At 42.6% G+C, this 72089-nt stretch overlaps 2 protein-coding genes across 2 annotated transcripts; one reads left to right on the top strand and one right to left on the bottom strand.

The window, feature by feature from the left end:
* Positions 1–23136: 23136 nt before the first annotated feature.
* On the bottom strand, positions 23137–25918 carry LOC135698632 (uncharacterized). Its single transcript, XM_065218690.1, has 4 exons — positions 24989–25918; positions 24046–24945; positions 23748–23935; positions 23137–23248 (listed from the first exon to the last, which is right to left on the bottom strand). Exons 1-4 carry the CDS (start codon positions 25916–25918, stop codon positions 23137–23139), a joined length of 2130 nt encoding a protein of 709 aa, XP_065074762.1.
* A 5987-nt stretch (positions 25919–31905) lies between these two features.
* On the top strand, positions 31906–47333 carry LOC135698642 (transient receptor potential cation channel protein painless-like). Its single transcript, XM_065218700.1, has 4 exons — positions 31906–32015; positions 32086–32177; positions 43721–44383; positions 44445–47333. Exons 1-4 carry the CDS (start codon positions 31988–31990, stop codon positions 47094–47096), a joined length of 3435 nt encoding a protein of 1144 aa, XP_065074772.1. The 5' UTR covers positions 31906–31987; the 3' UTR covers positions 47097–47333.
* The last annotated feature ends 24756 nt before the right edge of the window (positions 47334–72089 follow it).

Consider the following 72089-nt stretch of genomic DNA (forward strand, 5'->3'; position numbering starts at 1 on the left):
CCAATTGAGAAATACTGGGCTATTGTCAAGCGGAACCTAAAGAAGACCAAAAAAACTGCTAAGGGCGAGCAGCAGTTCAAGGCAAACTGGCTTTCTGCGGCGAAGAAGGTGGACAAGGTGGCTGTACAAAATCTGATGGCAGGGGTCAAGCGTAAGGCCCGGCAATTCGGATTTGGAAAAGCGGAAGCCTAACTGAATATTTTTCCTGAATTTTATACTAATTGAACTTGAAAAAGAAATTTAATTTGATTTTTTAAATAAACGATTTACACGCGTTTTCCCTTGACCAAATTTGGACCGTATCACCCTTTACTGCAACAAGATTGGACACCGATCTACAAGCGATTGGTCAACGTCAAGCTAAGCAGTAGTGCCATCAAATGCAATTTCCCATCGTTAGTGCCTGTGCGTTGACGATTTTTTTTTTCCCTTTGGTTTGTTTTTTTTCCGTCGATCTTGTTTTCCGTGCTGAGCACCAATGCTACCGACGTGCCAGGAAGGCAGCTCCCACACCTGGACCCTACCTATCGACCCATCAACTCATGAGCCGGGGACCAACGGCTTTACTTCCCATCCGAAGGAAGGCGTGATCAGAGATGTTATGCCTCAGAACATCCCGGCGGCGCCGACTGGGATTGAACCCAGGCCTGCTGGGGTGAGAGCTAATCACGCTTATCACTACACCACCGGAGCCGTTGCGTTGACGATTCACAAGTCGCAAGGAGCTACTTTCGCGGAAATTGTTATCGATTATGACAAGAGCCAGGAGCAGCAGTTGGTATACGGCACCATGTCACGTGTGAGCTCAGTGCAGGGCTCTACCTGACAAACTCCACCAATTCATCCGGGTTTCATCAGGATAAGGGCAGCAACATCCCCAAGATGAAGGAACTCCGTGATGAGATGCAACGGCTGGAAAACCACAAATTGGCGACGCTCAATGACGAGTTAATCGCATTCCTCGATAACGCTGATCACTCTGTTATAATGATGACTCTGCACATCCAGAGCCTGAATGCGCATTCCGAGGACATGTCGACTGACCATGTCATGACCAGAGCCAACTTCTTGGCGCTGAGTGAGACATGGATGGATGGAAATGAGGCTTCGGAAATATCAGGTAAATGAATTCTTTCAATTGTTGAACTTGGTTGGTAGCCTATTTTTCGAGAGCTAGAAAATCATGCCCACTTATGTTGGGTATTTCATCTGCTGTGCCTTTCTACACTAAATTATACGTTTTATAGAAACAGCCGGAAAAAATCGGTGCGCTGCTAAATAGTGCAATTTCATGTTTTTTGGTGGTCCTTCGAAAATGTCGAACAGCAGAATTGCAACCAGCAAGTGTATCCCAAGAATCAAAATCGGTGCGCTGCTAGTTTTCATTGCTATGACGACGACTGAATTAAGAGGCTTAGAAGTAGAGGGGTGAAAGTAGATTCTCTTCATCGATTTCCTCTTTTGATGACCATGGCTTCACTAACATAGTTCGCACTTTTTTGCTATGCTCTTCTATCATTTAGAACAACAAACGTATCAATGAATGTGTTTGCCGTCAAGTTATTAACGAAACAGAAAGTCGATGAAGAGAATCGATCAAAATAACTTGCACCCCTGCTTCCAAGTCTGGTTACAAGATTAAAATTCTGGAGAGCATTTTGTGTGAGTGATGAGTGTGCAAAATGTTACGCAATGGCATCCTCCCTATTTGCACACACCCGAAGATCGGAAACGAATGCCAGTTCGGCTTGTTTCGTCTACTAACGATTCTCTGATGTGTTGGGGAAGCAGCATATGCATGTACGTAATTGGTGGATTTGTTAGTTTTTTCGACGCCCTTGGACAATGCCTGACATTTACAACTTTTTCAATAGTTTCCTGTTAAAAGTCGGGAGCATTGCGTAGAAATATTTCTGATCGATTGGTGATAAAATTATTGAAATTAGTCCAGGGGCAGCTGAGTTATTAACGATCAAAATCTTTCATAATTTCATTACATGTTCCATTTTCGGTTTTCACAAAGTGTAGCCCCTTATAGAAATCACCGACGTAGTCCTACGTCAAACATCTGAGATTTAGTTCTGAACCATAAGAATGCTTGATTCGAAGTTTCCGTCAGTTTTTTTTTCTAAACTCGGTAAATTTCAATAAATTTCAACAAAAACATTAAATAATCTCTTATTTCTGATTAATTGCTAGCTAAATTCCTTTAAATAAAATGCTCTTAAGACAACATGGAAACACGGGAACAAACCGATTCCATTTTCATGAATAAAAAATCATCAAATGAAAAAACTTGCCATCCCATGAAATCATAACAATGATCCATTATTTCGTGATGGAAATTCATGGTTTCATAATGTAGCGAAATCATGACACGCACTACAGAGGTATCTCTTATAGGCCTTTTGCCTTTCATCTTATACAATTTCTGATAGTCTAGTGGTCAAAGTATGGGTTTAATGATTGTAAGGCTCTTGGTTCGAATCCAGTCTGATGCTTTTTTTTTTACATGTAAAATGTTAAATTCATGAATATCATGATTTCATGATTTCAACTCGGATGATTCATGATTTCACAAAAATAGCTCATGATATCCTGAATATTATTCATGGTGTATTTTCATAACATGAAAATACGCTATGTTCATGAAATCATGAGCCATTTTCCTCATTTCGGAGATTTCCCCTTGAATGTCCTGTTCGAAGAGAACATGAACTTAACACGATCTACGTTTAGCAATGTCCCCGGAATCGGAGAAAACACATAATTTCGGATCACCCTACTAACCACACGAAAAGATGCAGTGCCAGTAACTCCTAAAATCACAAACTCCCTTTCCCGTATCAGTAGGAAACCCCTCAACCCACAAAATACACACACACACTCACGGGCCATCATTAATCAAGTTCAACCCGAAAAACTATTATTCTTCCTCCTCCCACTAAAACCGGGTGTTTAGCGCAGACAAATGCTTACGACTTACGAATCCAGAAGACTGGTGCACGCCTCCATCGCCTGAAACCAGAAGAACACATCGTAAAGGTACGAACATAGTTGAAAATAATCCATTATCACTCATTAGGCTAAAAGCAGCATCACCAAGGACGACGACAAGAACGTTGACTGTGCCGAAAAGTGGTAGAGGGATAAACTTCGCAGATGAGCAATCGCTAGAGTTATTAATTTTTCACTTGGAGGAAAACAAATGCTCCGGCTGTCTTGAGTGTCTCCTTCAGATTTGATTGCATATAGTTTGTGTGGGGGAGGCAAATCTTCCATGAAAGGTTTAGTGCTTAATTAATTGTGATTTGAGAAGCAGTTGATAGTTGTTTCAGTGTCGGATGATCATAAATCATGAAAGATTGAGCGGAGAATATTGCGTTGTTTATTAAATTGAGCTGCTCCAACGAGATTCCGATTACAAAATTTCCAAAATTCACAATCAATTGCACACCTACGGGCCGGAGCTAGCCACTGCATTCAACCTTCATCGCATAGCAATTAGCTTTCACGCTTCAGCCATAATCCGAAAAATCCCTCAAGTGCAGAAAGTAATTATCTGAATCCCTGTGCGCTGTAAATGAAGCCCCACGTATGGATTTTGAATTGAACTAATTTAAATTGCAGATCCCCTCCCCCAAAATCCCTCTCTCATAAATCCACCTCTGCTCTGTGAATGGCCCCACTACATCAATGCACCTTCATCCTTCATCCTGCGAGAACCGAAACTGAATTTTCCTAACAACAACAACATTTTATGACCAGCTTCCTTCCCACCCACTCCAAGGCTTGGGAGAAAAACGTGGCAAAACGATGATTTAAATGTAAAATAATTTAAATTTATTTTAGCAGCTGCATCAGCAAGCGGACCATCGCGGGCCGACGATGACAGCAGGAAGGGTCGTAAATTTCAACCTGATCGAATAGGCAGTATCCAATTTCAACGGTGACGGTGACAGCTGGGGACATTTACGCCCACCCTCCCACTGATCGGCGTCATCATTGTGGGCAGTGATTTCGGCTGGGATACAATGTAGTGCAAAGTCAGGGCTGACATTTTGCTATTTCGCCGGTGCCTTGAAGTCAGTTCAAATCTGCCCTTGTCAAATTTAACATTTTTTTCATATGAACTGAATGCGAATCAATTTGACGTTCTTTTGAGAAATCCTGCCAAGGTCCACAGAAAAGTACTTTCGGAAAATTCTTCCAACTTATCTTATTTTTTTTCTATGTTCCACAGTGTGGGACTAAATCAAAAAAATTGGGACATGGCCATTTGTGACGAAACTATTGAGTGTAGCATTTTGATGTCTTCTATAATGTTACTTCAATTGTTAAGGACTTTATTTGAGTGGTGAAAAATGTTGCTTAAAGATAAAAAAAAAACTTTTTTATGTCTTGTTAAAATTGATGAACATCTGTGGAAACATTGTAGATGAAGTCATTTTAAGAAACTTTGTCTAAGACATAAATTTTCTATCTACTGGACTAAGTTATAGGGTTTTTATTTTGAATTAATAAATTTTTTCAATGTTCTACAAAGTTGTAAGTGCTCTAAAAATGCACAGTTTAAATAAAAAAAAACAAATCGTTATCTCTTGAAAAAATTGGAAAATTTAAACCAAAAAGTGATGGTAAAAACTGTTTTTAAGGGGGTACTACCAAAGATGAATACTAAGATGAAACTGTCGGAAGAAAAACTTTCTATTTTAGTGTCCTCTTTCACGGTCCCTTTCATCCAATGAATACCCCCCGTATTCAAGGTAATTTTGTGGTTTTGCTGCCCCCTCAGTAGAGATGAAATTTTGCGCTCATTTTTATCAAAACAATCACACCAAAATCAGAGATGTCCCATTTTTTAATTACTCGATTAACAACTAATCGATTTTTTTTTGTTCGCTGTGCTGCCATTTTTCCACCAATGAGAGTGCAGCACATGTATGAAACGATCGGTGATGACCCTCTGGAGATGTTAATGCTTATATCGGCATGATATAACCGATTACAAATATTTTACTTTTCGGTTCGTTAATCGATTAATCGATTATTCGAATGAAAGTCGGCCATCCCTAGATGAATGTGAAACGTCATTTCAAATATAAGGACCGTACATAAATAATGATACAATTTGAAAGGGACCGGGGCTAATCACAAATTACGTCCCACGGTAACTGAAACAAACACGAGTGTTCACCGGTTGGTACTACCGTTTGTTCTCCATTTTTACCCTATTACTTCAGCCACTTGAGAGATAGAAAATTGTCGTCATGGACAAAGTTTCTTAAAATGACTTCATCTACAATGTTTTCATACATGTTCATCAATTTTAACAAGACATGAAAAAGTTTTTTTTTTCATCTGAGTGTATACCCCTCTTAATCAAATAAAGTACTCAAAAAATAAAGAAACATTCTACAAGACATCAAAATGCTACACTCAATAGTTTCGTTGCAAATGGCCATGTCCCCCTTTCTTTGATTTCGTCCCACAGTGGTTCCTCTGAAAGTGCCTTAAGGGTAATCCGGAATTTTGTTCTGACTTTTTCAGGAATTCCGAGGAAGCATTTTCCAGACTTATTTGGTTGGTGTTTACGACTTCTTCTAGAATATTCTTTTGACTTTCACCGGAAGATTCCTGAAACTTTTCCTGAAAGTTTAGTCTAGTTTTCCCCATAATGCTCCTGGCTTTCTCCTGTAGTTTCTATGGCCAGTTTTTTCCGGACTTGTTTTGAAGGTGTCCTTTTACGATACTGAATACTGACTTACCTGTGAAGTGTACGCCGACTACCTATGGAAGAACTTTCTTTTTCGACTTTTTCCGATTGAATCAGTAAGCTTCCATGCAATTTGAATTCATGATGTTTGAATCTGCACCATTGGACAACGATCATGGTTGGATTTGGTGTGTTTGTTCTTAACGTTCTTATACATTTGTTATCATTGTTCTTGATTTCTTGAGGTTGTGAGTATTTGAGATCGGTCTTTGGCTGATCGGAGTATGTGCTTGTGATTGGTGATTTAAGTTCTGGCCAGGAGATAGTGAAAATTATACACTGAAAATAAAATTTCGTTTATACAACGAAATCGCTCGTTTGTTCTACGAATTTATTCGTTGTTTTCTGCAACGAATTGGATTTGTACATTGTATGAAGCTAGTTTCGTTAGAACTGCCGCACTCGCTATCGCTACACCCAACCAGCGGGCCACAAGTGTTGGTTGTAGAAACCGAAAATTGTGGAGTGTGTTAGTGAGGATGGGTAAAAATAACTTTATCATTGGAAGGAATAAATATGACAAAAAAATAAAAATAAGCTTTAGACCGGACACGACTCATGAGCCTTGAGATCGTCAAATCTGTGCTATATCCATCGCTTTTTCTGTGCCATGAGAAATGGTAAAGCTAAAGGCAAATAAGAAGCACTCATGGAACGGTAATTCGATTTCGCTTGCTTTTTCTGCTGCTTGCATGTATTTTTTTCTCTAACATAAAACCACCGCGACAAATAATTTGATTTATTGTTGTAGCTTGCATGTATTGGTCAAACCGACAATATTTCTAAAAAAATGTCCCATCTCCAACACACACTTTAGGAGACAATAGAGATTTTCACGTCCGATTGTATTGGTGCGATATGTGAGAGCGTTTTAGTGAAAATCCGAGGAAAATACATAACAAATCGCTGTCAAACTCATTTTGGCAGATCTAATTTCATACATTTTTTAAGTTAGCCAGAGGAAAATAATAAACAACTTTACACGGCGGTGCACCCGCTAGTGTGCATGCGTTAAACGTCACTAATCTCTATAAGCGCAGTTGTTGGTTTGATTGTACGCAGATGTATTTGTATATTATACGAATAAGGCGTAATATTGACATTGTGCCAGATGACAGAAAAAACGAATGTTTTGTACCATTTATGAAAGATGTGTTGTATGAACGATATTCATTTTTACGAAACGGTTTTCAGAGAAATGACGAAAATACATTTTCAGTGTATGGAAGCCTCGTTATTCATAATAGATTATCGTGCAGCTTTAGAACTGACAGCAGCACATTTGTGACACAGATGTTACGGATCTTCCATTGGATCTATTGATTTAAATTATTTAAGTTTATCAGAAGCTTCCTTCTTAAGATTCACTTTTTTCAGTCTTTGTTCAGGCTGGGTTTTATTGATTTATTGTTGAATTGGATTTTTTTACCTTTACTGGTTTTCCGTACTGAGCACCAATGCTACCGACGCCAGGGAGGCTGCTGCAAACTCATAGACCGGGGACCAACGGTGGAAGGCGTGATCAGAGATGTTATGCCTCAGAACATCCCGGCTGTGCCGACTGGGATTATACCCAGGCCTTTTGAGGTGAGAGGCAATCACGCATACCACTACACCACCGGCGCCACTCTGAATTGGATTGTTTAGGTTTCGCTTGTTTTCGGTTCTTCGATTATGGAACATCTTTATATTTTTTTTTCAGGCTTCATTCAAGTTGAGTTTATTGATTAAAATATATTTTCAGCCTTCGATGATGGAAAATATTTAAATTTATGTTACACAGCCATATTCTAGTTTTAGTTCGAGCTGTGTTTTCCATACAAAAAAAAAAAGTTTATTCGCGTTAATCTCCTTAATTGAGGCCTAAATCACGATTTGAGGGGTGTTGGTGGTTTTAAATCTTTAATCACGTTTATCTCCCTAATTAATGTCTATATTATTGTGATTTTTCATCGTAACAATGGAGGATGAAACCTGGTAAATGTGGGCATACAAAATGGAGGGTGACAGTTTTAGGGCGTAAATTTTGGAAATCGTGATAACTCTGGAAGAGCGATCGATTTTTAGCTTATAAAGCATTAGCAGGCTGGCTAATTACAGATCATTCGGATGAGATCCTTTCCAGTGCTGTGTTTGAAATTAATTCCTTCTTCTTCTTCTTATTCGCATTTCAAGCTTATTGCTTAGCGCATAATAATTATTGCGTGCTCTCAACTTAGTGTTCTAAATGCTCTTCCACAGTTATTAATTGAGAGCTTTCGATACCAATACCAATGCATGAATTTGTATATTGTGTGGCAAGCACAATGATACTCTATGCCCAGGGAAGTCGAGAAAATTTCCAACCCGAAAGATTTCCTCGACCGGACCGGGAATCGAACCCGCCGCCTCCGGCTTGGTAATACCGTGCCTTTATTGACTAGGCTATGAGGTCCCTAATTAAAAAAAAATAATTCCATCTTTGCCAAATAAAGACTAAAACATGATAATTGATGGCTGCCAATTTTGCTTACTGAATAGAAGACCATCTGTTTAAGACGTGTTTATCGGAATCCATATCAAATCCTTCTCAAGAGTAGTTTTTGTCGTCGCCTGCGAGGACGCCGCCGGTAACAGCCAGTTGAACGAGAACTTAATCGTTTTTTTTTTTGTAAAAATAAGGAGCTCGGTGGCCTAGTGGCGACTGATTTCGCTTATTGAGCATAAAATTATGGGTTCAATCTCAGACTACTTCACATTATAGAGTTTAAGTGTGAATCAGAACATGTATGCATTATTGATTTATATATTTACTTATTAATTTATATAGGGGAATTTACGTATTCTCGGCAACCTAAGCAGCGACCTTCTTTCTATAGCCTTTTTCTCTATAGAACGCACACATATGCAGTATTGGTTTGTTTACAATCTTTTGCTGCCAGCTGCTCTAACAATTTCAGTCAAAAGAATTGTCAAAAACCGTTTTGAAACGCTTTTACAAAGCTCCAATCTTCTCTAGTGAGAGTGAGTATTGTCGGCAACCAGTTTTTCTTCGGCAACCGTTCCATTTGAACTGCATGTAAATCTGCTGTTCTATTATCGGCAACTCGAAATCAGCTACAGTTTGTAGTGCGTGTGTTTCATTTCAAGAAAACCCTGCTAAATTGCTTTTTCTCAGTGGTAAAAATATAGTCAAATTGAAGCTGAAAGCATAAATAATCATTTGCATGCATTCAGCGAAGTGTTTTCGTAAGAAAATCCAGTGAAAATAGTGTTTCAATTTGGGTTGTCGAAAATAGTCTGTCATACCGAAGCCGTCATTTCCCCTATATTTTGGAAAAAATTAGAATTTTTTTGTTTATTGATTTATTTATGTATTTATTTATTTGTTTGTTTATTTATTAATTTATTTATTTATTTGTTTATTTTTTTATTTATATTATTAATTAATTAGTTAATTAATTAATTAATTTATTTAGTAACTTATTTATTTATTAATTTTAATATTTATTTATTTATTCATTTATTTTTCTTTTATTACACTTCTTCTGGTGTTAACTTTTGTCTCCTTTGTTAAGAGTTTCAAAAGCCAACCTTGCAACAGGGTTTTAACGGTCTCCATTACGGTCCAAGTCCATACTGCCCCGAAGTAATGGCGGCAATTCGACGGCGAAGAAAATTTTTACGATCTCTGCTACAAGGAACTCTGCTCGGACCACTATCCGGTGGTGGCCGAAGTTATTTCTCCGGTGAACCGATTCGAAGCTTTACGCGGCGCAACTACCATCGTGTCAACTGAGAGCAATAGCAAAACTGCGTCGACACAACCATTGCCTACGATGTCCAACCGCAGACGGCCAGGGAACAACACGTTGTAACAAGTACGCTTTTACATTTATTTATTTAGTTGCACAGAATTCTTAAGTATACAATTTTCCACATATAAATAATTTGCATGAACTTTCGTTTTTAAAATTAAATTCATAAATGCAATCACCGCCAAGGAACGTACGTCCACTTATGTATAGTTACACTTGTCATACAAAAACCAACAAGTACCCAATACGTTCAGCTAATTCACTCGAATACGCTACCTGTTCGTTAAAGTCCGTCCATTCTCTCGTATAAAAGAGTAACCCAAAAATAGATTTGAGAAAGATAGTAGATTGAAATTGCATGATAAGGAAAGAGATGTAGGTTACAGGAATGGTTACAGAGAAAGATGATGAAAATTGTCGTTTGAAAGGTCGTTGAATTACTTCGGTAATTTGATGTACTTCCGGCCACGATGACCGTTGAATTCACACCTATCTGAGGGTTCTGGAACTTCTACTCGTTCACTTTGACTTGAACCGTGGAAAAGGCGGGAGTGCGAGTCATATGTACTTAAGTGTACTTAGTGTCTTAGGTGTGTTTTTCGTGGTATGTGTAGTTAAAAATGTGAGGAGTCTAAAAGACCGAATTTAATGTTACATTTCTCGTTCCTTTCCGTTAGCCTGTAGAGTTCAAACTTTAGGTTAAAAGTAACGTGCGGTCAACTTATTGTGTGTGCAAATTTCGTAGAAAGGTAAGGTGAATAGTGTCTTTTGTGTGGAGATGTAACTGAAATGTGTCGAACAGCCGTTCGACGGCTTTTTGTGTAGGATCGTTTTGTGCAGATTGGAGTTTGCACCACATCGCTTCTAGCGATGGATGGCTTTGCTCGGCACACCGCAATCGAGGAATTAAATCGCGCTCTCTAGACCGCACGCTTCAAATTCAAGGATCCCGGTACGGGGGAGGATTCGGAAGGGAGACACCGTTTAACTGTTCTCCGGCAGAGCGTTGGCCAAATACGGCAATGTCAACCACGTGAACCCGTGAATTTGCGCCACCGGGGCGCTAGTTTCAGTACCAATTCGAGGGTTCGATTGGGAATTTCCGCACCATATCAGTCCGGGGTGCAATGTGCAACACCACCACCGTTTGAATAGGCTGTTACTTTGCCGACCTCACTCCGACAAAGGGATGCTTCTGTGTCGACACGGATGAAGCAGCGACGACAATGATTACCGTGAGTAAATGCAACGCATGCGAATCTCCACACACACAAACACATGAGCTCGAAGAAAATTAACTAGCTAGGCTAGCAATCGCTAGAACCAGATCAGGAAACCGCACACACGATTAGGGAGAGCTAGCAAACAAATGAACAAATGGGAAAGGAACAAGTGCCATGAATAACCCTAGGTGAGGAACACGAATAAATCATAAATGATTTCCGTTATTTAGGCATGAAATAAATGTTGTTTTCGTAAAGTAAAAGCTTTTCCTGTAATGTTAATTTTTGTTGGTTAGATTCTTCACGTTTTGGTACCATGAAATCAGCTGAAATGTTCAGTAAATCATTGTGTGCATTTGTGCATATTTACTGAACATTTCAGCTGATTTCATGGTACATACTTATTAACCTTTCTACAGCAGCTTTTCCGATGATATATGGTACAATTACACTTCAAAATGGTGCAAAGCGGTGCATACTAAGGAGCATTTTCAAATGCTTAATGTACAGTTTTCTCCATTTTAGGGAGAGTACTTTAAATATTTACTGAGAATTTTAAGATTTTTAACGTATTTTGATCAATCATTTAAGGAGCAACCCGATCTATTTAAGGAGATTTTTTTTTACTTATTAAGGATAATTTCATCTGTTTTATTGAGCAAAAGTAGGGCTGCCATACTCTGAGCCTTGACAGATCTACCAAAGACCTTATAAGACTTCGTAACACCATCCGAAGGCAGTACCAACGCTCTGGTTTGCATGTCCATAAGACCATTTGCAATCGCCTTACCAAAATTATCCTAGCCAGGATGGTGGATCTCAGAAATAACGACTTTGCATGTAAGATCCGCCCTGTCCCAGATTGTGCTAGGCCGTTCTGGAAACCAAAATGCTTGAAAACAAGCCTAGGCTCATTCCACCACTGATACCGCTGAATCGTTCCGATGATTCATTGGTTCATCTGATAACACCTGTAGAGAAAGCCGCAGGGATAGGTCAACACTTCGTCAGCCCCCACAATCTCAGAAAGAACAGCATAAGTCCACACGAGCCTGCGGTTGCTCAAAACGCAGCCAACCTCCATCAGATTCCCAACATCTTTCTTAAGGAATCCAAGACCACAGCTGACGAACTGTTGGCCTATATCAAATCATCCAAAAATATTAAGGCCCCAAGTTCCGACAACATCTCCAATCTGACAACATCGAACTGATTTTCAATCAGTGCCTCCGACTTGGCTACGTCCCCTCGTGCTGGAAGTTAGCTAAAGTTATACCCATCCGGAAACCTGCGAAGGATCCTTCCTCTCCTTCAAGTTACCGACCCATCAGCCTTCTCTCAGTGTTATCCAAGCTGTTCGAAGGGCTGTTTACAGCCGGCTTCTAACATCTGCTAAAGAAAACAACATCTTACTCGAAGAGCAGTTTGGTTTTCGAAAGGTCGATTGACCGTCCACCAACTGACCCGAGTAACAAACATTCTTAGACGGATCAAGGCTGTTTCTAAAACATATGCTATGGCATTGTTAGACGTTGAAAAAGCGTTTGATAATGTCTGGTATGATGGCCTGGTGTACAAGTTGCATCGATACGGTCTTCCGATCTTCCTCGTGAAGGTCATGAAAATTATCTATCTGACATTGGAGGCGAACCAGCCCAAGGCTGAAAGCCTCCCTAATAAAGATAAATTAATTAATCTATCTGACAGGACGTTCCAGGTCTCTCTGAATGGCATTAATGGTCCAAAGAGGTAGTCTACGTCGTACTGACTCTTGACGGCTGTAAGCTGCCCTTTCGAAAAGCTTGGATAACCCTGAGAGAAGGCTGATGGGTCGGTAACTTGAAGGAGAGGACGGATCCTTCCCAGGTTTCCGAATGAGGATGACTTTAGCTAACTTCCAGCACGAGGGGAAGTAGCCAAGTCGGAGGCACAGATTGAAAATCAATGCCAGATGGTTGTAGAATCTGGAACTCAAGTGCTTGAGCTCCAGATTCAGGATGTTGTCGAAACCTGGGGCCTTGATGTTTTTGGAAGTTTTGATATAAGCCAACAGTTCGTCAGCCGTGATCTCAGGTTCCTCGGGAAAGATGTTAGGAACCTGTTGGAGATTGGTTGCATTTTCAGCAACCTCAGCTTCGTGAGGGCTGGTGATGTTTTGTCCGAGATTTTGGGAGCTGACGAAATGTTGACCTATCGCGGCAGCCTTCTCTTCAGGTGTTATCAGGTGAACCAACGGTGGAATAGGCCTCGGTTTAGTTTTGAGGACTTTTGTTAGTTTCCAAAAGGGTTTTGGACAATCTGGGAGGGAACGGATGTTATTGGCAAAATTCTCATTTATGAGTTCCACCATTTTGGCTTTTGATAAGTTTGGTTAGACCTTGGGTCTTCAAGGTAGGCAGTCTAGTTCTTTGGTACTGCCTACACATAGCGTTACGAAATCTGATTAGGCTTTTAGTATTCTGATCAAGGTTCAGAGAATTACTCACCCGTCTGGAACTATCGATGTCATCAGTCGTCTCCAGGAGGGCGCCGAAATCGATGGCTTCGTCGACGACTTATTGGAACCGATCCCAGCTTTTTTTTTCGTTGGGGGGAGTTGAACCACTGCGTCCATTATTTGAACTTTTGTGGTACCCCTGTTTACTGTTCGTATCATTCAAGCTGACCACCATTTAATGAGTGGACAGCTAATTGCCTGGACACGTCTTTTCCCAGTCAGGTATGATATGGCTTATGAAACCAACTACCTTTCCAGGATTTAAATCTACGCCTGTGTAATGCACCGCAACTGCAGAGCAGATGTTCCGAGGTTTCACGTTCTATGCTACAGAAGATCCCAGCTTACCCGATGGTAATTCCGATTAACGGAGGAGCCCACCTCGGCCGCCACCGGAAAGTGGTCCGAGCTTAACTCTTGGTGGGCTACCGGTTGGGAGATGTTCTCCATGTTGCTGACGAAGATGTCGGTGATGGAGTGCACGCCGAACCAGTTCTACCGGGTGGGATCGTCCGGTGCCAGGATGGTGTACTGGGCCTCTTGCAGGTTGTCGATTTGGATGGTACCGTTCTGATTCCGCCTTTGGTTGCCCCAAGCTTGATGCTTGGCGTTCGAGTCTCCAGCGATGATGAACTCTCCACGGTATCGTGTTATCTTGATAATATTCCTCCGTAGGTCTGCCGCGGATCCATGCATGGTGTTGGCTTGTTTCGGGCAATAGACCGCAATGATGGTGACGGGGCCGACGGGTGTGGGAACTTCCACTCTCAATGCTTCAATCATTTTCAGCTGAAAACTGGGTAGCAGCCGGCAGCAGATGTTGTTCCTGGTAGCGATGGCCACTCCACCACCTCCAGAGCTTGTCCGATCCAGCCTTACGAGCAGGAATCCAGTAAGAAAAACGTTCATCTCCGGTTTCAGGTGAGTTTCGGTGATGATGTGATGATGGCGATGTCAAATCGATAATTTTGCTCTTGAGCGAGCAAGCGTTCCAGTTTGCGATTTTGATGAGCTTACGGTTCATAACTGAGCATGAAATTAGCCACAGCTTGGAGCTGGTCGAATTTGTTCTTGATGGTGTTGACAATGTCGTGTATCTTGAGGAAGATGATCATTAGTTCCGCTGCGGTGAACCACGAATAATCGTTGATTTCGTGCTGCGGTCCATCCTGACGCCAGTTTAGCCTAGGGGCTGTGGGGAGCAGCACGCCAATCGTTGATTGAGTGGCAGCGGTGGCAGCACTGTAATCGGTCGTCGTGGTACCGGTGGGAAGTTCTGGTCCTTAATTTCCGGCAAGAGGATGCTTGTGTCCATGTCGTATAGTCCTCGTAGGACCACCTTGAGCGGCTTAACAGCCTCGATGTCGTGGGAGAAGTACTCTACCTGTGCTTGGTCCAGCATGGTCTGAAACCCCTTGTAACCCAACAAACAATTTGAGTTGATCAACAACTGAATAAGCTATTGTTTAGCTGAAGAAGCTTGGTTTTACCTGAATAAGCTCTTATTCAATTTATTTATTTATTTATTTATTTGTCGTCAATCAGTGTAGACCGTTTTACAATTGTTGTCTTAAGTGCTATTTTTACAATTTTGTCTTTGTTTATATTTTTTATAATATGTCTTAAGAAAAAGTTAAAACATTACTTCTAGTTGACGTTATGCGACGAATTAAAATATTGCTTTAATTTAGTTTTTGTCATTGTAAAGTCAATGTTATCGCAGTGCTTATTATATGTATCCATCATTTGGTTCAAGGGTCCAAATTTGGCATAATTCGTACGATGACGATTTGTAGCAAATATATTTCTGTTTCGTAAATGCCTAGATGGTGTATATAAATTTAAGGATGACAATAGTTCTATTGAATCAATTCGATGTGATCAATATTCAATGTTTGTTGGGAATGGTTCAACGCAGGAATCCTTGAATCAAATGCTTGACATTACCACATTTTCAATATTTTCTTGTTAAAAATCATCAGTCACATGCGTATTGATGCGTAGAAATATTTCTGATCGATTGGTGATAAATATATTGAAATTGGTCCAGGAGCAGCTGAGTTATTAGCGTTCAAAATCTTTCATAACTTTGTTACATGTTCCATTTTCGGTTTTCACAAGGTGTGCCACTGACGTAGTCCTATAAGCTTGCTGTTTACAAGCAATTCATCCTTCCCGTAATCGAGTACGGTATACCAATCTGGGGGAGTTGCGCCAAATGCCGTCACCTTAAACTCCAAAGGATCCAGAACAAGATCCTTAGGATGATCCTAAACATTCCTACATGGACGCAAAATTCTTAGGTCCACCGCCTGGCTGGTCTTCAGTCTCTGGAAGAGGAAAGAACGGTCTTCTTGGAAAGGTTCAGAGACACCTGTCTGAGATCAGATTATCAGATCATACGTGATCTAGCACGTTAGGTTTAGTTATACTCGTAGTTAAGAAGATTATCACATTTTTCAATTGAAACGAAACACCTACAGGTTATTCCACTATTCAATATCCAAACATGCTTTTCTTCAGCAAGAAATCCGTCAACTATTGATTTGGTCTTAACTGACTCATGTCAACTTTGTAGCCAATTGGTTACCCATGGTGACTTCGGTTCTGATCACCCAAGAAATAATGTCTAATACCAACAGCTCTACTTTCAATTACCATAGAGCTGATTGGGAGCAATATCGAACATTTATGGAACATAGCTTCGATCCAAATATTCCCTTGCAAACCAAAGATGATGTTAATTATGCTCTTGAATATTTGAATACTTCTATAGTTGAAGCAAGAGCTGCCTCAGTACCCAAATGCAAGCTTAAATTCGATTCAATTATAATAGACGATGATCTTCAGCTCTTGATCCGGCTGAAAAATGCCCGTAGAAGGCAATATCAATTAGCACGCGATCATGCCATTATGTTAAATTAAAATGTGAGAAGTTCCAAACCATTTAGGATGCTCACATTTATTTGAAAAGGCCTGTGTTAAAAATATGATCACAAAATCGGAAAAAGCTCAGAAACTTGCTAAGCAATTCTAGAATTCCCATAATTTCAGTTTGGGTCTAACTAGTCCTATTGAAAATCAGGTTGCTCAGGATTATCTGAATATTTTCTCTCGGGAAAATATTGTTGATGATTCCTGGAGGACTGCATTGGACGAAGTAAGATCTATAACTGAAAATTTTCAAAATATGAAAGCTCCAGGTGATGATGGATTTTTCTATATCCTCATCAAAAAACTCTCAGGAAGTACCTTGTCGTTCTTGGTAAAAATATTTAACAGATGTTGCATACTTTCCTGATAAACATGCAAAAGTTGTTCCCATTTTAATAAAAATCCAGCTGAATCTTCTAGTTACCGTCCAATAAGTTTGCTTTCTTCAATAAGTAAACTTTTTGAAAAGATAATTTTGAATAGAATGATTGAAGATTTACATCAATACGAACTCAATTTTTGCAGATGAGCGGTTTGGATTTGGAAAAAATGGGAAACACGATGGTCCTATCGGATTAGAAATCTCAATTCATTTTCCTTAAGATTTTCACTCCTTTGCACCTATAGTTGCGGTAGTGTTCCTATAATAGTGGAACCGATAAGAAACCAACGCATTCCACTAATATAGGAACCAACGTTTGCAACTACCACAACTACTGGAACAGTGTTCCTATTAATGGAGGATGAGTTTTCTAAAATGGTATGCAATTTTATTACAGTGTAATATTTGAAAGAGGTTGAAAGCTATAGATTGATAATTAATAAATTGGCTTAGTACCGCCACTACTGGCTCACCCACCCAAAGTCAATGTTTATGCCGGTCCCTTCATGTTCCATATCTGGATCCCTTTATATCTCGATGATCCCTTCAATATCGAAATATGGAGAGTTAGACGTAAAAAAAATGGGATGTCCCGTTCGAGCTTAGCCCCCCTCTCTCATACGTCAAAAAATATCACGTTTCTTTGAACCCCCTCTCCCTAAATGTGTGACGTAATTTGTGGATGTCCCCTTAGAATCAATGAGTCCAATCTATGTAAAGGGTAATTTCATACTTGGACTGCTTTATCAGAATTGAAAGTCAACTACTAGGTGCATATAAAGTTCTTAAAGGAGAAAATAAGAAATTCTGGAATGATTTAATAGAGATAGCCTCACACAATAAGCTCAGACGGTCCAATTCTGGAACCAAAAGTCCAAAAGACAAAGATGCCAACAATGACTTCACCCCTGCACGTAGGCAATCGTGCATTGGTGCAGCATTTATTTTGATTCACAAAATAAACTTTCCCACCTATACGCTAGCAAATGCCCGCACTGCAACCGTTCTTCTCGTAGGAATGAGCATCACAAACCAACTCGAAATCCGGCATCCGAAATGGAACACGGTTCCCGTCCATCGGCATTAAACGGATGAGTTATTTACCTCGCGCACCGTTCGGTCCGGGTTGTGGTTTTCCGAGGTCCATTTGCAGCCCCAGCACAGAAGCATCAGCTCTTCACACACACACACTAGTGCGGTGGAGTGGGCGGACGATATGGACATTTATTTATCCTGATTTAACCACCTGTCAACGCGGTGTTACAGCGCATATTAAACGGTGACGGTTGTCCTCCCCCCTCCCAAAGTTCGCTTTCCGTCCGCCCGTAGTTATGCAATAAATTACAATTTATATTGGAAAAGCCTCGCAGCTCGCAGCCAAATGGACATTGTTCTGATTGCGGCCGGGGTTGGTCCGGTGCCAACATTGTTGTTGCTCTCGGTTTTGGGGTTCAGGGCGGAAGCGGTCCCTTGTGCATTGTAAGGATGCAATTTTCACGCATGGATGGGCCACCAAGAAAGCGGTACTATTTTGCGGTGATTGCTCGGTAAGTGTCATCAATTTTGCTGTTTATTGCACGGCTACTGGACCATGGTTATTGTTATTTGCAGTACATGAACTCGGTACAATAGCAGTAAAAAGTAACGATTTGAAATGCTTTTAAGGAGATTGAAACATTTCACAGGATCTGCTAAAAAAAAATCTTCCCACCATCCCGCAGTCCACACACACCAATTACCACCCTTGTAATGACACTGGTAAGTGGCCACTTTCGTGGTCTCGTCGTTTCAAGCTTCCCACACCCGGCCGGAACCGTAAAAGCGGGGGCCACACGTGTATCAATTACAAGGATAATTCCCAAAAACAGCCTGTCACACGCTTCTTTGCTCCGCGGGTGTGGTCAGTCCGGTTTTAATTAAATTTCCAAACCTTCCACACCGTGAAGCTCAAACACAAGAGAGACCATCCGCCGTCGAGGTTTCTGCCGCTGATTGATTTATCTCATGATCGATTCCGATTCACACAAAGAGGCCCACTGAGCAGGGGGAAAACTTTCAACTTACTTTGACCCCTTGTGTGTAGTTTTCGTTTCGGTCGAGCGCAAGGAGATGAGAAATGAAAGATTGATACAGTGCATTATGCTGCAGCAGCTGCTGACCGGTCCGATTGTGCGGATTGATTTGTAATCGACATTTTAATTACTTTCGAGTGTCCGAGCGAACGAGCTGCGGTCCCAGGAGACGATTAAGTTGTCACACGCGTCAAGGATTTCGGGCCCATAATTTTTGTCCACCCAGCCGGGGAACGTACGATGATGATGATGACAGTCACGTGCGAATTAGAAAAGATAAAGAGGTTCGAGATTTTGGGCGATAGGATGGCTAGGGGAGCGATTGACCGTGACCGTGAAATGGTCGGTGCTGGAAGTGAGTTAAATGTCACTGACTGTCAGTTAAAAACCTGAACTAACTTAATCACAGTTCGAGCAACTTCCCAGGGGATATCCGGAACACCTTCAGGTGTTGGCCAATGTGGTATTGGGTTCCTAATGTGAAAAGCAGCGAGCTTGTTTTAGAGTTATCATGTAGCTTTGTATGTCGCACGATGGGTTTTATTATTTAGTAAGCGTATTTCAGGGAAGTTCCAAGTGAACTTCAAGGAAATTCCGAGCAAACTTCATGGAAGCTCCGAGCTAAATTTAAGGAGTTTAAGGTGAATTCTGATACAGGTTAAGGTTTCTAGTGAGTTTCAGGAAAAATCCGAATATGCTTAAGGTAAATTATGATAGAACTTCTTCATTTGCATAGCTAATTTAATTTTTATGTTTATTGCTTTTTTTTAATTCCTACTTTTTTAATGTTCAAGACTAGAAAGACACAATGTCGAGAATTTATACTATATCGAAATTTAATCGATAGCATAATAAGACGTCTTCAGCCTCTATAAATTGGCCAAGAATTCAGGGATTTTTCTTTAACCTCAGGGAATTTGGTAAAACTTCAAAGACTTCTATGAAGTTCAGGGAAAAACGAAGAAATTAACGAAACTTTTTAGTAATTTCGGGAGCTTCATAGAGCTTCGGAAAAATCGCATAAACTTAGGGAGCTTTGGAAAAGTTCAGAATACGTCAGAGAAGTGGGAACTTTATTTAAATTTTGGGATCTTCGTAAAAGTTAAACATTATTTAATTTGAGGACACCTCAATATTGTTCGGGGGTCTTCATATAATTTCAGGAAACTTTGAAGCCTCATGAGCCTGGAATAGTTCAGTGAATTACGTACATGTTCAAGAAATTTCATATGTGGAACTTCGCGGAAAATCAACGAGAAGCGTAAAAATGCAGCAAATTTTGTAGAAGTTTTTAGAATTTCGTAGCATTTTAAGCAGCTGCAGGGATGTTTGACGTAGAACTACGTCTGTGATTTCTATATGGGGGTACACTTTATGAAAGCCGAAAATGGAACAAGTAACGAAATTATGAAAGATTTTGAACGTTAATAACTCAGCAATCACCAATCGACCAGAAATATGCAATGATTCCGACCGTTGATTTGCAACAAGAAACTATTGAAAAAGTGGAAAATTTCCACCAATTACGTACAAGCATATGCTGCTTCCCCAACACTGTCATCAGAGAGTCGTTACTAGATGAAACAAGTCGAAGTGGCATTCGCCTCCGATCTTCGTTGGTGCCCAAAAAAGTACTACTTCACCAACTCGTGCAAATCTCGATCTTCATGACACTCCTCCGTAGACGCACCACCCTAATCTTGTCTTAGTGTCTATTACGAATTACGAATCTTTAGCGGAGTAGACAAATAGAGATTTTCCAGGCCGATCAGTAGTTGCGGACGAGCTTCATCGTATCCATCAATAGGCAATCCTTTGAGGTACGGAGAACTATTCATTAGCTCACCCGGGTTGATCGACTGAACAGGAAGTTCTAAGTCTTCGACGGTACGTGCGTTGACCACATTGAAACGTCGTTTCTCCCTCTTTCCGGAAATATTCAGCTTCATCACGCAAGACTGATCCTCTACCCGGGACACGTTCCCAGTCCAGCGAAGATGCAAAGGATCTGGCGAACCCTTGAGACCCTGTTTGTCAGCCAAACTCTTCTCTATCATGGTAACCTCAGAAGCCTCGTGGAGTAACGCAAATATGTTGATGATACCAGAAGCACCGTGAACCGTAACAGGGAGAATGCGATATATTACGGTCTTACTGACGGTATGGAAGTTTTGGGGGCTAGCTGTTGATTTAGACTGTGAAGGGGAAGAGTGGAGCAAGGGATGGTGTTGGTCGCCGACAGGGATAAGGAAGGTGATTTATCATACAGGCTCTGCACAAGTTGTGCTGCCGCACCATCTTTCAACGTTTATCAGAATTCAATGCTTTGAACTTACCGCAACTATCCACTCCATGGCCTACTTTGCTGCAGATTGGACATACCTTTTCCGCTGGTGTTTGTTTCACCTGGTCATCATCTGACGCACGAGAATCGCTGTGGTGATTGACGAATCCTCGGTCCTTGGAATAACCACTTTTGTTCATTTCATCTTTCGATACCTTCGCCAATGGTCGATACTTTGTCACTTCGCTTGCTTTCCGCACAATATCCACCATAAACTGCCCAAAAGTATCCAGACTAACCCTCAGCACAGCGTCCTTGAAGTCAACCCACTTGAGCTTGATCTCCGACGGAAGCTTCCCAACAAGTTCATGCAGCAACGATGGATTTGATAAATGTGCTTCGAGATTCGCCACAACTAGGTGGTCGCAATAGTTCTGCACCGCCATCCCGTAAGCAATAAGTGTATCCAACCTTCCTTCCTTGGGTGACTGTGTATTTTGGATCTTGACCAAAAGTGAATTGATCAAAATCTCCGGTTTGCCAAAGAGCATTCTCAGAGTATCGATGGCACGTGGGACTGCAGCAGGAAGTAGAAGCCGACTCCGTACTGCTTCAAGTGCATCGCCTTTCAAGCAGCGCTGCTGGCGGATAAGGTTTTCAGCGTTGGAATACCCACATTCTGCAGTCGAGTTTTCATAATTGCTAATGAAAACTGGGTAAATCCTTTGGCAAAACCTGGCGGGCTGCCACATGCGAATCTGTCAGGCCGGATGTTCCACGATTGGGTTGAGCAGGAGCCCGTATTTGATGTGGGCGTGTTCCTACCCTTGGATTTGTTCCAGGATGATTTTCTTCGGGAACCCGGGATAGAACCGGTGGCCTCAATGGAATGTTGCGTGGAAGATCAGTTTGCCTCACTTCAGGACAATGAGAGATCTCTGGCCAGTCATACCAGATATGTGGAAGCTGTTCTCGTTCCACGGGGTTTCTGTCAGCAACAGATTCTTGATTGGCTTCCCTGCTCGCTTTTGGCTTTGTTCCGGTGTACCGTTCCTCACCGGATTTTCCCATCTGTAGGGGAACTGGAAGCACCTCGGGTGGGTTGGATTTCTTTTTTTCAAGGTTGTCCACCCATTCTGCTGCCTTTTGTTTGCGAGGAGCGTACAATGTGTTATACTTCTCTGTAAAACCCATCTGCTCCAACTTCTCCCGACAAACTTCACGACGTTTCTCCTCTTCCAGCCGCATCCTATACAGGTGTTCCCGTTCGGTGTTTTCTGCATTCTTCTCACGATCCTTTTTTTGACGATCTACTCTTCTCGTCTGCGTTTGCTCCATCACACAAACTGCCCCTACCAGCTGATCCCTCCAGTTGGGCGTTTAAAATCCGGTACTTTTCGGCGAGATACTGCTCCTCCAGCTTCCGAAGCAGATCTGAACGGGATTTCTCATCGTCCAGTTTCTTCTTTGCCAGTGTTTACTCCTGCTCCTGCTGCCGGCGATCGTTTTCCAGCCGTTTTCGTTCCAGTTCCGCCTCCTTTTCGCGTTGCAACCTTTCTTGATCCTACTGACGACGATCTTCTGCCAAGCGACGGCGTTCGAGTTCTGCCTCCTTCTCACGTTACATCTTCTCCTGCTCAATGAGAGCTTTCTCCAACTCTGCTTCTTGCTTCCGAGGCTCTTCCTCCTCGAGAACTCGCTTTAACTCCAATCGCTTCCGAGCCTCCAACTACTGCAATTCCAAAGCAGCTCTAGCTGCCCGGGCTGATGCAGTGGTGATTACCGTGACTGACGACCGCCGTGAGGAAACAGTCTTCTTTGGTTTACCAACAGGTGTACTGAAATACAATAATTTTAAAGAATACAATTCAATCACTTTATAGGTTGCAAATAACTGTTCATCTTTTTCCTATTGATTAAATCTTCAACGATTGACAGTTACGTTGACGGCTGCAGCGATGACAAGCGGTGGTAGGGCTACCAGCATCTTTGCTCGTCCGTCCGTTACGAGTTCAAGGGGACTGCAGATGGATCGTAGCAGTGCCAACACGAAGCTTTAACGCCCAATAATGTTCTGCTTCTCAGCTCTACAGGAGTAGTTCAACCAGCTATCAAACCCGGTAGATGAACGTGGAGCACTCCGCTCCAATTGGAAAGCTATTCAGGATATGCTAGATCGTTACTGGGCACGGTGGATCAAAGAATATCTTCCGGTGCTGTCTCCTCAATCCAAGTGGTTCGGGGAAGTACGAGCTATCCAGGTTGGTGATCTGGTAATGATAGCTAGCGAGAATGAAAGGAATAGCTGGACGCGAGGGCGAATACGGTGAGTGTATCCAGGGAGAGATGGACGAATCAGGCGAGTCGATGTGCAAACGGCGGCAGGAATACACCAACGGCCAGTGTCTAAGTAAGCTGTACTGAACTTCACTGAAGATTCTGGTATAGCTGGAAGAAATGGAAAGTGAGTTCAGTACCACCCGTATAGGTACTCGAACGACATAAACTCGAGAGAATTTCAGAGGCAGAAAAAACTCCCACCATATATATACGCTATCTAGCTCACCCAAAACAATACATAGTGACAGAATAAACACGTTTAAAGTTGAATTGCTTACGCTAGGTTTAGATTTCTTATCATATTGAATACATTAAAATCGTAAGTAAAACTAATTAAAATGAAATCTATTGTAGATAAAATGCTACAATCTACAGCACAACACAATTCTCACCCACCCAGATAAAATGCTACAATCTACAGCACAACACAATTCTCACCCACGGTACTGGTTGATCCCAGTCCAACCGATTGCCGGTCTCGTCTTGCAACGTCCAAAGCTGCTGCATGAAGATCTTGGCAGACGAAGTCGTGGCACCAATCAATCCAAGCGGATCGAACAGCGTTGCGATTAGTGACAATATTCGACGCTTCGTCAACGGGACACCAGGTTCTATCGGAGGAACTGTGAACTGGAATCGAAGGGTATCGGTAATAGGCATCCACGTTAGTCCTAACGTTTTGACGGATTGATCAGGTTGATTCCTTTAGGGTCTCGAAGAGCCAGGTTTTCTTTGGGTACGCCTTCCAGAACTTCGGGAACATTGCAAGCCCACTTTCGGAGCTTGAAACCACCACACAGCATCATCTCGGTCAACTGGTTTCTGAGACTGATAGCTGCATCCACCTCGTCCGTACCGGTGATGACGTCATCCATATAGACGTCCTCACAAATTGCTCTTGCCGCGAGCGAAAATCGGTCTTCTTCGTCAGCAGCCAGCTGTCGGAGAGTTCGTGTTGCCAGGAATGGTGCGGGTTTGGTTCCATACGTAACGGTGTTCAGTTCGTACACTGCGACTTCCTCGTCCGGAGAAAAGCGAAATAATACGGACTGGAGTGGTCGATCCTTGAGCCACGTAAGGATTTGTCGGAACATCTTCTCGACGTCCGATACGAGGAGAATCTGCTTCATCCGACTGCGTAGGATAATTGACCTCAAATCTTCCTGCACAACTGGCCCTACCAGAAGCACATCGTTTAAGGACAATCCGGATGACGTTTTACACGAGGCGTCGAAGACTACTCTGACCTTGGTGATGGTACTCGCCTCCTTGACCACCGGGTGATGGGGAAGATAAAACCGTTTGACCGGTCCCTCCGTAGTTTCTTCGACCTTGCGCATGTGTCCCAGTTTCAGGTACTCGTTCATGAATCCGATGTATTGTTCCCGTAAGTTGGTGTCCTTTGCCAATCTCCGTTCCGTTCCGAGAAGACGTCGGAATGCTATGTCCCGTGACTCGCCCAGATTTGGAAGAACGTCTTCGTTTTTGGGTAGGGGAACAGTATAACGACCTTCTGGACCTCTTTGAACTCCACGTTGAAATAATTCTTCACACCTTTTCTCCTCCAGAGAATAAGCGTCCGTGAATTCCACCTCCTCGCACGACCAGAAACGTGCCATCAACCTTTCCAAGTCCTCGGACTTGTAGGGAATTGATAGGAGTTGAACAGCCACCACATACTACCCAACCGAATACCGAGTCTGTAAGGCTTGGTAGATGTTTGCCGATTGTAATTCTTCGCCCCGATTCGAAGAATTCGAAGAAAGCCTCGATGCCTAGCACCATGTCGACTTCCTTGGACGTGAAGAATGCAGGATCCGCTAGCTCAATTCCATTCGGTAGAATCCACCATTCCGTGTTGATTGAGGTTGTAGGGAGATTCGCAGTCACCTTGGGTAGCACCAAAAACCTCATATCTCGCGAGAAATCCGAGATTCGCGAACGTATGACCGCTTGGACTGTATGTTTGACCTTGGTAGCCCCTTGTCCTATACCAAGAACCGAGACGTCGACCTTATTCCTGATTACCTTCATCCTTTGGGTTAACCGTTCCGATACGAAGTTGCTCTCTGAACCGGAATCAAGAAGAGCACGGGCGTGGTACCTTGAACCAACGTCGTCCTCGACGATGACTACCGCTGTCGCTAAAAGGACTTGCGACGTGAGTTGATTAGACGTACCGCATACCGAAACGTCAGTGGCTGCCACGTTAGCCAGTTGGATTGAATTGGAACCTGAGGAGCCTTGGGATTCCTTGGAATTTGAAGGATGATTGCCCCCAGCAATCGCTGCGACCGTTACAGTGTGATCTTTCTCCGACTTGAAGCAAACCAGGGTGTGATGACGGTTCTTGCAGATCCGATAGGAAAATTTGGATTGGCAATCCTTTGCCTGATGCCCCGATCGAAAGCAATTCCGGCAAAGTCCCTGAGATTTCAGTAGAGAATCCCGATCCGCCACAGAAAGTCTTTGAAATGCCGAACATTTTAATAGAAGGTGGTTGTCCTTACACGGTTTCGGTGGTGGTTGTTGCTGATGGACGATCTTGTTGTCCGTCTGCATAGATGGAAGGGATTCCAGTACTTCTCCTTGTTGGCCGAATATTCTTCCCATGCTCGACGAGTTGATGGATCCAGTCGCATCGTGAGCAGATTCACCAACAGGAGATCCTTGTACTCAGCAGGTTCCACGTTTTGATCAAGTGTTTGGACAACTCGGTCAAAACCTTCCACCAGATTTTGTAACTCAGCAACAGATTCCTTGGAGAGGGTCGGAAGTTTGAAGAAAGATTGGACCTGCTTCTTCTTCAACAGCTTGTTGTTGTAGTACCTCTTTACCAGGGTATCCCAAGCTATCTGGTAATTCGCCTTGGTAATTTTCAGTGGATCGATTAGGCTTTAAGGTTCACCTTGAAGAAACCCTTTCAAATAATGAAATTTCTACACCTCTGGTAAATCAGTCCTCCAGTGGATGAGCGAGGTGAACAGGTCTCGGAAGCTCAACCAGTCATCGATGTCACCGTTGAATGATTGGAGTTTGATCTGCGGTAACCGGACATGACCGACAACACCTGACATTGATTGTTCATGGGCGTACTGTTCCAACTCAGGAGAAACGCGAAGGGCCTTGCTTTTGTCCAACAGGAAGGTTTTGGCTTCATAATAGCGATCGCTCAAGTGCTTGCGTAACTTACTATAATAATTCTCCTCATCCTCGAAGTCTTCATGAGATTTTAGCTCGACCAAATTCTCACTAAATCTCTCCCACAAATCATCGATCCGTTCTAATCGAATTTCGACTTGAGTACCGGTGGTTTCATCAGAAAACTTCTGAATGAAAGACCAAATGTCATCGAACGAGGATTTCAAATCGTCCAATTGAACCCTCAGTTGCTTCAGGGATGACAATCCTTTCCGGGTGGTGGGTGGCATTTTGATGTGATGTCGAACAATCGGTAAAGAAATTGGAAGTGTAGTATTCCGCGTGTAGTCTCCGCTTCGGCGGACATATACTGCTCGCTATTACTGACCTGGCAGAACAGGTAACTGTTCTGAATCCAAATTCTAACCAAAGTAGCAAAAGGTCCGATGACGTCACATCAATCTTGCCTCGGTAGGGATCATTCAATTTTAGGTTGAAGTTCACAGAAGAGAAGAATTTAGGGTGTAATATCCAGATAAACCTAAGCCTCGGCTGGGCATATAATGTGGCAACCTACCTGGAGGTACCAACAGCAGTACCAATCCAAAGTTATCAAATTTCCACACCAAATTGGTATAAATGTTGCCTTGATCGCGGACAATGTGAACTCCAGAACGTGTGTGTATGCAGGATGCAGTGCGAAGAGGAATAATGGCTATGTATCAATCGTAGGACATATACCGTGCAACTAACCTGGAGGACTAACAGCTTCACCAACCAGAACGAAAAACCAGTCGAGCATGCAAATTGGGGTTTATCAGCAGACTTGCTCTAACGAACAATTCAATTGCAGGGCTTGCGTGGTGGTAATTGAAGAGGATGTACGGGAATTTCAATTAAAATCGTGTATTTCTGTATGCCTAGCTCGGCAGTGACATATACAATAAAGTTCACTCACCGGGAAGGGAGTAAATGGCCGCTCCCTCTTCTGCCACCGTCCACAGCAATCGTCCTTCAGAAAGTGAAATTCTGGGCCAACGGCTTATGTGGATGCACAACCGTTCCTTCACTGAATCGTCCGTGGTGAGAAGTTGAACGCTGTCCTCAGTCATCGGTACCACAAGATGCTCCGTTCCATGCAACGAATACAAAGGCATGCGTCGAAAGGTTGGCGTTAGTACATGGTAAGTCAATGCCTCGGCTAGACATACACCGAACTTATAAATAATCACCTGGACAAAGCAGATATTTCTGCTAATTCGGTGCTCCAGCGAAGCAAGGTATGATCAGGGGTTTTTCCAATCGAAAATGCTCTGCATGCACGAAAATCCTCACAGCATCCACAGGTATTCGCTATCCGATGCAGTTTCAAATTCCACAATGGGTCCGGTCACCGGTGACCGAAACCAACTAACTCCCGTCTCTCGATCTGGTCATCGCTTGACCTATGGTCGCCTAGCCCAAATCTCCCTCTCGCGCTGTACAGAAGTCTACAAACGATCGGCGACTATCAGTAATTCACTCTCTCGGGTCCTGCTATTATCGATCCCAGATGATGACGATCGCCGCAATTCCCTACCTCGTATGGACATCTCATCTGGCGCTCTCTCGACCGATCGTAGGTAATGGTGATGCTGTAGAATAGCCGTGGTTTGTTTCCTCGTTCTCAGTATTGTTTCCCTCAGATATGCAGCAGAACAGGGTTGTAGTTTCTGGGTGGTTCAGTCCCAAACAATCGACAATTGGTTAAACTTATATGATCATGATTTCAATCTCTAGCTTTCAATCGTTGGTCCACTCGTCTGCTGATCTCTCAAACATATAGAAATTTTATTATTTGCGATTATCCCTAGCTGGAGATGCCCTAAAACTCATTCAAACAATCCAGAGCAGTGCAAATAAGTATATGGTTGCTTGGAAGCTGCTCGAAGATCATTATCAAAACCCCGTGCGTTTAAAGCAGACTTACGTGGACGCACTGTTCGAATTTTTCACCATACAGCGGGAGTCGGCAGCAGAACTCCACTCACTAGTGGATAAATTTGAATCTGATGTGAAAGTGCTTCAACAACTCGGAGAACAAACTCAGTGCTGGGATCTCTTACTCGTTCGGATGCTCAGCACTTGCCTAGATCCCACAACCCGGAGCGACTGGGAAGAGTACGCGTCTACTCAGAATGTAGTTTCATTCCAAGCTCTCACCACCTTCATCCATCGCCAATCGGAGTGACGACTCGTTCGCTGAAGCGGTCGGCCGGAAGCCGCGTGGGTAGCGTTGTTCGACTGCGGGATCGCTACAGTTCGATCGACGGCCTATTGCTATCGGCCGGGGGCCACAGCGTGCTCTTCGGTGTGCTACGAAGTCACGGCGGTACGATCAACTGTTGTCGCTATTGGCCGGGGGCCACGGTGTAGGCGAATACGGAATAAAAGAATACTGCGGTTGTGCGATCGGCGACTCTTCACGGCGGTGTGAGTCGAGCCTCTCGCGGATCCCGTTAGCTACCCGTGCCGACGAGTGGTGCCGACAAAGGTTCGGAAACGTAGGCGGCGGAGCGTGAAACGATCACGGTTTACTAGCGGTCGAGGGCCGCGGCGTGGCTTGCGTAGTGCTGCAGAAAGCAGAGAGCACTTCTTCGGTGGGTGACCACCGAACGACGGAAAGCACTAGAGGGCGTGGTCCGAAAACGCACTGGACACCGAGATACTCTGGTGTAAGATGGCTGCTGTGTGCTTGTGTACTCGACCACGAGGTGGAACGTCGATGACGCCGATAGTTTTCGGTGCCCACCGAGAACCTTCTTTCGAAAGATTGACCTTCGAAACGTTATTAACCTAATTAATTTCTTGCCACACACTTCACTGAATTAACTAATTACCTGGTATGATTCACCGAATCGATAATCTCGGTGATACACTAGCACTATAAATTTAACTATTTGTCTGATGGTGATATCTATCACCCAAAACACTGCATTAGAATTTTTATTATTTAATTAGATTAGAAAATCACTTACTTTTCAAAGTACCGATCTCCCACACTTGACAGTGCCTTAGCACTCACTGCTCGGTAACTTTATAATTTTTCGCTCTGAATAAATTTACGGTTTAGCTTTAAATCTTCCTAACTGTCTAGCTCGATAGCCAACTTGCAGATGATCTCACCACGCGCAGAGTCGTGTTTATATCCCCTCTGCATTTTACACGCGGTTGATTCTGATTGGCTGCTTTTGTTGCATAATCTTTTCTTATCAATCTGTAGATTGCATGGTATGAGAGGGAGACAGCTGATGTCTCAATACATCAAGAACACGAACGCTTCGCGATGGGTTTGGTTGTTGTCCGCGCTAGAAATATCGATAATGGGGTGTTACGAATGATCGTAACGCCAATATCAATCTAGCCTCATTATGAAGCGTCTCCGCTATGCTGTCAGTCTGATGATAGCTAGCGGAGGCGTTACAACGTGTAAATGTACTCCGAACCATACAGGTCAAGACCATCGAGAATCCAACCGTCACCACTGTGAAAAAGCCAACCACTCGTCCATTTGCTAGTCATGGTGCAGCTCAACTCAACGCTCGAAAGTGCCTAATGTGCAGTGATCACCATCCCTTATACATGTGCTCATCATTTTCGAACCTGAGCGTGGAGGAGCAAGAGAAAGAAGTACGACGTCACCAGCTTTGCCGCAACTGTCTGCGGAAGGGACACGTAGCGAAGGATTGTTCTTCACCCAGTTCCTGTCGGAAATGCCGCAGCCGTCATCATACCCAACTCTGCGCCAACGATGGTTCAAATTCAGGAAAACCGAAACCAGAGTCATCAACCGTCAACCACTCTGCTTTAACAAATCAGCAGTCCAACCCCACCGGCTCAGCAACATCCATCGATCCAACCAGCTACGCTTTAGCAGGACAGAGCAGTAAAAGGGTTCTGCTAGCCACAGCAGTAGTCATCTTGGTCGACGATACCGGAGTTCAACACGCTGCACGAGCACTTTTGGATTCGGGTAACGAGTGTTGTTCGGTTCGGAGAAAGAAAATCTCCCTACCAATTGCTGGAATGGGTCGGTCATCACTCACTCAAGCTCGACAAAAATTCATTTCCACCATTCGTTCTTGCACCTCCGATTTCGTCGCTACTGTAGAATTTCTCGCTCTTCCAAGACTCACCGTTGATTTACCGTCCACGTCGATCGACATAACGTCGTGGGAAATTCCTCCGGAACTGCAGCTCGCTGATCCAGCATTCTATCAAGCCAATCCTGTCGACCTCATTTTGGGTGCTAAAGTGTTTTTCGACATATTCAAATCGTCGGACAGAACAACTAGGCGAATCTCTGCCCGTTCTCGTGAATTCAACTTTCGTCTGGGTAATATGAGGGTGATCTGCGCATTGTCATCCAATCGCGCCTGTCATATCCAACGTAGCAACCATGTCAAACCTACCTGTAATGATGGAAAGATTTTGGTCATTGGAAGAAGATGAATCCACACCTTGCTACTTCGTTGAAGAAGCTGCTTGTGAACGGCATTTTCAGCAAACCGTCTCTCGCAATTCCGAAGGGCGCTATATCGTTCGCCTTCCACTGAAGGAGGATATATTGGTTAACATGAGTGACAACCGCAATACAGCAATCAGGCGTTTCCATCTGCTAGAACGACGACTGACTCGTGACGACGGCCTGTTCTTTTGGTAACTTGATTTTTTTCTATATTGAAAAGAAATTGTTCGAATATGTTTCAGCCATATTTAAAGTGTAATATTCATGTAGGGTAGAAGCATTATTATTCGCCACTGTGTTAATTTTCGCCGTGTTCCCTTTACTCCTCTAAACTTCTGTAAAGTATCACTTAAAAAAAAATCAATTATCGAACACCCGAATTTTGATTTTTGGCCATCTCGCGAAGATTTTTTCTAAATACACCTGACAAAGTAGGGATTGCTCTCACGGCAACAAGTGCGGTTAGTTTTTGCCTGCAGTGCTCTACAGCGTATCGCGGCTGACTGAGACTGAGAGAAACCAAAGCCTGCTTTATCAATCTCTGAGAAGTTAAGCTATTGAGATGCGAGAGCGCAACATCCCGCCGAAGAGTCACTAAAATGCGAAATAAGCCGTTCTCAGCCAGTATGTCTTAAACATGTGGCTTGCTAAATATGATTGACAACTGGATTGATAGATAACGTAACGCAATCCAGATGAACCAAAACGACTTTGGTGGTGAACCATCCTATATGTAGTGAATCTGTGCTGTAGAATAAAGGAACCAAAACAAAACAAAATTCAACCCTACATTGTTGACGGTGGAGCTTAGCAACATTGCAGAGCAGCGGAGATTTTGGAGCGAGAGAGGCAAAGTATTGCGCTCACTTTTTCAGGAAGAGAATGTATACTGGTTTTCCTTAGCCAACCAACATCTACTTCATTCTCCATCAGTTCGCTGAGCGTCGTGGAATCGTGCCTGGCTTGAGCCGGTACCCGGAACCAACAGAACAGATCAATTAGCAAATCGGGGGTTTTTTGTGCGGCTGTGTGAGATGGATTCAGCGCAAGAAAAGGCAGACGGTAAGGGTATTTTGATTCGAAGATTTGTACCTATTCTTATTTTAAATCTACGTTTTAAAACAATTGACAGCTCCGGAATGCGTTGCGGAAAATAATACATTCGGAAAGCACCGCAAAAATGGCCGGATTACAACGCTCATGGACTCGATTCGGGAAAAACAGGTTTGTTTTTGGTCTGAAAAGCGGAAGGTATCACAGCAAAAAAAAATACTGATGCTCTTCAACCTTGTTGAAAATGTAGTGTTCTTCTTCACGAATGTAAAAATTTGGCATTCGGGGAGCGAATGTATTGCAATTAGATGGAATTGGTTGCGTACATAAATTCGTATATTGCAGCGTTCTAGGATATTGCGATGAATAAGTGCGAAAAACTAACGCAATTGTTCGGTACTTCAAGAAGACGCCTAAGTGATGTGATCATATTTGTGAAGACAAAGATAAGACACCCTCTGCCTTCGCAATACTGGCTTAGTAATTGTGACGCAGTTTTTACTAACTCGGTTAGTTGTGAAAAGAAGTGGACTTGAAATTGCAGCCCATGAGCACAACAACAAAAAACAAAACGAAACTCACGATATGTCTGGAATCGTCATACTTGGGCTTATCATTACAGTTGAATTGAAAGTGTATAAATTTTATAGTGAAGTGGCATTCGTTCCGCATGAATCACGTACGCAAGAAGTTATCAAAATGTGTGCACTATTAAATTGCAAGTTAGCTCCAGCTAAATTCTAGAGCTAAATGCTATGCCTAATTTAAGATTTGGCAACTGCTGCTTCAACAATGGCAGTCAGTATGCATAAGGGCGTAACTGCGATGATCGATTCTGTTCCTCGATTTTCTCTTTAAATTCTTGAGTATACGCATATTTCCAGGCACAGTAGAACTTTAATTGACCACGTTTATTCCAATTTTTATTCCATTTGTTCAGTTACGGATACTGATTTGAAAATAACCGATCATGAGACCTTAGTGATTAATGTCTTAGACCATGTTAACGATAACGATAATATTTGTAAAATTGAAGTGCTGGAGGAAATATTCGAAGCAAGTTGTTTCGAATCTTGTTGAGAGGAGCGTGGATTTTCCATTCGCGGCCGGTAACTTAGATGAATCTACAGCTGTTCTTAATAACGCTTTGAAAACGTGTACCAATCAACTAGCAGAGAAAAAATTTGTTTCTTTGAAAAACTCGAACAGCTGGTACAAATTGGATCTTTTGTCAATCCATTGAATTGGTTGATGAACCTGATGAAATAAAATAGCTAGTTAATAGTAGTTGTAGATTTGAAGGTTTTCATCCAATTACATTAGATGAACTTAGAGTTATTTGTTTTTCATTAGGAAAATCGGCTGGAGTTGACAATGTCAATGCTAGAGTTATTCAAGATTGCTTATTGCGTGTCATTGGCCACATCTTGCTGGACCTTATTAATGGATCATTTCAAACTGGACATATGTCACAAATTTGGAAGAAATCCTTAGTGGTTCCTATTCAAAAAGTTGCTGAAACGATTAAAGCCGAAGAGTTTCGTCCCATCAACATGTTGCACACAATTGAGAAAATTTTAGAACTTGTTGTTAAAGGCCAGCTGTTGGAGTATTTAAATAGTAATAGTTTGTTGATACCAGAACAATCAAGATATCGGGAAGGTCATTCTTGTGAAACCGCGTTGAATTTGGTATTCGCGAAGTGGAAAAATAACTTCGAATGTAAAGATACGATTGTTGCTGTTTTTTTTTTTTGATCTTAAACGCGCTTTTGAAACAAATTCTAGGCCCTTATTGTAAATGGTTTGAAAGCTATTTGTCTGACAGAACTCAACGGACTGTTTTTAATGATTCTGTTTCCAGTCCCGTGGGGAATAACCTTGGAGTGCCCCAGGGAAGTGTATTAGGGCCCCTGTTATTTATTATGCATATTAATGACTTGCGACGTGTTTTACGATTTTGCGACATTAATCTTTTTGCAGATGATACTGTGTTATTCATTGCAGCTAAGGATTTAGAAGTTGCCGTCTCACACTTGAATGAAGATTTGCAGTATCTAAGTAGATGGTTGAAGTGTAAGCAGTTAAAATTGAATACAAGTAAAACTAAATTTATGGTGATTTCGCGGAATCGATTAAATGAGAACGTCTCTGTTGTAATTGATGATGAGACTATTGATCGCGTTCAGGAGATTAAATATCTTGGCGTGATTATTGATGACAAACTTAATTTCAACTCTCACATTGACAATGTCATCAAGAAAATTGCCAAGAAGTATGGAATTATATGTCGATTGAAAAACGATTTAACTATTGCCAGTAAAATACAGCTATACAAATCAATCATCTCTCATACCCTAGACTTTTGCCCTTCCATTTTATTTCTGGCCAATGCAACATAAATATCGAGATTACAGCGCTTGCAGAGTAAAATAATGCGTTTGATTTTGAGATGTAATCGATTCACTTCCTTAACATTGCTTTGCTTGCTTGCGGTTGAATGCTTGCAACCTTGCGGCTGAGGTAGCCTCAGGAGTACGGATCGAGAGTTTGGGATGACGCTTCCGAAAACCGTGAAGCCAATCTCAACCAGCCAGCTGTGTCTTCGTTTTGAAAACATGTGCTTTCCCGTTGCGTTCGGCCAGCTGGAAGGCAAGGCTCCGGATCTCGCGGGTGGTAATTCCGTAGCATCGAACTTTGAAGTCCAAAATGTGGGCCATTAAAACAGCTTCCTCGGCAGGTATGAAAACTGTTTTGAATGAGCCGATTTGCTTCACCTCCTGGCCCAGTACTTCTGCAGTTTTCAGATAGCGGATCAGCGTAGGTCTTGGAATTCCATGGTCCTTGGCTGCTCGTTTGATGGACGTTCCACTCCGGCGGACAGAATCTATGGCCGCTTCCATGGCCGTTTTGGACCACTGCTGCCTTCCCGATTGTCTTTTGTACGTTCGCACCATCACTGCCACCAAAACACTGCGTAGGTAAACAATGTAAACAAGTCAACAAAGTGGGCGTTGAGGTTAGATTCCAGAAACAAGTGGTGTTCATTTTTCCCCTACTAGAGGTGTTCGTTTCGCCCCTAATCGACTATATAAATTTGAATGCATTTTTTTTTTAAATAAATTATTGCAAAAAACAATATTGTGATTAATGTCAACTTTCAGCAGCGATACAAAAAACGTGTTTGGGACAAATAGGTAATTGATAATAAATATTCTGAAACGTTCGTAAAACCTTATTTTGCTCTGGTTAGAAATTATAATATTTCAAACCCTTGGGTTATGATTTCGCATTTTTCATATATTTCGGTAGCCGGCGCCGGTGGTGTAGTGGTAAGTGTGACTGCTTTCTAACACCCCAATGGGTCTGGGTTCAATCCCAGCCGAGGTCGGTGGGATTTTTCTGAGGCATAAAAATCTCTGGTCACGTCTTCCTTCGGAAGGGAAGTAAAGCCGTTGGTTCCGGCCCATGTGTGTTGTGAATGGGTGCAATATCCTACGCAGGTGTGGAAGCTGCCGTCCTGCACATTCGGTTGCCGGCAATCGATGGCAATCGATGTCCGTCGGTGATTGGCTCTAGATTGCGGAACAGAGACCGACGTTAAATAAAGGAAAAAGAAAAGAAATATATTTCGGCGGTTAAAAGAGGATATCAACTGTTCTATTGAAAAGTGATATGTTTGATAGTGGTAAAAATGATTAACAACTTACATTTCCGTTTAAATTTAAAAGATTTTGTTATTTTGAGGGTGTCAATTTCGCCCCGTGTGTTCATTATGCCCCTAATCCTCCTAATAAGTTTTGACGTAGGACTACGTCTTTGATTTCTATATGGGGGTACACTTTGTGAAAACCGAAAATGGAACATGTAACAAATTAAGAAAGATTTTGAACGTTAATAACTCAGCTGCCCCTGGTCCAATTTCAATAATTTTATCACCAATCGATCAGAAATATGGCTACGCATTGATAACAATGCTTTCGAATGTTGATTTTCAACAATAAACTATTGAAAAACTGGTAAATGTCCAGCATTGCCCAAAAGCGTCGAATTAACTAACAAATCCACCAATTACCTACATGCATATGCTGCTTCCCCAACACAGTCGTCAGAGAGAAGTAAGTAGACGAAACAAGTCGAAGTGGCATTTGCCTTAGATCCTCGGGCGCGTGTGAATAGGGAGGATGGAATTGCGTAATATGTTGCACACTCATCGCCATATTCAGAACCAAACGAAAATTCTTCAAGATAACCACCATCCGTTGTCTGGCTCGCCGTGGCGGTATCTGACGTATCTCCGGTTTGATTTACGAGGTGTGCTGAAGGTGTTCCTGAAAAATGAGATCCGTGATGCTGTCACCTACACTAAACACGCCAAGCGTAAGCGGCCATGGATGTCATCTACGTTTTTGAAGTGACAGAGACGCACTCTGTTTGGTTTCGGAGGTTAAATCATCACCAACATTGGAAACAAAACGGCTCTTTTCAGGGCCACCAAGCTTATTACCGTAAAGAGTAGGAATAGAATTCATCTGCCTGTTTGTCCATATTCAGAACCACCGACCACACAAAATGCTCATGTAATCAAACTGGAAGCAGGGATACAAATTATTTTGATCAACCTTGATCAACTTTGAATCGCCATATTTTAGATGGAAGGGGCAACAATCTAGCATCTAATTCGACGAATACGGCAGGAAACATTTCTGGATCAACAATAGAATAGGGCCCATCAGCATTTGTAAACAAACCATTCCAAAGTCTCACAAATCGAAGGCCGCTCACACAAACCAACACCAACATCTTGTAGGTAGAAGTTTTCCCTATCCAATGATGGTGTTGGTTTGTGTGGGTGGCCTTCGCTTTGTGAGTAAAGGGCTTTGGAACGGTTTGTTTACAAATGCTGATGGGCTCTTTTCTATTGTTGATCCAGATTTGTGAAGCCGAGTTATTTACGAGTGTCGATGAAGAGAATCGATCAATGTAGATAGGACCTATTGAAAAGTGACGCGAGATTTGTTTTCCGTACTGAGCTCCAATGCTACCGACGAGGCAGCTCCCAGAGATGTTATGCCTTAGAACATGCCGGTGGTGCCGACTGAGATTGGACCCAGGCCTGCTGGGGTGAGAGGTAATCATGCTAACCACCGGCGCCGATATCTATCACGGTGAATGAGAACGACCCAAATTTGAGTTTAGTTATCTCAGAAATAAAGTGCAGGAACTCAGCGATGAATAAATTTGCCTCATGTTTTCCCAGGTTTTTCCAGGATTTTCCAGGGAAAAAATCCCGAATTTGAGAAAAGTAAAGGTTGGATTCACTCAGTCTATTGGTACTACTCCGAGACTGAATAAAATTTTCGTCAATTTCTTCATTTTCTGGCAGACTTTTTAGGTTTTCCACAGGAAATCATGAGACAAATTTACTCATCGTTGAGTTCCTACACTTTTGGGGATTATGAGTGAACTAAACTCAAATTTGGGTCGTTCTCATTCGCCGTGTACGCAAAAAGAAAATAGCCAGTGTCGCTACTTGATAGCAAACTACTCATAATGGGAGGAGTCTTTGTAGCTTTTATACCACTTGGTTGTACATCATTATGCTTTAACCTAAAAAGATATAAAGCAGCGTTGCTGTCTGGTATCAGCTCACACACTCTTTGCTCGACACACACTCTTTGCTCGACTGTTGAGCTGTTCAGTTCGTTTTCTTTTTCGCTCGAGTTCTCGCTTCGATTCGGTTTGTGCTGTCGCGTTGCGCCGTGGAAGCGTCGCCACCTTCGCGCGTTCTGGCAAGTTTACTGCAACTTGCCAACACGAAACAAATGGTGCGTAAACGTACCAATGATTCAGCAGCGGGCCCTTCAAAGAAGGTGGTAATCCAGCACAGCGCGTCGCAGGATGACGCCGGAAAACGGGTACTGCAAGCCAACCAGTTTGCGGTGCTCCCCGAAGAAAATCCCCCCTATTCTGCGAGTCACGTGACTCTCTCTCACCGGTGAGGTGACAATAGTCACCTCGTGTGAGGTGACTCTCCATTTGATTTGCATGGAGAGTCACCTCACACGAGGTGACTATTGTCACCTCACCGGTGAGAGAGAGTCACGTGACTCGCAGAATAGGGGGGAATGGCGATGGTGACGTCGTTCCCATCGCTGCAAGAGAGCGGATTCCCCCGCTTTTCACGCCGGAGAAGGATGTTGCCAAGCTGCGTGTCGAACTGGCAAAACACAAGCTGCTGCCTCGCTTCAAGCTTTGCAGCATCGGCACCAAAATCATGTGCTCCAGCCTGGAGGAGTACAATCAAACAGGATGTTTCCTAAAGGAAAACAACGTTGACTTCTTCACGCACGATCTGCCATCGAGCAAGCCACTGAAGCTGGTATTGCGTGGATTACCGTCGTTCGAGGCGGCTGTGGTTAAATCCGAGCTGGAGCGGCTTGCGCTCAAACCTGAGGCGGTGTTCCCAATAAACCGGCGTTCCAACCACAACACCAGCTTCCGTGACCAGTTGTTCCTGGTGCACTTCACGAAGGGATCCACCAGTCTAGCGGCTCTGAGATCCAAAATCCGGGACCTGTTTCAGGTCATCATCAGTTGGGAACATTACAAATCCCATCATCGTGATGTTACGCAGTGTATGAACTGCCTCTCCTACGGCCATGGCACCAAAAACTGCCATATGAAGACTATCTGCGGCAAGTGTGCTGGAACTCACTCGACTGCGTCCTGTGAGCAAGATGATGACATCGAGCCAACGTGTGTCAACTGCGGTGGAAACCACCAAGCCTCCAATCGCGGATGTCCCAAGCGAGTGGAGTTCATCAATATCCGTCGGAAGGCTACGATCAATAATCAGCCCGGTCGCCTCCGTAATCATCGTTCGCCTCCTGCACGCACGGAAGTCCAGTACCCAGCTCTCCAGCCCCGTCGACATGTTCCGAACTTAGAACCACTTCCGCTCAACAACCAACAAGTCAAGTATGTGAGTATTCCTAACAATCGAACAGTCCAGCATCGTCTCGGTGCTGCTGCTGCCCAGCCAATGCCAGGTCCCTCCACCGCCCCTGGTTTATCATACGCTGGTGCTGTCTCAGGTGAGCCTGTCGACGATACTCCGTTCACCTCGGAGGAACTTGTGACGCTCGTGGCCGAGGTCATCATCATCTTGCGCACCTGCAAGACTCGATCTGAACAGCTACATGCTGCCCTGTCCCTTGTCACTAAGTATGGACCGTGAAGCCATCAAGATCGTAAATTGGAACGCTTGCTCCTTGAAGAGCAAAAACATCGAGTTTGTTGAGTTTCTCAATGAACGAAACATCGACATTGCCATCATAACTGAAACCCACCTGAAGTCTGAAACAAACGTCTACCTTCCCGATTTCCGGCTCGTGAGGCTAGATCGAACCAACAATGGAGGAGGAGGAGTGGCTATTGCAATAAGGAGAAACATCTGCTGTCGACTGATGCCCAGCTTTCAGCTGAAGATCATCGAAGCCGTAGGGGTGGAAGTTTCTACTCCTATCGGCCCCATCACCATCGTCGCGGCTTACTGCCCCAAACAAGTCAACATCAGGGACGGATCGGCAGCAGATCTGCGACGAGATATTATCAAGCTAACACGACGACGGGAAAACTTTATCATCGCTGGCGACCTGAACGCCAAACATCAAGCTTGGGGCAACAATCGGCGCAATCAAAACGGCACCATCCTGAACAACGACCTGCAGGAAGCGCAGTACAACATCTTGAGTCCGGAAACTCCCACCCGGTTGAGTCGGTCCGGTGTTCACGCTACCATCGATATCTTCATCAGCAACATGGGCAACAACATCGCTCAACCTATCACCTATCAGGAACTCAGCTCGGACCACTACCCGGTGGTGACTGAGGTGGGATCCTCCGTAAATCGATTTGAAGCTTTCCGGCGCAACTATCATCGTGTTGACTGGGGTCAGTTCCAACATTGCGTCGACACCGCTGTAGACTACGATGTCCAACCGGAATCGTCCGAAGATGTTGACCGGTGTCTGCGCTCCATCGATCAAGTAATTTCCCGGGCCAGGGAGCTACATGTGCCAGTATCCAGACAGGTGAGTAATACTCTGAACCTTGACAGGCCTACTAAAGACCTCATTAGACTCCGCAACACAATTCGTAGGCAGTACCAGCGTACTGGGCTGCCTAAACTGAAGACCATTTGCAACCGTTTGAACAAAATCATCCAAGCCAGGATGGTGGATCTCAGAAATATCAATTTTGCAAACAAGATTCGCTCTCTCCCAGATTGTGCTAAGCCATTCTGGAAAATGGCAAAGATTTTGAAAAATAAGCCGAGGCCCATTCCTCCCCTTTCCTCTCCTAACCAAAATTTGGACCCATCTTTACTAATAACCCCATTTGAAAAGGCCAATGCTCTTGGACAACACTTTGTAAATTCACATAACTTTGGCCACGCCATGGTGAGTCCCCACGAGCCTGCAGTATCACAGGCAATGGCTAGTGTCGCTGCCACCCCCGTAGTTGTCCCTGACGAAAGTAGAATATCGGCTGATGAGGTGATAGCAGCGATTAAATCAACAAAGAACATGAAGGCCGCTGGTGTCGATGGAGTGGTCAACCTCGAGCTGAAAAACTTGAGTGTTGACTTCTTCAAGCACCTTGCAGTGGTCTTCAACAAGTGTTTAATGCTTGGCTACTTCCCTGCATGCTGGAAGTTAGCCAAAGTTATTCCAATTCACAAACCTGGCAAAGACCCTACTAGTGCCAAAAACTATCGCCCCATCAGCCTCTTGTCCTCCATCTCGAAGCTATTCGAAAAATTGATACTCAGCCGTCTGCTGGTGTTTTCAAATGATAATAACATCTTTCTCAAAGAGCAATTCGGGTTTAGGAAAGGCCACTCTACCATCCACCAACTCGCACGGGTTACTAACATCATCAAGCGGAACAAGTCCGTTTCCAATACATCTGCCATGGCATTGTTGGACGTCGAGAAGGCGTTCGACAATGTCTGGCATGATGGTCTAGTGTACAAGCTGCATCGATACAACTTTCCGAACTACCTCGTGAAGATCATCAAAAACTACTTGTCGGGCAGATCATTCCAGGTCTACTTGAACAATGTCTCCTCTGATACGTTCAACGTTGATGCAGGGGTCCCTCAAGGTAGCCTGCTTGGGCCTATCCTATTCAACATTTTCACGTCAGACGTTCCTCCCCTGCCGGGTGGTGTTATCCTGTCAATGTTCGCAGATGACACCTCCATCATCTATAAGGGTCGAGTGATCCGTGCTCTGGCGAGTAAACTACAATCAGGCCTGGATGTTTTGTCCGACTATTTTAAGAGCTGGAAGATTTGTATCAATGCAGCTAAAACACAAACCATTCTGTTTCCACATTCGTATTCACCTCGGCTTGTTCCGCCTGCTAACGTCAAGATCCATCTTGATAGCACTCCCATTGAATGGTCGAGTGAAGTAGTCTACCTTGGTCTCACCCTCAAATTGCTATTCCGATCCCATGTGGACAAGACATCCACCAAGTGTAACATCTTGATCAGGTCGCTCTACCCTCTGATAAACAGGAAGTCCACCCTGTCCCTCAAAAACAAGCTTGCTGTCCACAAGCAAATCATTCTGCCGGCTATTTAGTATGGTATGCCAATCTGGGAGAGTTGTGCTAAGTGCCACCACTTAAAGCTTCAGAGGATCCAAAACAAGATCCTCAGAATGATCCTTAACAGTCCACCGCGAACTCGTAATTCTGAGATTCACCACCTGGCCGGTCTTCAAACACTCAAGGAGCGAAAGACTTCCACGCTGGAAAGGTTCAGAGTAGCCTGTCTGCAATCAAACCACCAGATCATTCGTGATTTGGCAACCTAGTTTAAGTAGTTAGGTGCTCAAGTAGGTAGGTTATCAAATTTTTAAATTCAAACCAAAACAATCCCACAAAGGGTATCCTGTAAATTAGCGCTAAACGCAATCATCACATTAGAATAACCAATTAACTAGAACAAAGATGAAGAACCAAAGGCTAACCAATTGAAATGTTAAATCAAATGTTGAAACATAAAACCCAGAAAATAAACGTAAATTTTACTACTGGTATCAGCTCATTTTCGCTTCGGACGGCGTGGTCAGCAATAGCAGCAGTAGGAAGGTGGCTAGTCCACTTTTCTATAACCAACAAGCAACAATTGACTGGTCGTGGCAAAGGAGGTGCCAATCGTCATCGCAAATTCTTCGAGATAACCACCATCCGTCGTCTGGCTCGCCGTGGCAGTGTCTGACGTATCTCCGGTCTGATCTACGAGGTGTGCTGAAGGTGTTCGTGGAAAATGAGGTCCGTGATGCTGTCACCTACACTAAACAAGCCAAGCGTAAGTGGCCATGGATGGCCATCAAGCTTACATCAGTAAAGAGTTGGAATATAATTTAACTGTGCTTGTTTGTCCATATTCATAACCACAAGCCCCCAACGACCACACAAACTTGGAAGCAGGGGTGCAAGTGATTTTGATTGATTCTCGTAATCAACTTTCTTTTCGAAAAAGATTACTACAAATTTGGTACCCCTACAATTCAAAAACGGGAAGAGTTGAGATAATAGATATTTGATCAATTAAAAGAACTTAATGCTCTTCACATTTATTCCGTTCTTTAGTGGTCCTACGTCAAGCTTCCGTTCGTGCCCCTAGGCACAGACCCGTCTACTTTTTTTTTGCAAATTTTGGGGGTTCGTGAGCATTCTTGACATTGCTGAAAACTATGATAGCATCATATTGTGAGGTTTCTAGAGCAATAGGATGCTTTAATGATTGTTCACAAACCCTTGATCGCTTGTAATACTTATGAATATTTTAGGTGGCCAAAAAGGCGAACTAAGAGGTGGACGCCTGAGCTTTTCCACATTTATATCACCGTGAAGCAACTGTAAACTCTAGATGGAATTTATATCTGTAGCTGTAACCAGTTCGATTTTGTTTGCTAAGCTGGTTAAAATGTCATATTTAATTATCTTAAAGATAAATCGACCAGCTCAAACCTTTGTAGGGGTAAGAGGTGGGACCATCATCATCATAAATTTCTACAGCTAAGGGAAGCAATTATCTGAACTTCATTGAACTCACGAAATAGTATCCCCTTTGGCCACATTGCAGTCGAAAGAGCCTTTGCTTTTAGGTCAGGACTCATACCAAGTTTAAACGAAATTTTTAACATTTTTTGAGAAATTTTTGTTAAATTACTAAAAACATTATTTTTTTATATTTTCCCAGAAATAATTTTACTCAACAACCTTGTCTCGGACGTCGATCGGAAGTGCCGGTAGACTTCATTTTAAATAATTTTACAAGTTCCAAAATGGTCGAACTTTATTAAAAAATGTGCATCATTGCCCATAACAAACAATTCTAGATAGAGCAGGAATTAGGGCGTAACAGCTTTTGTAAACAATGCCTACTCTCGATGGTTTCTAGGAATTCAAGGCACTCCCACACAAACCAATACAACCATCGGGTAGGGAAAGACTTCCCCATGCAAAATTAAAAGCAAATCCGAGAAGGTGGAGATTTTTGCTATTTGGCATGGAACTGCTCTATGGGAATTTTTCCTTCTTTTAGTGAGCGTTTATTAGGCTGCCGAAATCCAGCCCACTACCAATATTGCATACCTCGCCAAATTGTAACTCAACGTCCTCCATTTCCAGAATGCTCTATTCGAATCATATCACGACATTGTGCTGCCACCTGTGATATGGAACACCCTGGCCACCTTGGAAGCTACAATCACAGATGGCTCGTTCGAAACTCTGCTGCAGTTGCTGAAGACACAGATTGAAGTTGAATCACAGAGAAATCCCGAACATGTCGTTTCCCCCAACACCATCACTTCATGTTCCACACGTGACCTACACAGAGTACATCGACGACATGACGCAGTTGAAAAGCTGCAATCCATCGATGACCTGCGGAGGCTTGCATCTTCCTACTCAAGAACAGCGGGAAAGGGCAGGGAAATATTGCTGCTAGACATCAAGCAAAAATTCGTGTGTCTGATCAACAAGTATTTTCCTCAGAAAGAGGCGATTACGGATGGAACACTCGCCGATGAATGTAATCAAAGGGTGCAACATTTGGTCGAGGATGGCGAAAAATCCCTCGGACGGTGGTGTATCCGACCAGATATCGCGGAACTAGACGAGCTCGTCCGGAAACTGAACAGCTCGGACGATTCGCAGACAATTGCCCAGCCAAGGACTCCACTTCAGAATGCTAAAACTCATCAATCGCTCACCATCATGCTGAAGAGCATCGATCGTTTTGAGCCCTTTTTGAAGGTTATTTTGGAGAAGACGGGAGCATTCAATGAGGTAAGTTTGAACCAATGCAGGTAACTGAAGACGATACTCATTTTTGGTGTTTCTTCCACAGCGGATCCAGTGCGATCTGGATACGCCCTTGCACTACGCCGTTCGGAGTCAGAACGCAAGCTTCATCGAGTGGCTGCTTGGGCAGAAATCTCTGGACCTCAATTGTCGCAACAAACAGATGAAGACGGCACTGTTTCTCCTATGCGAGCAGTACAAGGCCGTTAGACGGAAGGTTCGGGATCCCAAAGAAAGGGTCGATCAACTGAAGGAATGCAGAAAGTACATCATACTGCTGTTGCAGAACGGAGCAGATTTCAACATTTGTAGCAGCAAGGCTCTTCTGCCGTACGAGCTGCTCACTCAAAATGGAAAACCAATTACTCTATCGATCGATCATATGCAGTCAGAAGAGCAGGAGTTCCTTATTCAGTGTGAGAATGTAGTACAAACAAAGGGAGGTGGCCAAATTTTGAAAAGACGCGATGATAAGTTTACGACTGAGGATTTTAGAAGAATGACAGTCGAGCTGTTGGAGATCTTTTTACGATTCAAAGACCTGAATACGTTTGAAAAGGAATTTCGAAAATTTGAAGTTAAAGGTGACGACGAAAGCAAGGTGATAACACTTCTGCTGCACACTGCAGTTGAATTGAATCTTCAGAAGTGTGTGGATCTTATTGTGGGTCGTTATGAAAAAGTGATCTTTGCTGCAGTCCATGATACGTTCCATCTGAAATACCGTGTGGAACTGAAAGGATTGCTGCGAAAGGCTTGTGAGAGTTGTAATCCTGCCATACTAACGAAGCTTTTATGCAAAATGGAGAAAGATAAACTGCTCATCAATGACGAATGCATACTGGTGTACGCGATGAACCTGTGTACAAATATGTCCGATGAAAGCGATCGTAAAACAAATCTTCTGAAGTGTGCCAAATTGATGGCTACGGATCCGAGGATCTTCCACACAAAAACAGACTGTTATGGCAACACTGCTCTGCAAGTTGCACTCAAATATGGATTCACAGATATTGCCAAAGCACTAATTGTGGATCACAAGTACATGTTTTTGGGTGTTCAGAACAAGAAGGGCGAAACACCTCTGGACAATGCATCATACGAATTTTGCAAAGAGTATTTTGATCAGTGTGCATCACAAATTTACTCAGGGGATATTCTGATCGACCTGGATGGGATCAACCCGTACATATTTAAAAAATCACACGATAATTATAAGGAAATTCCCAGAGTGCGAACCCAGAAAGGGTCACATAGCCGGAATTTTCGGTCGGAAATGGCGTGCCTCAAGAAAATGGCCATTTCAAAAAATCACAAACAACTACTTCATCATCCGGTGATCTACACTTTCATCTTGGTTAAATGGCTGCGATTCAGCATGTGGCATTGTACTAACTTACTGCTAACTATGGCAGCTACAGCCGCATTTTCGTATTTTTCAATAACTCACATTTGCCATGACAGCTTTTCAATGCCATCCTACATTGCCAGTTGGTTTGGATTTACCTATGTCCTGTGTCGAGAACTACTCCAGTGGATAATGTTTGGCAATAAATATTTCCGACTATTTCAAAATTGGATCGATATGGCCCACGTCCTCGGAATGCTTATCGTTTTGGGATTCAAGGGTTGCTCATTGATCTCTTCATTGGTGGTAATCATCTTTGCAATTCAGATTATTCAGCTCATCGGTTCGCTGCCGTTCAACAGCATCTCCACCTACCGCTGCATGTTCCGGGTAGTCGCGCTAAACTTTATCAAAAGCATTGCCCTCTTCTGTCCACTCATACTGGCCTTTGCTTACAGCTTCTATCTGTACTACAATGACAAGTTGGTACCGGTCCATAGCAATGCCACTTTGAACCCATTCGCATCTGCCACTGCTACTGGAGTAAAAATTTCGGTCATGGCTTCCGGGGAGTTCGAGGCGTCTGCGATGAACATCAGCGGGAGTATGTTTATCATTTTCCTGCTGTTCATTTTTTGCATACCCATGGTCATGCAGAATCTGATCAATGGTCTCGCAGTCAGTGATATTTCTGAAATACGGAAACAGTCCGAATCGATCAGCCTGTCGGAGAAAGTGCTGCTACTTGCTCGTTTCGAGTCTGGTTTAAATCGGACCATAAATTATAAACCCATCAAAAGCATTCTGTTTTACTTGCGCAGGCTCTCCCCTGGTCTGTTCTTCAGGAACTATCATCACATCATTAAAATCGTAGTGAATGATGGAGCGAGAATAATGATAGACTCCCGATACTCACGGCACAGCTGTTATGGTAAGCAATCCTCTAACTGTTCGAAATTATCTTGCCTTGCACGACAAACCAAATCGTGGAAAGGAATGCAAAATGGTGCCACCGACGCACCCAGCCAGACTGATGTCGAGATGGGAGCACTGCTCAATAATTGTACAGACAGCATATCAGTGCCAAATTCACCTCTAAGGAAAAAGCAAAAAGCATCGAAAAATCCTTGGGAGTTCATTCCCAGAATTCCCGTGCTGGGGCTGTTCTCGCCCGTGGCCACGCTCGATGAACCCGTACTGGAAGAGTTGCTGTCCATTGTCAAGCGGAAAGCGATCAGCAATGCACGGAAGCCGAGAATAGAATCATCAAAAGCCCATCTCAAAACTGCTTCGTTCACCGAAAAGCTAGGTTATAATCATCATCAAACTGCAGGGGAATGTTTCACTTGAGGTGGAGTTCTGAGAGAGTTTGTTTAAAACATTGTCGCAAAACCCAGATGGTTATATCCTGTACGACTGCTTGTGGAACTGAATCACAATCAAAATTATCTCTGCATTTTTGTTTTTTTTTTATTTTCTACCAGGCTAATACAAGGCAATTCTTTTCTCGGTGCTCTGCACTGAAGATAGTTTTCGCATAGTATCTGTTAAGGAACGCACATCATATTGTTCAATTACAAAATTAATGATTTTTTTTTTTTTTTTTTTTAGAATATCACATTACATAAAAGTCTTCGGTTTTAGAGTACGGTAGTTTTTGCTTCCAGTCGGCGGCTAAAACGCACATCATCAAACTGGAACGGATCCAGTATCGCTGTCTTCGTATCGCGTTAGGATGCATGCACTCGACTCATACGATGAGTCTCGAAGTGTTAGCGGGCATGTTGCCACTCTCTGATCGGTTTTCGGAATTATCTCTCAGGCTCCTCACCCGTTGTGAAATTATGAACCCACTGGTGATTGCAAACTTTGAGAAGCTTCTTGAGCTAAACCCTCAAACTCGTTTTATGTCATTGTACTACGTGTACATAACACAGGATGTCAGCCCTTCGCAGCATAATCCCTATCGTGTTTGCTTCTCCGACTTCGACAATTCTGTTCTATTTGATTTATCCATGACGCAAGAGATTCGCGGAATCTCAGAGCATCATCGTTCCATGATTTCTCCGTCAATTTTCGCTGCAAAGTTTGGCCAAGTTGATTCCGCAAGATCGTTCTTCACAGATGGGTCACTAATAGAGGCGTCCGCAGGTTTCGGTATTTATAACGAATTTCATAGCGCCTCTCGAATGCTTCATGCTCCTTGTTCCGTATATGTTGCTGAACTGGCGGCAATACATTATACGCTAGAAACGATCGCCTCACTTGCACCAGATCATTATTTTATTTTTACGGATAGTCTCAATTCTGTCGAGGCTATTCGCTCCATGAGGCCGGTAAAGCACTCCTCGTATTTTCTCATGAAAATACGAGAGCTTCTAAGTGCTTTATCCTTAAGGTGATACGGCACGTCATCCAACAATGGCTGTCCCTACAATCATTAAATAAACGTGTTTTGGTATGCGTACGAAAGACATCTTCCTACAAAACAGTAAATTACTAATTACATACCTTAAAAAATGGGCCTGAATTGGATGAATAAGATCTGGATACATATTTTGATACTTTTCCACCAAAATATTGCCAATTCCTTCACGCATTGGTAATATTTGCATTAAAATGTACGATCAGTCGATTTTGTTCTGCCCAGGGCATCAAATTTCAATAACTGTTTTCACTAGTTTTCACTTCTCAGAACCACACTAAAAACAATTACGACACGTGCTTCTACAAGCACTTTCAAGTTAATTAACTTTTAAAGACGATATTTGCTTAAATAATATAATTTGCATCGTTAAAAACGCGAGCCGCGAATAATTTTGCAAGCTGAAACTGTTTTGTTTACCTTTTTTCTACACCTTGCATTGCGAAGGTGTGTGTACGAATCATCTATCATCGTATCCAGTGTTGTCGATTTAATTGAATCAAATTGTGTAAAAACAATGCTTTTATTGCTTTTTAATGTGCTTAAAATGTGTTCAATTTAGAAACAATCACTAATAAATGTTTAAAACAATTTCTAATTTTGTTTCTCAAGACAAAAAATCAAAGTAAATAAATCTAGAAATCTTCTATAGAAAACATATGTGTCGTTCTGAGTGCACTGCTCGAAGCAATCAGCTGATATGCAAAAGGCGGCAAAAGGATGATTCTAAAACAAAAACATACACGATAAGAAAAAATATCCAACGGCCAGTTCATTTTTGCCTACTTTTGACTTTGAGTATAATCATATACACTTACTTTTGGGTACAACTAACTATTTTTGGGTAGAAGAGAATTGTCAATTCCATACTAATTGAACACAAGTAAATGAAAACTCTTCACCCACATTACCTACTTTTGGCTTCCTGCAATATAGTGCCGAGATTTGTGAAAATGAGTCACTTTGGGATCTTTTTTCTCACCGTGTACCCGCAGGTTTGAGCTCTGGAATCACTTTTGGACAGGTCGTATGTAACAAAAGTGTACAAAGTGTGATGTTGAATCAATTAACTACTATGATGACTTGACATGTTGGTCTTGGTGGCTAGGCGCATAATTATTTTCTTTATAGGAAGGGGTGTCCTGGGAAGTGGTAGGTCGATAATATTGGCAATTCTTTACCTTTCTATTTTTTTAATTAACATTTACACATTCGACCTGATAATAATGAACTCTAGAAGCTATGTTTACGGTAGTTGCGGTAGTGCATGATGTACACTCACACCACTACAGCATCAATGATAATCAATTCACTGACACATAGAAAGGAGAGAAAAAAAGCAAAAAAAGCGTGACGTATCGTATCACCTTAAGATCTTTTGTCATCACCTTTGCATGGGTCCCATCTCATTGCTCGATTCCGGGCAATGAGATGGCTGACTCACTTGCAAAGGTGGGCGCTATGGAAGGCGATATTTACGATCGACAAATCGCCTACGACGAATTTTTCTTCATTTATCGTCAACAGTCACACGCCAGCTGGCAAAATAAATGGAGTGAAGGGAGTTTGGGACGATGGTTATATTCAATCATCCCTAAGGTGTCGAAGTGTCCTTGGTTCAAGGGGTTGGATGTGGGTCGAGACTTCATTCGTATGATGTCTCGCCTCATGTCCAATCACTACTCGTTAAACGCTCACTTGTTCCGTGTTGAGCTGGGGGACAGTAATCTCTGTGAATGTGGACAAGGTTACCAGGACGCAGATCACATTATTTGGTCATGTGCTGAGCACCGTGGAGTCAGATCCGAATTGTACGATTCCCTTCGGGCTCGAGGTAGACAACCTAATGTTCCAGTTCGGGATATTTTGGCTAGACGCGATCTGGAGTTTATGCAACTCATATATGTTTTCTTGAAGAATATTAACCATAGATTGTAAGTTTGATTAACCTTGTGTTTAGTTTGTGTTTTGTATGTGTGTGTGTATTTTTTTTTTTGTAGATTTGTTTCTGTAATAATTGTATAATTACAGAGTTGATATAACGTCGATAGGATTAAGTATATGTTTTAGAAATAGTGACATTTTTTAATCATAAATCATATTCCAAATCTCCTTTTCCCTCTCCCGATTCAAACAATTGTCATCCACTAACCTCGAGAAGACCGCGAGTAATCGGTTCCAATCCTTTAATTTTAGATTTAAGACATTTATAATGTATAAAGAAAATGATAACTTGGCTCTGTAAAGTTTATTCGATTGAGCCTGTACAAATAAATTAATTAAAAAAAAAAAAAAAAACATTACATAAGGTTTAACATTTTTATGTCCATTCATTCGGTACATAAGGTTCATGTGATTTTGTGATGCAATTTCCAATTACGAGGTCACATGAATGTCACTTGTATATTTTCCACTAGTTATGTGATTTATTTGATGAGTGTTGAGGGAAAATATTTCTTTATTTCAAAGTTCTAAAAGCAGTGTAAATTTCTGTTCAATATGATGGACATAAATGGAGCGTCACATATCATATATTTTACATTATATATCATGTAAAGTTCTAACACATTTCATGCAATGTAGCAAATACTGTAAAAAAAAGCCCATCTTTGTAAACATTGTTTACAAGTTGCTCGGTTGCGTGAAATGAAATTCAGGTTTACGCGAATTAATGTTTACATCACAATTAAAATTCAGAATTTTATCTGTGTAGTTTTAGTGAATGTCATTTAAAACTACTCTGAGAAGAGATTGATAACAAGTGAGACGTCCTCCGCAGACGCTCCACAGATGTCTCCAGAAGAAAATTTTGCCATTCATTCAGTCACACGAAGGTCCCGTAAAGTTCTCGCCCGCCTTAGCCAGATGCCATTACAGGGTGAGTGGTAATTTCTGTCAGTAAGGTAAATGGTCATAAAAATGAGAAGCTGGTATGAAATTTAATTTTCAGTGTATTTCCTGTTTGGTGTATCTAAAACATTTGTCTTGAATTACTCCAGTTCAAATCTTTCTTCTTTTGCCTAAATTACCAGCCGCATGCGTCTTTGAAAAGCGTTACAGCTGGCAGGCACGATATCTTGAGGCATTTCGTCCCATTTTTCAACAAACGTTGCTTAAAAGTGTCCACGGTTCCTTAGTTTGCCTAGCATGTAGCCCCATGCACTAGCACGCCTCTAGTGTTGGGAATCTAAAATATTTGACAGTGGTTTGTTTACACTTCTATAGAGAACAACTGGTGCAAATTTGATCAAAGTAGTCGATCGCGTTCAGAAATAACGTCAAATGGAACTCGAAAGAAGAAAAAATATTGTGCACAAACACCTGGTAAATCCAGAGTGGTCCGGTTCCAAGCTGGCTAAAGTGCTGAAGATACCGAAAACAACAGTGGTGTGGAAAGGAATCAGTGGACCTACGAAATCTGGAACGTAAGGTAAGGTCAGCTGCGCAGCAAGGTGTAGAGGTGCGTTAAAGCCAACCCCGGTAAAAAGTTCCCTGAAATTATATGGAGGTTCCCGATCAATAGCTTAATGAGCTTCCCTGAAATAAAATAATGTTCCCTTGACTTCTACAAATTTTCCACTTCGACGCAGTTTTCCGAACTTTTCCAAGTTCCTTTTTGACGTAGGACTACGTCTTTGATTTCAATATGGGGGTACACTTTGTGAAAACCGAAAATGGAACATGTAACAAATTAAGAAAGATTTTGAACGTTAATAACTCAGCTGCCCCTGGTCCAATTTCAATAATTGTATCACCAATCGATCAGAAATATGGCCACGCATCGATAACAATGCTCTCGAATGTTGATTTTCAACAAGAATTAATTGAAAAACTGGTAATTGTCCAGCATTGTCCAAAAGCGTCGAATTAACTAACAAATCCACCAATTACGTATATGCATATGCTGCTTCCCCAGCACAGTCGTCTGAGAGTAGTAAGTAGACGAAACAAGTCGAAGTGGCATTCGCCTCCGATCTTCGGGCGCGTGCGAATAGGGAGGATGGAATTGCGTAATATTTTGCACACTCTTCGCCATACTCAGAAACACACGCTCCCAACGACCACACCACTGTGTGGTGGTGTTCGGTCGTCGAAATTAGTAGCAGCAGTAGCAGCAGTAGTGAGGTTTCGGCGTGTGGCGTTGAAAATTGTTCTCCAGTAACAACGAAATGCTGCCTGCAAGCAGCGAGCTGCAGAGCTCATATGAGCAACCAGAGAGAAGGAGGAAGAAGTTCCACCGCTAGGCTAGGATCGGAATCAGTAGCTCGTCGTGCTCAGCTCAGCATTACTCAACCATCACTACAAAATGGTCCTTTTCAGGACCAGCATAAATTTGTTAAGAGTATTGGGAGATTGCCGTAAAAGCTCGACGTAGATGTCGCCACTGCATGATGATGATAATGTTGACTGCATATAAAATTCGTGAAAATTAGCATTAAATTATAATTTTCATCAAGCAGGCGTAAAATCCTTCCAATATAACATTAGAATTGAAGAAGAAAATGTTTTCACGATAAGACTGATGTACATCTTTGACATTTCCAGATGAACTTTAATAAAATATATTCATTTCATTTCACAGCTCCATCAATGCTGCATCGTACATATGATGTAAACAAAAGTAAATTGCTCAATTACTCAAAATAAAGACGATTTGTCAACTTGTTATCATCTTATAAACCATCGAGCACCATTTTATAGTATGTGCATAATTTTCCATGAAAACATCTCCGATCCATACCGATTGCAAACACGTTTTCTTACACGATTTAAGCAAAAGTATCCACCGGAAATTATTAGTTTTTCTTTATGTACCGATTTGCCCCAAAAATCGTCTGTTTTACTTGGAGAATTTGGAAACTATCCTCCTTCTAGTAGTAAGACACCAATTATTTGGACATTTGTCAAGGTCATCAGTTCCCGCAAGCAGCTAGCTATCAAGGCTCAACCTGGTCTCTATATAAGGTGTGGAATTGTAAGCCCGAATGTATTGGTGAGATTTATCATCGTCCGACCATTTTCCAGAACACGCTGGTAGGAAGTGTTGAAATCCATATAGAATTTGAGAGAAGTGGGAATAATTCGCTTTGGGTGTATATTCAGTCCCCAGAAATCCAATAAAATCAAATTTGTGAGAAAATTAGCTCTCACGAGTTCAATCTCTCGAAGTCCCTCCTTTTTTACATATTCTGCACAAACGATACTTTCCGCCACGCCCCATTCATATAATACGGAAGGAAATCAGTAAGGGGTTAATTGAACACTCTTTAATACCTAAATGCACAAGACTTAAAAATTCATAAATAACAAAAAAATCAAAATACACCTTTTAAAGTCGGGTAGATGAATCGAAAATACTCAAATTGACAGTCCCTTGGATTCTCTTCATCAACTTTCTCTTTGAAATAAATACTACAAATTTGATACGCTTACAAATAAAAAACGGAGAGAGTTAAGATAATTGATGATTGATCAATTAAAAGAACTAAATGTTCACATTTGTTCCGTCCACTAGCGGTCCTACGTCAAGCTTCTGTTCGTGCCCCTAGGCACAGACCCTTCTACTTTTTTCTACGAAATTATCAGAAAATCTATGAAGTTGTCAGAATTTCAGCTAAGTTTCCTCAATTTCTACGGTGTTGCCTGAATTTCTAAGAAGTCCTTGAAGTTTTACAAAGTTCCCAGAAGTTAAAGAAAAATCCCTGGGCTCATGACCAATTTGTAGAGCCTGAAGACGTCTTATTATGCTATCGATTGTATATTTTTTTTTTTTTTTTGTAATTACTTTATTTGTACAGGCTCAATCGAATAAACTTTACAGAGCCGAGTTATCCTTTGCGTTATACATTGTTACTGTCTTATATTTAAAGTTAAAGGAACTGGACCGAGTACTCGCGGTCGTCTCGAGGTTAGTGGAGATTTACAATTTTTTGGATGGGAAAAGGGAAGAAGGAGGTTTTAAATGTGGTTTACGATATAACTATTTAATTAATCCTAAAGCATGAAATTATTTCTATTCATCTTGAAAACAAACATTGAAAAAAAAAAACCCCCCAGACGTACAAAACACAAACTAAACACAAGGTTAATCAAACTTACAATCTAAGGTTAATATCCTTAAAGTAAACATATATGAGTTTCATAAACTCCAGATCGCGTCTAGCCAAAATATCCCGAACTGGAACATTAGGTTGTCTACCTCGAGCCCGAAGGGAATCATAAAAATGTGATCTGACTCCACGATACTCCACACAAGACCAAAGGATGTGATCAGCGTCCTGGTAACCTTGTCCACATTCACAGAGATTGCTGTCTCCCAACCCCACACGGAACAAGTGAGCGTTTAGACAATAGTGATTGGACATGAGACGAGACATCACGCGTATGAAGTCTCGACTCAAGTCCAACCCTTTGAACCATGCAAACTTCGACACCTTAGGGATAATTGAATGTAGCCATCGTCCCAAGCTACCCTCACTCCATTGATGTTGCCAGCTAACGAGCGACTGCTGACGATAAATAGAGAAAAATTCACTATAGGCGATCTGTCGATCATAAATGTCGCCTTCCATAGCGCCCACCCTCGCAAGTGAATCCGCCTTCTCATTGCCCAAAATTGAGCAATGCGAAGGGACCCACGCGAAGGTGATGATGAAAGAGCGCACGGATAAAGCACTAAGCAGTTCTCGTATTTTCAAGAGAAAATACGAGAAGTGCCTTACCGGCCTAATGGAACGGATAGCCTCGACAGAACTGAGACTATCCGTAAAAATAAAGTAGTGGTCTGGAAGAAGTGAAGCAATAGTTTCCAAAGTGTAGTGAATTGCTGCCAGTTCAGCCACATACACAGAACAAGGAGCTTCAAGTTTTCGAGAGGCGCTATGAAATTCATTAAATACACCAAAACCAGCGGACTCCTCTATTAGAGATCCATCTGTGAAAAACGTTCTTGCAGAATCAATATGGCCAAACTTTGCAGCGTATAATGACGGAGCAATCATAGGACGATGATGCTCTGGAATTCCGCGGATTTCCTGCGTCATAGATAAATCAAAATTCACTGAATTGCCGAAATCGGAGAAGATTACACGATTGGGAATATTTCTTGAAGGGCTGACATCCTGTGTTAAATATAGGTAGTACAAAGTCATAAAACATGTTTGAGGATTTAGCTCCAGAAGCTTCTCAAAATTTGCAATCAGCAGTGGGTTCATTATTTCGCAACGGGTGAGGAGCCTCAGAGATAACTCTGAAAAACGGACGGATAGTGGCAACATGCCCGCCAGCACTTCGAGACTCATAGTATGAGTCGAGTGTATGCATCCTAACGCGATACGAAGACAACGATACTGGATTCGTTCCAGCTTGATGATGTGCGTTTTAGCTGCCGACTGGAAGCAAAAACTGCCGTACTCTAAAACCGATAAAATCGTTGTCCGGTACAACGTCAGAAGATCTTGTGGATGGGCTCCCCACCACGTTCCGGTAATTGATCGAAGGAAATTGATCCTTAGTTGGCATTTTCTTCTCAGATACTCAATGTGGGATCTCCAGGTGCATTTGGAATCGAACCAGACCCCGAGATATTTAAAAGACATGGAATGAGTGATCGGTTTACCCAAAAGTTGAAGCTTCGGTTGTGCTGGGCTATGCTTCCTAGAAAAAACGACCAACTCAGTTTTCTCCGTGGAGAATTCGATACCTAGCTGAATAGCCCAAGTAGACAAATTGTCCAAGGTATCCTGTAAGGGTCCTTGCAGGTCAACCTCTTTTGGCCCTGTGATAGACACTACGCCATCATCTGCAAGTTGTCTCAACGTGCAATTGTCACTAAGACAATTGTCAATTTCTCTAACGTAGAAATTGTACAAAAGGGGGCTTAAACATGAGCCTTGGGGGAGACCCATGTAGCTAAATCGAAAAGCTGTAGAGTTTCCATGAGAAAAGCTCATATGTTTTTCTGACAGCAAATTGTACAAAAAATTATTCATTAATGGAGACAATCCACAAGCGTGGAGTTTCTCTGAAAGAACTTCAACGGATACTGAATCAAAAGCCCCCTTGATATCCAAGAACACAGAAGCCATTTGCTCTTTCTTAGCAAAAGCCAACTGAATTTCCGAGGAAAGCAACGCGAGACAGTCGTTCGTTCCCTTACCCCTACGGAAACCAAATTGAGTATCTGAAAGAAGGTGGTTCGTCTCAACCCATTTGTCGAGGCGAAAAAGGATCATTTTCTCCATCAATTTCCGAATACACGACAGCATCGCGATGGGCCGATACGAATTGTGATCCGACGCGGGTTTATCAGGCTTTTTAATGGCTATCACCCTCACTCGTCTCCAATCGTCGGGAACAATATTGAGCTCCAAGAACTGATTGTACAAGTTCAACATGCGCCTCTTAGCGACGTCTGGGAGGTTTTTCAGCAAGTTGAACTTGATTCTATCAGATCCCGGGGCAGAATTGCCACACGAAAGGAGAGCGAGTGAAAGTTCGACCATTGAAAAAGGCTGACTGATTTCGTCTACCGAATTCGCGGTTTCGTGAGGAATCAACTGCGACGGCACGGAATCTGGACACACTTTTCGCGCGAATTTAAGAATCCATTGATCCGAGCATTCCTCGCTTTCGTTGTTAGTAGACCGGTTACGCATTCTTCGCGCCGTACTCCAAAGCGTATTCATAGACGTTTCGCGCGACAATCCGTCTACAAACTGCCGCCAGTAACCCCGTTTTTTGGCCTTGATGAGGCTCTTGAGTTCGCGTTCAAGAGATGTGTATGCGTCGAAATGCTCGCGTGTTCCGCGTTTCCGAAAAAGTTTAAACGCGTCGGACTTTTTACGGTAAACCTCCGTGCATTGTTGATCCCACCAGAGCGATGGTGTTTTCTTACGAATAGACGATCGCGGCACCGGTCGTGTTTGAGCTTGAAGTGCGCTGTCGACGATGAGATTAGAGAGGAAATTATATTCCTCCAACGGCGGAAGCTCTTCCACTGACGATACTGTATCGTCTATCGCGGATTGGAACTTAGTCCAATCGATGTTACGGGTTAGATCATACGCGACGTTAACGGATTCTGACGAGTTGAACCCACTGGCAATCGAAATTTTGATCGGCAGATGATCACTACCGTGCGGATCCTGGATTACATGCCAAGTGCAATCCAACGATAGTGAATTGGAGCAAAAGGTGAGGTCTAATCTGCTACCATTCGAGGATGGACCAGCCAAACGTGTTACTTCTCCATTGTTAAGGATTGTCATGTTGAAGTTGTCGCAGAGATCATAAATCAAAGTAGAACGGTTATCATCGTACAGCTCCCCCCAGCCTGTACCGTGGGAGTTAAAATCTCCCATGATCAACCATGGAGCGGGAAGTACCGCACATATGTCGAAAAGTTGTTTGCGATTAACAGAGACTCTAGGAGCAATATATACAGAAGCAATACAAAGGCTCTTACCTTTAATGGTAGCCTGACATGCGACAACTTCAATACCGGGGAATTCGGGAAGATTCACTCTATAGAAGGAATGGCACTTTTTGATCCCCAAAAGTACCCCTCCTCCACGTGAATCCTCACGATCCAATCGAATAATGTTAAAATCATAAAAAGGGAGATCAATTTCTGAAGAGAGCCATGTTTCACAGAGGGCAAATGCATCGCAATTATTGTTATGGACTAAATACTTGAACGAATCTAATTTCGGAATAAGACTTCGACAATTCCACTGTAGAACAGTGATCAAATCCCCGACCTCGTTTGGAAAATTATCCATCGAAGGAGATGATAGCTGCAAGAAGGGGCCATTTTGAAGTCAATTGCTTCAAGAAGGATTTCACAGTCGGAAGCAATGTGAGGACAATGCTTTTCAGAGGATCAGAAATGTTGAGGTATTTGAGAATACCGTCCACAATGTCATCAAATGAGAACAACCCAGATGAAGAAGGGGTTTCTGTTCTTAAAATTGGGGCATCAGGGGTTTTGGATGTCCCCGGAAGTGGTGGAAAATCCTGGGTATAGTCAGTTCTGCTGAATCCAGGAGGAGTAGAAGTCTCCTTTTTTCCACCACTCCTTGATTTAGGCAAGCTGATTTGGGATTCTTTATTTGCAACAATCCGCGAACGGATGCGCTTTCGTTTCCGTGCAGAACCTTCCGGAAAACTGAAAGAAGTTCCCTCCTCAGCCAAGTCAGAGTCAGTCTCGTCATCTGACAAAAGAGAAAAGGGATTTTTGTCATTGGTCGATGGCGTGGCTGTCTTAAGCATTTCTGCAAAAGACCGCCTGGAACGTTCCTTAAGGGAGCGTTTCATTTTGTCCCCGAGCTGTTTGTACGCCGGGCACGACGAGAGAGCATGAGGAGGAGTTCCGTTGCAGTACACGCATTTTGGTGCAGTAGCTGCGCAGGCGCCATCCTCATGCTTCTCCCCGCATGTGGAGCAGCGTGCCTTGTTGCCGCAGTGGGAGGCCGTATGTCCCAACCGCTTACAATGCTGGCAGTTCATGACCCGAGGTACAAACAACCGCACAGGAAGACGAAGTTTTCCCAGCTCGATGTATTGAGGAAGGGCAGATCCAGAAAAGGTCACCCGAAACGAGTCTGTGGGGGTAAAACTCTTTTTACCCTCGCTGAGCGATACTGACTTCATTCTATGAACGGCCAGTATCTTTACCGGAGGAAGCAAGGGGTTCTTGAATCGGCCAACCGCTTGCTTCTCCAGTATCTCGGGGTTCAGACTCGCCTCAGTGACCACGCCTTCGATCTCCACATCAGAGGCTGGAATGTACACCCTATATTCCAGTGTGAAAAATTGGGAAACAGCAATTTCATTGGCCTGTTTCAGGTTAGCGACGGTCACACGAAGTTTGTTGTGCCTAACCTTCGTTATTTCGGTCACGGCAGAGAATCGCTTTGTCAGATCATCAGATATTTGAACAACATTCAAGGGTTTGTTTTTGGGCTGAAAATAGACAACCCATGGGCCAGTCGAGTCATTCGGGTAGGCCCGCAATCTGGTGCTTTTCTCAGCCTGCCCATCGACAGACTGAGACGACGAACCAGGGATGACATCATCATTCTTCTGAGATGAATGGTCATCCATGTCGTCTTCTGACAAAACATCCATTTTGTTCAACTAGTGGGAGCGCAAAACGCTCTCCCACTGAACGCACAGACACAATACACAGAAAACACTACAAACACAGAAATACAAAATGAAAATTTAACTAATGGGGGAGTAAAAGAAACAAGAAAAAAACAAAAACTTATCTGATAATCCTATACTACTACCACCGAGCGATATATGTGTAGGCGTTTACACAGTTGGCTGGAAGAGACGCACTGCGTGGATGACCTTCGCTGTGGTGCACTTGATCGAGGCGCGGCACTCAGCGCACACAGGCGCACGATGAATGATGAACGATGTAGATGTAGAAACGGGTGCTCACACTCGATGATGATGATACGTGAGCGGGTATGCGTAAGCGCGTATGCGTGACCACGCAACGATGATGCCCAAATTTGTTTGCGAATTTCCAATAGCACGGATTAATCTTTCCGAAAATGACACTTTCTACTAAAAAAAACTCACTTTTCGATCAATTTACCGGGAACTATGCCAGGAGTCACTTAGTGAGAAAAAACTGATAAATTATATCAAGCGAATACCGAAAAAACTTCCAAAACAACGGAGCGCGAAACAAGTCGACCGTACTTCTTGCTAGGACGCAGTGGGATGATCGATTGTATATTGATATCATATAATTTCTCAAAATTGTTACTTCTAAACCAGAACATAAGAAAGTAGTCAACATGAAGGAGTTTAAAAAAAAAATCTTTGTTTGTGGTATAATTTGAAAAATTTAGAGTCGCCAACAAATATCGGCTAATAGTCAGGTAGGACCCAGTTAATAACCCGGTAGTGGAATTCCCAGCCCTAAGACCATCTCTCATATTCCCTTCAGGACCTATTAATTACGGGCTAAACCACGAGGGCGTCCATTAACACGCCAACACCCGTGTAGCAAGCGTCCATCGGTAAAACACCGACGACCACTAAGAGACCACACACTACGAAAAAGACATGTAAATTTCAGTGCCCTGAGACCGACACATGCAAGCGGCCCTTTTGACATAAGAGTCAGTTGAAAAGGACGAGAAAATCAATTCAATTAAACGCACTTTTCGTCGAGTTGCATATGTTTCAGTTTCAGGACAATTAATTTTACATGCCATGTTTGTTTACGTTCCATGATTTACGTCAAAGCTGAATTACGTCTCGTGTAAAAATAATAATTTCTAAGTGTGCACCGTCGATCACCCGATCGAGCCCCAGTGCAACATCCGTGGTGCCATACGGTGACAACCGTCGAGCACCGGCATCCACTGGAAACAGTCCGTTCATCCGCCGCCGAAAAACCCCACCCGCTGCAGAATCCCGTCATCGCTGGCCAGCACTACACACACATACACACTACATACACCGAAATCGTAAGTAATAAACGAGTTGAAAATTAAAAAGAGGTGTTTTGTACTTCTGATTGGTATCGACAAGCCAGGAGCCGACCTTGAAGCTCTAGGGTTTCAAGCTCGAGCTAGCCAACAAAAGAGGCGAGTGTAGCCCACCCCAGACGATCTCCGTGGCTAGACCAGAGGTTAGGGGAATCCCTTTAAACTAGCCCATCTGCCGAGCCAATAACAGATGGTACCCAATACTTGTTTTGAATGACTGAGCGTACATTTTCTATGGAAAAACATGCTGTGTGAGCGAAGGGAAGCGGTGTGATTCACCTGTTCGTGAGTGACTGAATGTTTTTGTTGGCTCTTTTCTTGCCTCGTCGTATACCGTTTGGTACAAACGGTCTGCATAGAGCAATGGATTGAATAGTGCAGTGCTTTCACACTCAAGCGAACCCCAAACGTATCACTATATTGACGCGAAGGGGAATTATTGACAATAATATTGATGATGTGAATACAGAATTATTGTCAATACCGATGTATTGACGTCATTAAAGAATGTATTGGCAATACGATTATTGTCAATAAAAGCAAACGTGTAGGGTCCACTTCAGCCTAAGCAGTCAATAATTTTACGGTCCGGTCAGAATCCTTCATGGACAGCATTTGAAATCTCCACCAAAATCGTCTGGAACCTCCTCCGCCGGGAACGTCAGCATGTGTGACTACCGCCCCCCCCCCTCCCTAACTCAGCCGCAAAATATTTGTTTTTAGAGTTCAAGTATCGTGTTGTTGTACTGGCTGCTTTCGATCCTTCCGCTTGGGCAGGAATTCATGCGATGCTTCTCCGTTTTACAAAGGAAACACAAATTGATGTTCCCTTGGCAGAATATGCTCCCCTTCCGATCAAGAAAATGCAGCGGGTAAGGAGTCTCCCTTTTTACATAGATAAACCTCGCTCACCTGTAAGCATATCGAGGCCCAATGAGGCTGGAAATTTCTCCCGTACTACACACTTTACATCACCGTATTTCCCTAGCACAACTGCTAGATTGCTATCCGGGACTGCTGGTGGTAGGTCGTAAACGCTCACGTACTGAACGGTGCCCCCAACAAACAACATGCGTACCTCGACTGCTCGCAAGCAAAAAAAAACATTTCAACTGTCAAAATACCGGATTTCCAAATACATATACAATTTTTCACAAACAAAGTATGCCTCAGAAAAATCCCACCTACCTCGGCTGGGATTGAACCCAGACCCATTGGGGTGATAAAGCAGTCACGCTTACCACTATACCACCGGTGCCGGCTGGCATAACATTTTTAAACCAGCACGAATCTTGATGAAACTTTCAACACTGCTAGAGGAGCTCTTTCAAAACAAACTGCTCAAAACCGTCTATTAGGAGATCTAAAAAAAAAAAATCGGCGGCCAGATTCTTATTTTCGCCCCTTTCCACGAATTTCGCGAGATTTATTGATATCAAACATATCACACACACTTCTTGTCGTCTCAGCTTACACATTTTATTATTATGATATTTTTAGATTCTGACCACACACTCTTATACAGTGTAGTAAAATTCTAATAATCAACGCTAAAGCTACCCAATCGGGTTTAACCCACAGCTCGTTATACATGGTTGCAGAACTTCCAAAGTGAGGATCTCTTCGCAAAGCCAATCGGTAAACATACCCACTAAGAAGAGCATCGGGCTCACGGGCTGCCGTCGGGCTGAGTGAGAAACTTTTTGCTGGTTCTCGCGAGAGTTTGCTCGAACGAAGCGGAAAAGAGAGAAAAATGCGTGAATAAGCTCTCGTGCTCGTAAGTCGTGCTCCGCATCAGCGACCAGCGAGGCAAAAAAAGGAAGAGTGACGGCTCGGCTCGATTCTAATTAGTTTTCATTCCAGTCCGTGGCAGTGCGGTAGTTGACTCAGATCGGCGGATCGGTTCGTCATTCGTTGTTCGTGTAGCCTGCCTTGCGAATGCGTTCGTCGTCGCTTGTGTCTTGTCTTGTGTGCCGCTTTTGCGAAAGCCAGAAAGAAAAGAAAAAATCAAAGTGATAATATCATCATATTATCATCATCGTCATCGTTCGTCGGGTCGGGGTGAGGCTCTCTGCAGACTTATGAAAGTCCATAATATCTGGTGCTAGTTTGCGGTGTCGATTTTCCTGCTACCAATTTCCGGTGCCGTCGACGGTTCTGTCCTGTTTCCGGCAGTGACCAAAAAGTGTTTGTTCCTCCCTGAAAAGCGATATTACGGTCCCCAGTGCCAGTGGCAACGAACGGTGCGATGAAAGTGTAACACGCTACGAAGCCCGGAGCTGCTCGGATTACGGATAATGGCGTGAAGTGAATAAAGTAAACATTTTTTTTCTTCTTTCTATTCGAGTGGAGAAAACAGTATCGTTGGTGGTCGTTGTAATCCGGGTTTGTTCCGTTGCTGGTGGTTCCCAGCAAAGAGTTTAGGAAGGGTAGTGGTTGATAGTCATTCCTGGTCATCGTCCGTCCGTCACCGTCATTAGCGGTAGAGTGGTAGAATCGTCATCGTCATCATCATCACACAAAGTAGCAACTCTATCTCGGGTCTCCATTTTCCCTGTCCTATCCAACAGAGATTACCGTACGGGGTGCAGTTGCTGTTCGGTATGTTTTCTGTTAGTACCACATCAGTGCTAACATTTGAAAACGGCACAAAAGCCATTTGTAAACAAATGGTTTGTGGGCCCTTTACTCACTATGTACTTGAAGTACACCCACTCGACACAACAGCAACATCGGGTAGGGGAAATTTTCCCCTTCCTGACGATGCTGTTGGTTTGCGTGGGCGTTCTTCGGGTAGCGAGTAAAGGGCCCACAAACCATTTGTTTACAAATGGCTTTTGCGCCGTTTTCAAATGTTAGCACTGACATAATATGTGTCTGGGTGAAGATGAATTTTGGGCATATTTTGATTTAACACTTAATGCGTTCATATTTTGCGGAATTGTTGATTTAGTAAAAACTGTCAACTGCAGGCTAACGTAACACTTTATAAATACAAATACAATTTGCTCCTCTTGCATATTGAGCTTGATCAAAGGCTATGTGGCTTAGGTGGTTTTTAAGCAGGTGAATTTTCACAATTTTCTTTTTATGGTGAATTTAGAAATTTTCTGTTGGTTAATATTTTGCAGATTTTTGGACACCAGTTTCGTCAAGCTTGGTTTTATTTGAACATCGGAAAAAATGAAAATAAGACCGCTTAAAAAATGGGTTGGGTGTACTTATACAATGAGTCAGCACTGCGAATTTAGCTCTTTTCAAGGAGTAGTCAGTCATATTGTAAACTCAACGCGAAGCGCGAAATGCTTTTAGATTAATTAAATTAATTTTCGATGACTCAAATGCCATGTTCAAACTAGGAGCTGTAATGTGGTAATAAGTTGTTCATAAGACACCAGAACAATTATTACAATACATTATTCTTGTAAACCGAACTTATAGCACTTTACAGCTCTCTAGTATATGGCATAAATGTAATAAATTTTGCATCATAAATTTTAAGATTTATGTTTACAAGTGTTCTGTTCTTCAAAAAATAGTCGAGTTTTGAACGCCTTTGGATACGGTTGTATCTAAATTTGCTCTCTGTTTTGTGCGTGCATTCTCTTTCATAGTTTTCGGCTGCATTTGCCGGATTAGCGCTGGCACTCTGCCTCCCGGACGGTTATACGTGTGTGAGTGGTGGTTTTCTCGCTTTCCGAGAAGTTTTAGAATCAAGAAAGAAAACATGATTCATCATGTTTGCAAAATTGAAAGCATCAGAAGATTAGGCGCTGCGTGGTTTTATTGTTTTTCCCGGACCAAAAATTTGTGGCATCGCGAGTGAAAATTTTAATTTCTTTTTATTTACGCGGTGATGAGCACGGCGCTGATCTATTGTTAGGGTTTTGCGATGTGCATTGCTTTTGTGCACGGAGTGTCTTGAAAAAGAAAAGTGAAGAAAAGTGATATTTGGTTGTTGTGTGGTTGGAGTGGAGAGAAAAATATGCGTGGAAGCATCGGGAATGCGCTCCCGGGTGAAGTGATTTAATGAGCACGTTCCAGTTGAAGATTGTTGACAAGTGTATTTGTGGTGATGCAAATTATGGTTTAGATGACGCATGGCTTCAAACATTTTGTGTATCCAAATAAAACATATTACATACTAAATACGCACAGGGCATCGTCTGCTGACCATTGCCGCGGGTATATCGTGGGAGTCCCAGGTACCCGGTTCAAGCTTTAGTTGGCGGCGGTGGCTCTTCTTGACCTTCTATCCCCTGAGTAGTTAGTGTGAATAAGGGCGTCTATGTGATGTTTTGCTGTACCTGTTGTGGACATCTAGTGCACCCTGTTCCCTTAACTTGTTGAGGACACCCTGTCTTGCCTCAAAAGTTACCCTTTTTGAAGTACTAGTCTTCACAACATAAAGGGCACCATTACGGAGCATGAGATTTGATCAAATTATTCGCAGTTCTACTTGTCCAACGCCCCCGGCTGGGTGAGGGATAGAGGATGACACACACACACACAGTCCGTGGCAGTGCGGTAGTTTTCGCTTTTGGTGGTCTCGCGTTTTGATTGTTTTTCATCGTGCGAATCGATTTTAATCGTACGGGTAAGTGCAACCAGTGCATGCAGTGCGATAACCTTTGGCGTGGCGGCTCTACGTAGACTTAGTGCTGAAGAAATAGTGTATTGCGTAGAATTTGTTGCCTCAGATGCGGTATAGATGGCGATGATTGCATGCAGTGCGGCCAAGTCGGTGATGGCGGTCCCGATCCGGTCGAGGGAATGCTTCGGGTTGGAAATTTTCTCGACTTCCCTGGGCATAGTATATCATTATACTTGCCACATGATATACAAATTCATGCATTGGAGTTACCATCGAAAAAACTCGCATCTAAAACATAAGTTGAAGGCACGCAAAAGCTAAGTGCCAGCCGGTGAAGCTTATCGTAATTTAAAATTTCCCTGCTGGTCTATTGGATGTTGTGTGTTGTCCGTTTTCTAGTATCAAGTGTTCAGCCTGTGCAACGTCTGGTTGAAGGCTGTGTCAATTGTCTTTTTTAAATGCCGTAAACAATAAGCTTCAAATGCCAAGAAGAAGAATATGAAGTTATTCAAATTGAGGCAGTGATCTACAAAAATCTAATAGAAAATGGTGTCCACTTGTCACCTACAATAGAAGAACGGGTTGAAGGATTTGCAAAATTCTTTGTTTTATTCGCCTTGGAAAAAAATAAAGAAAAAACAGCAGCGATGGCATCGGATCTTCAGGTTTCTAAGGAGTCTACTAGTACCATGATCATTTAAAGGATAACGGATGCAGAATTTGGTGAGCGCATTCCAATTTACTTTCTTTTTGAAATTTTGATATTTTTTTTTGTAAACAAACAAATGGTCGATTTCTCGCGGATTAAAGTTATATCGCAAGTCGACTCAACCAAATGATAGAGGAATCATCATCAATTTTATTTTAACGTTCATAAATTGTATTAGGTATTTGTGATTTTTTCTCCCGTTCGAAAAAATCCCATCAACTTCTCCCAGATATTTATAGCTATCTTCGTATCTGCAACTTGCTGCCATATACAGGCTTCCCACGACAAAGCGTTTAATAGGGGCTGCGCTAATAGAAACCTAGTGGGTACCTGTATCGAAAGGACTGTGCATAAGCTACGTAGACGGTTTAGTGAGGGGAGTGGGGGGGGTTGGTTTTGGAAATTTTCTACACGGCCAACAGGAATAACCCACGGAGTGAGTTCAGTTTACTCATTTTTGCGTCAATCTGCGGATAAACCACACAAATCGTACTTTCTTTCGGCAAAAGTGCGAGGTGTGATTTAATGACCGGGTGTGGATTTTTTTCAGATTGACAAAGGTGAGTAAACTGAACTCACTCCGTGGGTTATTTCTGTTGGCTGTGTACGGTACAAACTTCTAAAAATTTGTATGCACGATCGTCTACTTAGTTTGTAAACAGCCCCTTTTATGGGACTTGACCGTGGTTACAACAGCGGATATCCCGATACACTAAGGACCATCCACTGACGTTTTCAAACCCCTTTGTAAAATTTTCTTCATACAAAATTGATTTTTTCTTTATGGAGCGTAAGAAATTGCCAACCCCCTCCCCCCACCCCCTAAATGCTTACATAATTAATGGATGACCCCTGACTAAAAGGCAAACGATCTTCAAAACAGTAGTTCATAAAGTCAAAGCCCTCCGGTTGGTGGACAACAGTTCAGAAAAAAACGTTTTTATTTAAGCTGTATCTTGAAACGTGACCATAAAGAAGGTATTGTCGCTAGAATTGGAAACCGAAATGACCAACTCGCGACAATCGATTTTACTCTCGTTCTGTACGGTAAACATAACGTCTCATCTAGTGCGCGTTATAGCGCATCATTCAACGATTACAGCGCACTATATTCGACGTTATGTTTACCGTAGAGTAAAATCGATTGTCGCGAGTTGGTCATTTCGGTGTCCAAGTCTAGCGACAATAACATTATTCTGAAAAGTTTTTCAGTTGGTCAAAGCCTCACGATTAACGGACATTGGTTCGATTTTTTTCCACTACGAGGTGCTAATTTAAATGTGAACTTTTTGTATAAGCTGTATTTCGAGATCCTGACCATATACGTTCGTCAGAAAAGTTTTTCAGTAAGCCAAAGCCATCCGGTTGGTGGACATTAGTTCAGATTTTTTTAACTACCTGGCACTACAGTGAGAAGTATTCATTTAGGGGCACTGAAACATTCAGTGCGTAAACTCTTTGATTCAGTGGAAGAAATCCTATATTTTGTGTATGTATTGGTGAAATTTCATATTATATATTCACACATTACATCATCATTATACTGCCGCTATTCGCATAACAGTCCCATGTAGATAGGAAATCCATAGGACATGGGACTGTTATGCGAATAGCGGCAGTATACCACTGTTGACGATAAATTAATTGTTTTTCGAAGCATTGCATGCGTTTAGCTGCAGTCAGTGATTACTTCGCACTAGAGGGTCCAGTTTCCTGGGTTTGAAAAAATCCCGGGATTCAGGATTTTGTTTTTTTTTTTTAACTTTCTACTGCCCGAGATATGATTTAAGACTTTCTGATAATTTTGCATACTAAGTATCGAAAGGCCTTTATACAAATATGAGAAGTTGATTGATATTATTTTGATCTAGATCAGTTTTTGTAAAAACCATTATTTTCAATATTCTTACGAATGGTTGCTCGGTTTTCAACCAAATTTGGCCATCTGAAACTAGAATTCAAAAGCAGTCATTGGTGAAAATATTTAGCAAAAACTAATGAGCTTAAGCTGTTAACGACGGAATTTACTTTTTGGAGAAAAATGCATTTTTGCAATTTTGTTGGAAATTACAGAGCACATCTTTTCAGCATAGCTTTTTGAAATAATCTGTTTACCAATTTATCTCAAATATTCCTGAAGATGGTACATAAAAGATGTATCTTTCCCACCATTGGCAAAATATTTGTTGGAAAAATCGACTCCTTTTGTCCTAGCTCTCTGAATTGACCCCTCCTAAAGGCGGGCTTGGGCAGTAAAGGGTTAAATCCCGGGGAATCCGGGATCCTGGAATGAGTTTCAAGGTGCATTAAACTTACTTAATCCCTAAAACGTATTACTTTTATGGAATTTTAAAGAAAACTATGAAGACTTTTAAAAAGGGCATACAGGTTCATTGAAATTAACTTATGGGAATTTAAATTCATGTTTGTTTGAATCGGAGACAACTGTTATCATTATAGAGTAAATGTTCAAGGAATCCGATAAAATAAACTTTTTTATTATCCGTTTATTATTTGCTTGATACCAGTTAAAAAAAAAATCAAACCGTGTGTTAAGCCTCCGATCAAATCATAGAGGAAAAGTTCATTTTCAAGACACTACATTTTTTTTTAATTTTTTTTAATTTTATTTATTCCAAATCATCAAATTACACTCATTCTTAATCTAAGTGCTCCAGTTACTACAGCAACTTATCAAACCTTATTTGATATTCTATGTCTAATGTCTTTACAGTTTTCTAGCCTTGGCAGTTCAGTTTATTAGAGAGGATTTTTTTTCGTGCTTCGCCTGGAGCGCTTCTTTTGTTTTCGAGAATAAAGAATGTAAATATTCACACTTTGTGCTCTTGAGGATTATGTGTAGTAGCTTTTGATCTAAAAGCATCGTACCAAACGTATAATTGACTCGTTTACTCTAAAATCATAAATATATTACATAAATACATAAATATATCGTGAGCTTCGTGGTCGAGTGTTTAGCGGCGTCACCCGTCGTTCAGCTTGTACCACGGAGTGAGGGTTCGATTCCCGCTCCAGCCGGTGGAACTTTTCGTAACCCGTAATATTCCCTACTGGTTTACTGGGTGTTGTGTGTTGTCCGTTGTCTAGTGTTAAGTGTTCAGTCTGTGCGATCTCTGGTTGAAGACGGTGTAATTGTCTTTATTATATTGGATGTTTTCTGCTCGATAGGCCAGCAGCGGGGGATTAGGCCCAAGAGGCAATCTACACTTCCACAGTTATTAATTGCGAGCTCTATGTACCAGCACCAATCCATGAATTTGTATATTGTGTGGCAAATAAAAATTATGCCCAGGGATGTCGAGAAAAATTCAAGCCTGAAAGATTCTCTCGACAGGCCACAAAATACACAATCTACGCAAATATTAGTGAAATCAAAGTGGGATTTTTAATTTTGAACAAATCGTTTGATATCGTTTGTCAAAATAAATTTAATTTTACTGAAATCCTACAGTATCGGACAATAAAAATGCACCAAGCCTAGCCACTGAAATTTACATACTTTTTTCTATAATGTTTATATAAATCTGAACAAATTTTATGTTATTTGATCACTGAGTTAACTTATGGCACAGGATGATTGTATTAGTTTTAGAATGTGTTTGAATGGGGGTTGGAGAAACCATGCGATTGCAAACTTGAGGTAGACAAAATAGGCATCAAGCTGAAAAACTCCTGTCAGGCTTCGTAATTTCAGCTAAACTAAGCTGTTAAGGAAATTTTTAAACATTTATTTTTATTACTTACTATACCGAGCGATAGCTAGCCATCTAATGCAATAACTGCCACTTCCGAGAATGTCGAGAGGGCTTCCCTGAACTTCCCTTAATATCGATGGGACTTCCCTGAACTTCAGCAGAACCTCCTAGAACTTAATTAGGTTCATGGAACTTCAACAGTACTTCCCAGAATGTCGACAAGTCTTAATTGAGCTCTAGCAGGACTTCCCTGAATTTCAGCAGTACTTCCCAGAATCTCGGCAGGACTTCCCTGAACTTCAGCAGTTCTTCCAAGAATGGCGACAGGTTTCCTATGAACTTCAGCAGAATTACTCTGAAAATTTTTTTTTCTTGATTTGTTTTCCGTCGAACTGTTTTCCGTACTGAGAGTACCAATGCTCCCGACGCCAGCGAGGTAGCTTCCACACCTGGACCCAAACTAACGACCCATGACTATGGACCGGGACCAACGGTTTTACTTCCCATCCGAAGGAAGGCGTGCTTAGGGATTCTATGCCTCAGAAAATCCCAGGGCGCTGACTGGGACTGAACCCAGGCCATACTGAGGTGAGAGGCAACCACGCTTACCACTCACCATCGGCGCCCAAAGTGGGGGGGGCTGGGAATTGAACACATGACCATCCGCTTGAGAAGCGAACGTGTAGCCACTACGCCACGGACCCCCCTTGCTCTGAACATTAACAGGACTTCCCTGAACTTCAGCAGGACTCCTTGAACTTCAAGAGTACTTCCCTGAACCACAACAGTACTTCCCAGAATGTCGACAGAACTTCAACAGGACATCCCTGAACTTCAACAGTACTTCCCAGAATGTCGACAGGACTTCCCTGAACTTCAACAGTACTTCCCAGAATGTCGACAGGACTTCCGTGAACTTCAATAGTACTTCGCAGAATGCCGACTTGGCTTCCCTGTACTTCAGCAGGACTTCCCTGGATTTCAACAGTACTTCCCAGAATGTCGACATAACTTCCCTGATTTTCATCAGTACTTCCCAGAATGTCGACAGGGCTTTCCCGAACTTCAGCAGGACTTCCCTAAACTTGAACAGTAGCTCCCAGAATCTCGACAGGACTTCCCTGAACTTCAACAGTAGTTCGCAGATTGTCGACAGAACTTCCCGGAATTTCAGCAGAACTTCCCTGAACTTCAACAGTACTTCCCAGAATGTCGGCAGGACTTCCCTGGACTTCTTCAGCAGGACTTTCCTAAATTTCAACAGAAATTCCCAGTATGTCGACAGGACTTCCGTGAACTTCAAAAATACTTCGCAGAATGTCGACTGGACTTCCCACAATTTCAGCAGGTCAGCCTTGAACTTCAACAATTCTTTCCAGAATGTCGACAGGACTTCCCAGAACTTCAGCAGGACTTCCCCGAGCTTCAGCAGGACTTCCCTGAACTTTGGCAGTACTTTCCAGAATGTCGACAGGTTTTCCCTGAACTTCAGCAGGACTTCCCTAAACTTCAACAGTACTTAGCAGAATGTCGACAGGACTTCCCAGAACTGCAGCAGGACTTCGCTGAACTTCAACAGTTCTTCCCAGAATGTCAGCAGGACTTCCCTGAACTTCTTCAGCAGGACTTCCCTGAACTTCAACAGTACTTCCCAGAATGTCGATAAGACTTCCGTGAACTTCAGAAGTACTTCGCAGAATGTCGACTGGACTTCCGTGAAGTTCAGCAGGTCTGCCTTGAACTTCAACAGTTCCTCCCAAAATGTCGACAGGACTTCCCTGAACTTCAACAGTACTTCCCAGAATGTCGACAGGATTCCCTGAACTTCAGCAGGACTGCCCTGAACTTCCAAAGTTTTTTTTTCCAGAAAGTTGACAGAACTTCTCTAAACTTCAGCTGTACTTCCCAGAATGTCGACAGGACTTCCCTGAACTTCAGCAGGACTTCCCTGAACTTCAAAAGTTCTTCCCATAATGTGGACAGGAATTCCCAGAACTTCAGCAGAAATGCCCTTAGCTTCAAATGTTCTTCCCAGAACTTCAGAAGAACTTCTCTGAACTTGAACAGTATCTCACAGAATGTCGGCAGGACTTCCCTGAACTTGAACTATACTTCTCAGAATGTCGACAGGACTTCCCAGTACTTCAGTAGGAATGCCCTTATTTTCCTTGAACTTCTTTGAACTTCAGAAGTACTTCCCTAAACTTCATAAGAACTTCCCTGAACTTCGACTCTAGCAGGATTACCCTGAACTTCCAGTACCCAGTGCTTCCCAGAATGCCGACCGAACTTCCCAGAACTTCAACAGTTCTTCCCAGAATGTCGACAGGAATTCCCAGAACTTCAGCAAGAATGCCCTGAACTTCAAATGTTCTTCCCAGAAT

This window comes from Ochlerotatus camptorhynchus, unplaced genomic scaffold (genome assembly GCF_037179485.1).
Source record: "Ochlerotatus camptorhynchus isolate MF236.1 unplaced genomic scaffold, CSIRO-AGI_Acam_v1.1 ptg000092l, whole genome shotgun sequence".
Taxonomy (NCBI): domain Eukaryota; kingdom Metazoa; phylum Arthropoda; class Insecta; order Diptera; family Culicidae; genus Ochlerotatus; species Ochlerotatus camptorhynchus.

Bases quoted from the DNA above. Each gene is read 5' to 3' on its own strand.
- LOC135698632 (XM_065218690.1), bottom strand. From the start codon at position 25,918: ATGGGAAGAATATTCGGCCAACAAGGAGAAGTACTGGAATCCCTTCCA. The intron at 24,946-24,988 runs GTAGTATGTGGT...ATTCCCTACAAG, and splicing joins CAGACTCGGTATTCGGTTGG to TCCGAGGACTTGGAAAGGTT. The intron at 23,249-23,747 runs GTGGGTGAGAAT...CATTCTCGCTAG, and splicing joins GACTGGGATCAACCAGTACC to CTATCATTACCAGATCACCA.
- LOC135698642 (XM_065218700.1), top strand. From the start codon at position 31,988: ATGGATTCAGCGCAAGAAAAGGCAGACG. The intron at 32,016-32,085 runs GTAAGGGTATTT...AACAATTGACAG, and splicing joins AGCGCAAGAAAAGGCAGACG to CTCCGGAATGCGTTGCGGAA. The intron at 32,178-43,720 runs GTTTGTTTTTGG...CTCCATTTCCAG, and splicing joins ACTCGATTCGGGAAAAACAG to AATGCTCTATTCGAATCATA.